Raw genomic sequence first — 72,089 nt, forward strand, 5'->3', positions numbered from 1 at the left:
ACTTCTGTTTCATGTGGTTTACTTTGTTTACTGATATTACAGACAAGTGCTTCAGACTATCTGTTTGCTATTTCTTTTTGTAAGCTGGCTTTTTCCAGCCCTTAGACCTTTGTGCCTGCAGCCTGTATTGGGTCACATGACTGGGTGTAGCTGACAGTTAGACTCCTCCAAAACAGTCACTGAAAAGAGGGAATAGGTGTGCCTCAGTGGGCCATTACTGGCAGGATGGGGGGAGGTCAGTAATACCCCACCTAAATAAGTTGTGTCCTGTCTCCAGACATAAGGCTTAACAACCCTGTATTGTCATTGCAGCCAGCTTGGAGCCAGGGCAGGGAAGTCAGGAAATTCCATGTGCTCCAAAGAACCTTTCCAGAAGTTTCTCTTACCTTCCATGAGAAGGGCACCAGGGTATAAAAATAGGATCTTCAGACCTCCTCTCCAGTTCACTGTTGGACCTGTGAAAGGATGCACAGGGGACTTCATACTGAGTGACCTACTGTGCAATCTGCCAGACTGCTGCTCTACCTAAAAGGACTTCCACGGAGCCGCGGGAAGTCGTTACTTGAGCGAGGCAGTGTCCTGTAATCAAATGTGAATGTAGACACACTTCCCACCCGTTCTGAGGCTCATGGAGCAGTGTCTCCAAACAAACTAAATTAACATATAGGATACCTACTGGGTATTGTATCTTGTGCATGATTCCTTGCTTCTTCACTTATTAATAGTATTTTTATACATATCACCATAGTTTCACTCTACCAACATTGTTTCGATAGTGTAGTGAGAACAGAAGGGATCTGTTTTTGTCCTGATGAAGAAGCCTTTGAGCTTCGAAAAATGTTGACTTACACAGGTGGGTTCGCTCATTGACACAGGATACCTCCGACTCACCTTTTATTAGGACCAGCTCCAAGGAATATTAAAGTTACTAGCCCCAAAAGCCAACACGTGTTTCGGCTTATATGGGCATTATTCTTTCTCATATTTACATTTAATTTGTCTTCTCTATATATATATCCTTAACTAATTTTACCATCTGTTTCACTTTGTGGTGGTCCCATTTCTCTTTTTCTTAAAGATCACTATCTTGGGTGATAGTGGTGGTGATTAGATTACATTTTGCTTCATTGAAGTATAATGAGGCTTTTGTATCTGTTTATTATAGCCCTGAGGAAGTCTTGGGTCAATACCCATATAAGACGAAATACACGTTGGCTTTTGTGGCTATCAGTTGTTGAAACAAAGACTATGAAAATGGAAGTACTCATCTGACTAAGATCTGGCATAATGAATCGAGAAGAACATTGAAGAAGACCACTGTGTGGATTTATTGCTGGCATTAATATGAATATTGCTCAGGACATTGATTTTGTTTTACATGTTATGTGTGTGTAGACTTTGTCTGCACCCAGGTAACAACGTTAGGTGGTCATTGTTCGGTGTCCTTAGGAGCAGTCAAATAAATGAAGGGTTTGATTTATTTGGATAAATACACTTAGGTATATCAAATTGCACAATCTATACCCCACCACCTATTCACCTTTTAACTGGCCAAAAACTTTACCCCTCCAAAATGCCTCCTCCCGCCCTAGAAGACTGAAGTCTGATCTATCCAACGATGATATCCACGATCTACTCCTCTCATACAGCATTACGACAGAAACTAACAAGGCCTTCCAGGGCCAAATCCAAACCATTCAAGCCAATCCCTCCAGAGAACCCACCTTCAATCTTAGAAGGTATAAATAGTGGCAACCACAAGATTATTAACATTCCTCGGACTCATGACAACCATTCTAACAGCTAACTGAAATGCGTTCTTCTCCAGTGTAGATCAGCGAGTAAACATGCCCCTGATATCTACGATCTCTTCCTCACAAATGAGCTTGACATAATCATCCTTACTGAAATCTGGCCAAACCATTCTTCCACTCCTATGCTCGACCTTCAAGTGCCTCCCAGCTACGACATAATTCGTCTAGACAGAGCCATTAAACAGGGGGGGAGAATAGCTTGTATACATAGAAATACGCTCTCGGTGTCCCAATCAGAAACTGTCACCTTGCTCTCCAGTGAATATCTCTGCATCAACATTTCAAGCAATAACAACCACATCTGCAAACAACACACTTTCTACCACCCCCCTGGAGATAACCTGTCCTTCATTGAACAACTCTTGGAAACCATCACATCCAATGATAACCCCCTAGTGACCCAAATTTTCCATGGAGACTTCAACCAGCACTGGTATAACCCAAACGTTCATGCAGTAAATTGCCTAAAAACCTTCTTTTCTGACCACGGACTGACCCAATTATGTGACAGCCCTACCCACAACCAGGGTGAAACCCTGGACCTTATCATAACTAAAAGGAACATCATCACACTGAATTCCATTGTCCCAAATGACTGGTCAGACCATGACACCATCATCTTACTTATCAACCTAGAAGTGACTCCGAAGAGAGACCATACCATGAAAACAAAGCAATGGAAAAGGGACCTCCGAAACTTCAATTCCGTAGTCTTAGCAACCCAATGCATAAATGCCCTGACACACCAAGCTAACATGGAAGATGTACATGATCTCACAGACTTCTATAACTCCTCTATCTTAAGCATCCTTGACTCTATCGCCCAACAAAAAAACAATGTTTCTACCAAAATCTCTAAACCTTGGTTCAATGAAAACCTAAACTCTATACATCGCTGTCTAAGGTCAGCCAAAAGTTTGTGGAGATCCAGACCTTCCACCGAACACCTAACACGCCTTAGATCAGTAAGGAACTCTTACAACAGAAAAATCAAAAAAGCAAAAGCCGAATTGTTTTAGAACTCAACTTAACCACGCCTTCAACTGTCCCAAAAAACTTTTCGAAATCGTGAAGCAACAATCGCGCAACGCATCCAATCGAACAGTTCATGGTGACAGCATTCCTTCATGCGAGGAATTAGCCGCTTTCTTCGAGGAGAAAACAAAAAGCAGCAAAAGAGACCCAGAATCAAAGAGGGCTATTCTTCCAGATATAAGGATAGTTCCTCCATTTGCCTCTCTGGGCTGTGATGGGTTTGATACCCCTGGCGATGGCCTTAAGAACAATGTGTCCTGGTACACCTTCACACAACTCAGTGAAAGTGACATCTACAACACCCTTCTAGTGATCAACCCATCTAATCACTTCAGCAACCCACTTCCACCACCAATCTTCAGCGAAATAAAAGCAACACTCCTCCCCCTATGGGCAAAGATTGTTAATGCTTCACTATCGCAAGGATCTATCTCGGACTGCCTAAAAATTGCACAGGTAACCCCCATTCTAAAAAAACCTGAAGCAGACAGGTCTGATCTGAAAAAATGTCCGCCCTATCTCCAACATTCCCACTCTTGCAAAACTCCTAGAAAAGTGCGTGCAAATTCGACTCTGAACACACATCAAGGAATTCCAACTACTGGATCAACATAAATCTGGTTTTCGCAAAGAATCCGCTTTTATTCACATCTTGGACGACATCTTAAAAATGCTGGACCAAAATGATTCTTGTCTCCTAATTCTACATGATTTGTCCTCTGCCTTCGATACTGTTAAACACAACAGCTTACTCTCCATTCTAGAAAAGAGAATGGGCCTGCAATGATTTACGTCATTCCTCCACAACAGAACCCAAAGAGTCAAGGTGAATCAATCCCTCTCCCAGCCCTCCGCAGTCAATATAGGGGTTCCACAGGGGTCTGTACTGTCACCTATACTCTTCAACTTATTCATGGAACCACTTGCAAATTTACTGAACTCTGCGAACATTCATTATCACGTCTATGCAGATGACACACAACTCTACCTGAAAATCTCCTCACCAGAAGACTTCATTTCACTCAACTCTATTCTGATAAACACTGAAAATTGGCTCACTGATAACCACCTAGTGCTCAACACCTCCAAGACGGAATTCCGCCTTATCACTCCTAACCAATCTCGCAAGATCACCCTCTGGATCAAATAGCTAACAGCCTTCAACTGTTCTCCTCACATTATTGAATCAGCTGAATCACTTGGAATCACTAGACAACCTGAACATCCAGAAGCATATAAGCAATGCCACCAAGGGAGCTAGATACCAGATGAGTACACTAAGGAAACTCAAACCTTTCCTGCCTCAGGACGACTTCAATATGGCGGTCCAAGCTCTTGTATCACCGAGGCTAGATTATGGAAGCTCCACTCTTTGTGGTCTTCCCAAATACACTTTGGCCCTGCTAAGGACCTCCCTTAATGCCGCGGCGAGACTGATAACTGGTACAAAAAGACACGGTCACATATCCCCAGCACTAAAAACCTTAAACTGTTTGCTGTACGAAGCAAGAATACAGCTAAAGAATGCTTGCATGACTCATAAGGCCCTACATTTCAAGACCCCCATATATCTGGCTCAAAAGCTAGAGTTTTCAGGGGGATGCAGATCCTCACAAAGTGCAAGTTCACTGCTACTGAGACCACAGGTTTTCCGCAAAAAGAGAACGTGCTACAGAGCCTTCTCGGGCTTCGCCCCGAAGATATGGAACGCCAAATCTCATCTACCTCTTCTTTTTAAAAAGAAGTGATGAACAAATTTCTGCCCTAAGTGACTTTTGGGTCCTATTGTTTACTCACCTGCCCGCTATCCAGATGCCCTAACCACTACATTGCTGTGCAACTATTTACTCCATCTTTACCTTGCCACTCTCATTTATGTAACAAATGTCTTTTTTTTTTTAAATGTATCCTAGTCACCCTATAATGTGAAGCGCTCTGATACCCCTTCGGGTCTTGTCCATGCTATACAAAACTTTATAAAGAAACAAAATAAATAAACAGAGGAGGGCGCAGAGTCAAAGAAGCCATTAGGAGGCGCACGGACAGTGCGCCATTTAAAAAGTGGTGCATTGTCAGTGCACCTTCTGACAGCAGCCCTCTGCAGGGGGTAAAGGGGGCCCCATGGACCCCCCAGACATCCCCTTGCAGGTGGGTGCAGTCACTAACTGCAAGGGGATCTCTAAACCCCTTTGAAAGTGCAGGCAGGAGCCTCCTGCACTGTGAAAAAACAGAGCAGCTGCTACGTGTTTTTACATGAATGCGCAGCCCTGGGCCAGGCCACGGCTTCCCTGGGGACAGCGCGTACACCATAATGGGGCGCATTGTCACATTTGCACCCCGCCCGGCCCGGCGCAAACAGTGATAATGTGTAATACGGCCCCAGATGTCCTATTTTCTGAGGACTTAAAATTTGGTTGACAAAGTGCTCTGAGAACCAGGGAAGACCAGGACCAACCTGCTTGCCTATACATGCATCGCGGATTGGATTCACTTCGCTGCTTCTCCCACTACGCTCTTCTCTGCAGCTACAAATCCACTTTAGCAGTCCTTTGCTAAAGGGATATCTGACCTTGTGGAATAGTCTTCATCAACAGCCCTGTGCCTCGCCCTGCTGGAGATTTTTTGCTTCCATTTCGGTGGCTAATTCCAAAAGGGAAAATCTTCACTGCGGCTTTGCTCCATAGCCATCTGATGATGACGCTCCCTCCACGGACACTCCAGCAGCCTTGCCTCACCGAATTTCTAACTACTCAGGCATTTTTCTTGAAGAATTTTTCCAAGTCTGTGCTGACCGGGCACTTTCCACTTCTTGAATCCGAACTGCGCTCCATTACGATCTGCCTTAAATATTGACTTTGACCCAGTCCCGTGCAATCATCCGCTGTTGGTGCTTTGATCTTTAAGGTGCTAGATTTCACTAAAAGCTTTAAAAATTCATAACTGGGTCAACTGATTGGATTTTTGTCATTCTGGTGCCAAGAAATGTATTAAAATGTACTCCTGAGTTTTGCTTTCACTTTATTATGTGTAACCCATAAATACTTTACACAGTGTCTCTAAGATAAGGCCAGCAGCATTTTGAGCCAAGTAACCTATGGTTGAGCACAGGTTAATTTAGTGACTTTTTCTGGTCTACCCTGGAAGGGATTGTGGCTGTTGCTTTACCAGGGCTCACATCCCAGTCAATCAACAACCTAATTTCTCACACCTACCATTTAATAACTGTTATTGTGACACATTACTTGCTTTCTTCCTGGCCCTCTCTAATATACAAGTCTTGTAGCCTCTTTGAAGAAATGTACCAATTATAATATTTTCTTCCTTGTTATACTTTATCTAGGAGCTACAATTCCTCTTGACATGAACAAACTCTCCAAAAGGGATATTATTTTTATGTCTGTGTAAATGCACCAAGCGTACATGCTATAGTGTGTTTACACTTGTAGGTTTACTAGTCATATGAGTATAACATATACTTCTACACCAAGTAACACAATTATATTTTGATGTGCCTCTAGACTACAGTCATTGCCATTAAGATATTCATGGTAAGTTTTTAATTCTGGGTGTACCTTTCCAGTTCATACAGATGTTGTCTATGTAGGTCTCCCATCACAAAACATTTCTAGGAGGTATATAGAGCCATTCCGGGTGTGTTCCCTCTCATACTTCCCATTCATGTCAAGACATCTTAATAAACATGAGGAGCTGGCAAATAACCTCTTCTCTGGAACAGATAATGTATTATTACCTAAGGGATTCAAAAAAGAGGTATCAGTGATGTACAGGTAGAAGTACAATGATTGCCATCTTTACCAAAAGCTTGTTACAAATGTGGTAACTGCAATTGCTGCACATTTGTATTAGAAGAAAGGAAAGATTTCTGAGAATTTGGTAAAAAAAATGTTTATGAAATTCGATCTTTCATCAATTGCAATTCGAAATGTTACATTTATCTCATTATTTGTGCATGTGGATTACAAAATGTTGGATCAGTAATAAGGAAACTCAAAGAGATATGGAAGGAAAACCTGAGAGCCATCAAAAGTGGGGATAAAAGATACCCAATTGTAACTCATCTCAAAGAAAAACATATCAAATCAATCGACACATCCCATTTGTGTTTATGGTAATGGAACAAATTAAATTAAGCCGATGAGGAGTCAACCTAGAACACAAGTTTAGATCCAAAGAAATTTTTTAGATTGCTAAGCGTAAAATAGCAACAAAAGGTTTGAATACAGAGAGGGAACTGTGGGGGTCATTATGATGGTGGAAGGACCGCCACCGCCGGGCCGGTGGTGGCGGTCCTTCCTCCATCACATAGTGATTCACCCACAAATTAGGATGGCGGTGGGTACCGCGGCAGATGCAAAGTCTGTCCGCCGCTTCACCGCCAAAGGCAATCGCACCAATTGGACGGTGCTGCAGCCAGCAGCACCGCCCGCAATGTTAAAAGCCCAGGATGCGCCCGCCAATATGGCAGGCGCATCCTAATCGCAGTGGTGGTACAACCGCATGTTAGGTGGACGGTCCCAAACACCGCTACGATGGTGGGCGGACTAAGTTCGTCCGCCATCGTATTCACCCCCGGTATACCGTCATACTAAGTACAAGAGAGTATAATGTTTAAAATCATGATTTTGAGCAGGTGGTTCGTACCTTTAGGTTGAAATTGGAATGCCCAATTCTACAAATTAGAAATTCTCCCTGATACTGTTTGAGAGTTAAGAATAATCATTTAACTGAATATTGAGGTATGCAAGTATTATTAACAATTAAAAAAAATTAAAGTGCAGTACAATTAGAACGCCTAATGGAGACCTTAGCCATACATTATGAAGTGGGCAATAAGTTTAATGTAAAGATGAAATTTTTCATCTGGTATCATGTCTATTCTTTTCATTTTTTAAATTTTGTTCTATTATTCCTAATTTTTGTCTGGTTGAATTAAGGATCATGAATTGATTTACTCGACTACATCCTCCAAATGTGTTCATTATCTATTTTTTTTTTTTCCTGACATAACTCATTAAAATACCAGGTTTAACCCTTCAACATCCCTCTTCAAAAAAGTACACCTTTTCTCATCAAACAGATTCCCTGTTGATGCTGTACCTTTCTCATGATTACCGCCGAGAGTCTATTTGCTCCTGTTTACTTTTTCTTTGTTATTTTGGATGTTTGACATTTATCAATTATTTCTATGACCAATACCAACTGGGATCTATGCCGATCTTTCGTCTCATAACCACCTATATGTACACTGTTGTACAACAACCAGATACCCGAAAGGGTCCTGTTCACTCTATTCACTCCGAGAAACTATGTGTTCTTGTCTTCATATTCTTTGCTATTTTCCATGTTTGCCAGTTATTACTTCAATGACCAATACCATATATAGATCCGGTGTTTATCTCTTGTATCATAACTACATATCTGTGTACTATTGTACTGCGCCTTGATACTCAAAAGGGTCTTGTTCGCGCCATTTAAAACTCTATAAATAAATAAAATTATACTGACAAAGCCTTAATGTTTGCAACCCTGGATATAAGAAGCGTGTAGCATGACAGTTTCATGCTATCGCAATCACTTAGGGTGAGAATACAGAAAGCCATGGGTATTGTTCAGAAGAATAGACTTTTCATCTTTTTATTTATTTTTATGCAAAGGACATCCACTTCCCAGGCGCAGCCCGCAGCAGGATGTTTGGTGGGATTTTTCTTAGACTATAAATAGAGCTAGCACCTAATGTTAATTCAACTTGCTGATATGAAGCAGCCGGTTAAGACTCTTAGGGCTCGATTTTTAGTTTGACAGGGAGGGTACTGCATTGATGCAGTACCCTCTCTCTCCACCACACTGAAGGCCTGCTCGCCTCATTTAGAGTTGGATTGGACCTTCAGTATGTCGATTGCAGAGACTACTCCATCTCCAGTGCTGATATACACCTCCAATGACTTTACAAAGTAAGGGCCATCAGAAGTTTGGCCGTTTGCTCATCCACCCTATTTCAAATGACAGACAAATGGCTAGTTTTTACTGTCCATCACCACTAGGTAATATCCCACTTTGGAATTTCAGTTCTGAAAATAAATAAAAAACAGCTCCATAATGTTGACAGAGTTGTCTGTCAAACATTTGATGCATTGACAGGAACCAATATAACGGCGGTTCCCATAAATGCAAGAGATGTCAGCAGGGTCCGCGGGCATCACAACATTTGGTGGGCGGACATCGCAACATTTGGTGAGCGGCTACTCTCACAGGAGCACTTTACTCCATTGCCATGACAGAGTAGATACATAATCGTCAAACTTTATAACATATATTGACTATACTAATTGAAGGTTTACAAATTTAAATTTGTTGATACCTCTTAGTGTGGGGTTAAGCAGTCAGACACCAAAGTCCGAAATTAAGAATTAGGTATAATTGATTATAAATCAACTGAATTGTCTGGTGAGTACCCTAATGTCTTAAATTCCTTACATTGTCCTAGTGCACCCAGCATTTGATACATTATATAAGAACATCTAATGGCCGGTCATTTTTTCTAAGCAATGGATTGTCCTGTTGGCATAATAAGATTCTTATTGTGTAAACTACTTTGGAATATCTTGGTGAGAGATTATGATTAATATGTTAATGAAAATCTAGAATGTTCTAACTCAGTAAGGGAATTAGTTATGAGAGAAATTGAGTCAGAGAAAAAGTTCAGAGACCAATGTTGATCAGGTTTTATCAATTATGATTATAAATGTTAAACAAGGCTTTACATTAAATGTGTCAATCCAACAATTTTTGACAATGCAAGATTTGTAATTCACCCCGCTTGAGATGCAGATAGGTGTTAAATAATAGTGACAAGCTCAATAAAATGTAAGAGTGTTCATTGAAAGGTGAGGATGTGGCGCAGTGACCAGAAATGGCAACTCGGTAGCTGGGGATCTCGGTTCGAGTCTCGGCATCAGCGCAACATCCTGTGATTCTGGGCAAATCACTTGGAGCCAGATGTAGGTGGCTAAATACCGGTTGTTAACCCCAAAATTTGGTAAATTTCAGGGTTACCGACCGGTATTTAGCCATTCCTAATGTAGGTGATGATTCGGTAAATACCGAATCGGTATTTACCGAATCTGTATTTACCGATTCGGTAAATGAAATGCAGAAAGCACATAAGAGTGCTTATGTGCTTTAAGAATTCGTTAATTATCACCAACTTCAAGTTGGTGGTAATTAACGAATTCCTTTAAAAATGCACTTTTGAATTTTTTTTAAGTGCCATGTGGCACACATCCTTGCCCTTAGGGCACGTATGTGTGCCACATGTACACACAGGCACATTTCAGGGGTGCAACAGGGTGTCCTTTGGACACCCTGGCTCCCTTGAAATACCTCCCGGTATTACCGATTCGGTAATACCAAATCGGTAATACAGAATGGCTTTAGATTCATTCCTATGGGCCTCCAAGCCCACAGGAATGAATGGGTAGGTATTCCTTATTACCGAATCAGTATTACTGATTCATTAATAAGGAATATTAAGGAATCAGTATTTTTTACCGATTCATTACCTACATAGGAAATACCGATTTCTTAATACCGAATCGGTAAAATTTGGTATTAAGAATTCGGTATTTGTGGATTACCTACATCTGGCCCTAAATCTCCCCATGCCCATGAACAGCACCTGGATACCCTCATGGGTGAAAAGCCGCACTATGTAAATCTAAAAATGTAATCTGCATATTTGCATCATTTGAATATAGTTTACAAAATTAGCATGTTCATGTTTCGTTTTTTTAAATGAATAGATCACTAATAAGAGTGTAGAAGAAATATGGAATGTCAACCGAAAAAAGAATTATGTTGCACAAAAAATGAATATGATTAAAAAATTATAATGTGTTTCTTTGAGATCTCCTTACACTTGAATCTCTTCTGTTTCAGCTGAAATAAATTAGATGTACTAAATGTATTATCAATTAGTTTACTCAAAATATTAGACTGTATCATATCACATGGGACAATACACTTTATGTAAATTTAATCTGATTTAATTTTTGCAAATAGATGTTCACTTGATATATATGACATGTTGTGTTATTATTTTTATTTACAGCCCTGAGAAAGAGGATTCTCCTTGAAACACGTGTTGGCTGTCGGTTTTGGGACGTTTTTGAATTAATGGAGTGGACCTAAAATAAATGACTTTCCAATTTGGTGAACACTATAGGAGTCTCCTACTTGTGTATTATGATTCAATGGTTGTTTGTAATACCTCTGACATGATACTACATCTAAATGATATCATTGGTTTAGGAGAAAAGTAATCACTGTTATGCTAATCAAGTAAATGTAGATAACAGTGTTGTTAAATAATCTTGTGTATTTGGGAACTCTCATTACCACATTTGGTCATACATATCATTTTATAGCATCGTTTTTGTCATGAGTTCTAACATTCCTTGTTCTTTGTATCAATTCAGGTCTCTGAATTCTTTTTAATTTGTGTCAGGTCACAAGGCACAGTTAGACGCAAAAGACCAAAGACGCAGCAACCATGGGGGAGATGGTACTGTTACAATCAACAATGTAGTTTTGTAGGTTTTAAAAGATGTAGATTATTAGGTCCAGATCAGGTTACTATAAAATCAGGTAGAGCTCCACCAGGTGCAGCATCCTGCTGCTCAGCCCTCCTCACTTCAACTGTCCATCGTCCAAGCACAAACACTCTTAGCATTCCAACCATCCAATGGCCTCACTCACTGGCTGAGCAGCAGGGACTTGGAACTCTGGTGAGGGTGCATAGTAACCAAGATAAGTCAAAACACATCTCCCTCTCCTAAAGAAACAATAGAAAATTCAAATAAAACAGTGAAAGAGTCCCATAAATATTCCTTTTAGATTGACATAACATCAAAAGGATAAGAGATGGCATAATATGATAAAACAGCCTAATGTGTTAGAATATATAGATAAGCACATCATGCAATCTTCTGAAGAACTTAGAAAACTAATAACATCTCTAAGTCATTCAATTCACAACATCAAGGTACAACACACATGATCATGCACCCCCACTCCTTAACCACTCAGGAGAGACAACAGTAAAAATATCAATTGTTGTCTCTAAACACTTACAGCCGGACCAGGGACTTTACACCCTCCACTGCATCCACTCTCATGGCAGGACCAGGGACTCCAAACCCTCTACTGTACTTGTACAACACATAACAGGGCCAGGGACCACATACCCTCTCATGCCCTTGCACAACTCACGGCACGACCAGGGACTTCATACCCTGTACTGCATCAACTCAACTACTGGCAGGACCACGGCCTCCATACCCCGTACTGCATCTACTTAACTTATGGCTGGACCAGGGACCACATACCCTGTACTGCCCTTACACAACTCACAGCAGGACCAGGGACTACATACCCTCTACTGCACTTAGAGAACTCACAGCAGGACCAGGGACTACATACCCTCTACTGCACTTCCACAAGTTATGGCAAGACCAGGGGCTACATACCCTCTACTATACTCAAACAGCCTCCTGCTGTAACCGACAAAGGACATAAGTACCAGGGACCTCTTATACTGGCAGGACCAGGGATATCTAGTCACCTCTCCTGCATAATTTTACAGGAGAAAATATATACAATCCAAACATACCACACACAGGGAACCAAACCACTCACTCCTATTTGCGGCACATATACAGACATATTCTACCACAAGCCATTAGCCTACTTGACAACTATGCATAACATCCAGTAAAGCATTAACTCCAATGCAATTTGGCAACTTCAACTTCTTGACACCCCGGTGAGCAACAACTCACCCGAAAATCAACCTCAAATCTCTGATATATGAAGTACCAGTACCTCACAATCACAGTATCTCAGAGGCATAACGGAGTGTCCAGTGCTTCCAACATCCAAACTTCACTTCCTGACGAGGAGCAGAAATGCTGTAAATCGCTCACAAATGCCTTCACATCACAGTTCTACTCATGGCCACCTCACCTTGTTGCTCAGCTAAGCACACCACAGTGCCAAGTCACTCAATGCGGCTCCAGCCGCAGCTTTGATGTCTGCCATTGTACTGCTTGACTATGCTTCAAATGCTGAAAATATATGCATGCATGCTGTGTTACTTTCAAGGGTGTGCAATGCTGTGGTAACCCATGACCAGCCACGCCATAATGAAGAGATGGCTCGACATGCTCTTAGAAAGTCTGTGTTCCAGGATGGAAGAGCAAGTAATGCACTTGAAATCCATTACTGCAGTGCACGGCAGCCTTGCGGCCCATTCAAATGCTGCATCAGACCCATGCATTGCAGTGGTAAGGGGAACACGATTCAACAAGGTATAGGAACACGGGCGCATGTTAAAGCTTTACCATGACAGTGCGTTTACACGGGCCCCACAATTAAAATAATGCAGTGCCTCACCAGACATTATGAAATTGAGGGAACAACACGCATCTCGTTTGCCCTCCTTCACCACACTCTATGAGGTACTTAATCCACTGTGAGATCCTAATAGTGGCTCCATTCAGTCATTAAATGTTAATTTCAGTGGCTTTCTCCAGTGTCCCAATTCCAGCGCTAAATGCAGGTACAGGCTCCACGTAGGTCAATTACTCATTTCCTTACCGGTTCACTCTTCACCAGTGTTTCTCGTCAAATTAGGCAGCCCTCTAAGTCTGCAGAACACTTTACGCTGGTCTGTTCACATGCCCTAGGTAGCAGGCTGTCAAGTGTAAATAGACACTGGTGGGGCTGCCAGGCGCAATTGTTCCTTACAAGCTTCAAAGTATTTTTCTTTGCCAGATTCTAGTTTCTTCATAATTTCTTTCATTTGTTCTTAATTTCTTGTTCCTCACTCGTAGTTTATTTTCTGTTTGTCGCCAGTGTTACAATCAACGTTGTAGTGTTGTAGGTTATAAAAGATGTAGGTTTATTAGGTTCAGATCAGGTTATAAGTAAATCAGGTGAAGCCCTTCTTACTCTACCTTTCCACTCATCCAAGCACAAACACTCTTAACATTCCAACTATCCAATGACCTCATTCACTGGCTGAGCAGCAGCGTCTTGGAGGATGCATAGTAACCAAGACAAGTCACAACAGGCACACAGGGTTATTGAAAATACATAGTGCTACATGTAAAACTACATTTCCCAGACCAGATGCACATCCCTAACCACTCGAGGTCCAGCATATTCAGGCACACTTCCAGGTCCATAGTGGCAACTGGCACTGAGCTCCCTTGTCTGGCAAGTGTGGTTGTTGTAATTCCTTGATACTCGCATTGGCTCACACCCAGCTTGATTAGTCTTTCACCTTTGTTGTTTTCTCCCTTGAATGGTCCCCCACGGATGTATGACGTTACAACGCATACTATTACAACGCATGCCTTTACAACGCAATTTTTACAACGCAAATACCTTTACAACGCGTGTTGTTATAACGAATACTGTTACAACGCGATATAGTGTTATTAATTGTAAAGTGCTATTACAACGAATTCAAATATAACGCATCAATATAGTCTTTTTTTATAATTTTTTTTCCTTTTTGTAAAATAAAACCTGGCACGGGATGCAGGGAAATTAGGGGTTTTTGGGTGGGGAAGTGTTTTAAAATGTAGAGAAAAATGTAACGTTAATGTAATGAAATGCAAAGCTTTTTTAAAAAAATTAATACTCGAGTATTAAAATTAATACTCAAGTATTAAAAAAATACTCCCTTATTTACACTTTTAAAAATTTGACATATGCAACCATTTATTAAATATAATATACTTACAAAATATAACGAATTCATTAAATAAGTGTTCGTGAAAAAAAACAAGTATTACATACACATAGTCGCCATTTTAAACATTGTAGTTCCCAAATTGTCCTACAACACTTTCCATGAAATTAATACCACAACACTACTTGCAAAATGAATGCCAAAACGAATCAAAATATTGAAAACACCACATCTTAACATGCTATTTTTAATTATACGTTTCCACAGTAAATAAAAGATTATTAAAAAATATAACCAACGATGTATTTCTTAAAATTAACTATGACACTTGCTAAAACCTATAAATACAACCAACACACCATTTTAAAATCAGTTGATTATCAACTCCCAGAGTGACCAGACGCCAAAAGCTGAACCTCTGACCTCTTCACCGAGATAAGACCCGACTCCATTTACGAAGTAATATTTGCCGAAATACAAGTAAGTTTCTAATAGGAATAACAGAAATGTTTACTTGAAACATTTAAAACGCTGCACCTAATAAGTTTGAGTTTGCATCTTTAAATAAAAAAATAAAACCTACCTATTACCATAGTTTATTTTAACATTACTACGATATAAACTAAATTGTTTATTTTAGAAAATGATTGTGAATTAAATTATAATATATATTATTTTTCAAACATCACAAAAAAACATTTTCTTTCTAAAAGACAACTTCTATAAACTGTGACGAAAACGACTACTTAAAAAAAAAGCGTTTTGCCAAATGAGCCACACTACTCATCAAGAATAAATCGAAGGTATTTCACTAAATTTTTGTAAACAGTATTGTAAATTAGTAACACGAAAATACTTGTTGTAATCCACACATATTTAATCTTTTTTTCACACAGAAATTCAATAAAGAAAAAAAAAGAAATTCTCATCTTTAAAAATGCAAAGGTCGATGTAGAAAAAAGGTAAATATTTTAAACATTAAATAACTTTTTTTTTTGCTGTCTTCATAAATGCAAAAATAAATGTGAAAGTGTAAAAAACTGTAGAGGTTAAAATAATTCACATAACATCATAAAGGTGCAGCAGCACATAAAATGTGGGATGTTGTAGAGCTATCAATAAAGATTTTAACTCCAAAAACGTGCAAAATTAGAGAAACTGTAGGATGGTGTACAGTTAACAATTAATATTCTCACTCCAGTAAGGTGCAGCAGTAGTGAATGTGTAGGACACTGTAGACGTAATAATTAGTATTCTAACTCCAGGAAATTTCAACAGTATGGAAAGTGTGGGATGGTGTAGACGAAAAAATTACTATTCTAACTCCAGGTTGCTGCAGCACTAGAAAAAGTGTAGGCTAGTATACAGGTATCAATTACTATTCTAACTCCATAAATCTGCAACAGCAGGGAAATTGTTGAATAGTGTACAGGGAACCAATCACTATTCTACCTCCAGTAAGGTGCAGCAGTAGAGAAGTGTGGGATGGTGTAGGGGTAACAATTACTATTCTAACTCCAAGTTGGTGCAGCAGTAGCAAAAGTGTAGCATAGTAATAAAATTAAAAAAAGTAAAATGTCACTTATGCACATAAATTGTTTACATTTTCTACTATATCACAAACACTGCAGTAAAATACAACATTTGCATTACTTTCTCATTTTTTCAGATACTCACATAAATCTTCTCAAAACCAAAGCACAATTTGAATCCCACAAGACCAGACAACAAAAAAGACCAGGAAAATTCGAAAAAGCAGACTTAAACCAGACCAAGAAGAAAACACCTAAATCAAAAGGTAGTTGAAATGAACACTCCAACGTAGGAAAGCATTCAATTTGCAAAACGTTTTAAAAGATATGCAAGAAAGCTGCAACAATGCAGAAAGTGTTACATCTTCTGGAGATAACAATAACTTTTGTAACTCCAGGTTGCTGCAGCACTTTAAAATGTGTAGGATGGTATAGAGGTATTAATTACTATTCTAACTCCATATATGTACAGCAGCATGGAAAGTTTTGGATGGTGTACAGGGAACCAATGACTATTCGACCTCCAGTAAGGTACAGCAGTAGAGAATGTGTGGGATAGTGTAGGGTTAACAATTACTATTCTAACTCCATGAAGGTGCACCAGTAGGGAAAGTGTGGGATGGTGTAGTGGTAAAAATGAATATTCTAACTCCAGCAAGGTGCAACAGTAGGGAAAGTGTGGAATGGTGTAGGGGTAACAATTACTATTCTAACTTCAGGAAGGTGCAGCAGTAGGGAAAGTGTGGGATGGTGTAGTGGTAAAAATTACTATTCTAACTCCTGGAAGGTGCAACAGTAGGGAAAGTGTGGGATGGTGTAGGGGTAACAATTACTATTCTAACTCCAAGTTGGTGCAGCAGTAGCAAAAGTGTAGCATAGTAATAAAATTAAATAAACTAAAATGTCACTTATGCACATGAAATGTTTTCATTTTGTACTATATCACAAACACTGCAATAAAGTACAACATTTGCATTACTTTCTCATTTTTTCAGATACTCACATAAATCTTCTCAAAACCAAAGCACAATTTGAATCCCACAAGACTTTAGAAATTTAAATGAGCACTCCAAAGTAGAAAAGCATTCAATTTCAAAAACTTTATAAAACATATGCAATAAAGCTGCAACAATACAGAAAGTGTAGCATCTTCTGGAGATAACAATAACTCTCCTAACTCCAGGTTGCTCCAGCAGTCGAAAATGTGTAGGATGGTATGGAGGTATCAATTACTATTCTAACTCCATATATGTGCAGCAGCAGGGAAAGTTTTGGATGGTGTAGAAGGAACCAATGACTATTCTACCTCCAATTAGGTGCAGCTGTAGAGAATGTGTGGGATAGTGTAGGGGTAACAATTACTATTCTAACTCCATGAAGGTGCACCAGTAGGGAAAGTGTGGGATGGTGTAGTGGTTAAAATTAATATTCTAACTCCAGGAAGGTGCAACAGTAGGGAAAGTGTGGGATGGTGTAGGGGTAACAATTACTATACTAACTTCAGGAAGGTGCAGCAGTAGGGAAAGTGTGGGATAGTGTAGGGGTAACAATTACTATTCTAAGTCCAGGAAGGTGCAGCAGTAGTGAATGTTTGGGATACTGTAGGGGTAACAATTACTATTCTAACTCCAGGAAGGTGCAGCAGTTGGGAAAGTGTAGGATAGTGTAGTGGCAGAATTTACTATTCTAGCTCCAAGGAGATGGAACATTAGGGAAAGTGGAGGATAGTGTAAAAGCAGAATTTACTATTCTAACTCCAAGAAAGTGCCACATTATGGATAATGTAGGATATTGTTGTTTGTTATTTGTCTTTTTATTCCACATTTTAAATCAAACATATTTTATTCACAGATAATGTCTACTCAGGAAACAGCTTACACATAAAATCAAGAAAAGGACACAAATTATTAAAGCATCATGGATACATATATTGTAAAGAAAGGATAAGTTTCCCAAGAAATCATTGGAGGTGTGTGCAATACTACTCATCCCATTGCAGCGGTAGAGCAGTTACCCTTAATGATATCATTATTAAGACAACATATCATAACTACTCTGCCTCTGCAATGGAGATTGATGTAAGGGAAACCTTAAATGAAATGAAACAACTTGCAAGCACCTCCAATGATTCTACTGGATCCATTTTAAGAGAGGTTGCACAGCATCTCCCCAGTCATGTTGCTAGTAATATGCCTATAATTCCTAATTTGAGGCGAATTATACAAAGACAAAAGCAGGCAATTAACACACAAACCACAGCACCTCATACCTTTTCTGACATTATTATTCCACATGAACTTACAATTTCTTTTGCTGATGAACCTTTCCTTCTCCTTGACAACCAAAACCCTCAACAACGCATCTTAATTTTTAGTACACCCCGCAACCTTGTTAAGTTAGAAAATAGTGAAATTTGGATGATGGATGGTACGTTTAAAAGTACACCCCATCTTTTCACCCAAATTTACACTATACACGCTAAAATTAACCATAATGTGATCCCCTTAGTATATAGTTTGCTTCCTGATAAGACTACTGCAACCTACACTGAACTTTTATCAGTTATTAAAAATAAAACATCCAAAAGTCCTAGGAAAATAATTGTCGATTTTGAATTGAGCATGATCAATGTGATCAGTAAAACGTACACGGATACACAAATTCAGGGCTGTTTCTTCCATTTTTCCCAGGCATTCTGGCGTAAGTTACAGAAAACATCCCTGGTTGCAGAGTACTCAACAGATAGCAAACTTCAATTTGAGTTAAAAAAATTAACTGCTCTTTGTTTTGTTCCTCCCGTAAGTGTAGACGAATACTACACTGCCATTACAGAATCAGATTATTACAATGCAAATGAGGAAAAATTGCCACCCATCCTAAATTATTTTGAAGACACATGGATTGGGCACCTAAGCAGATCGGGTCGCAGGAGGAAGCCACGTTTCCATGTGGAGTGGTGGAACTGTTACACAAGCTGTTTAGAGGGAGAAGCAAAAACAAATAATGCCATTGAGGGATGGCATAACTCCTTCAAACCACACAATTGGCAAACCACACCCTAATTTCTACTCTTTTTTGGAAACTTTGAAGAAGGAGCAAAGTTTTCAAGAAATTAGACTTTCACAAACATTAACTGGTAGTCTAAACCCACGAGTTACACAAAAAACAAAGGAAATGTCTGAGAGACTTTTGGGTATTATGCAACAATTTTTGTTGTGTGTGGCTCTAGACTACCTTGAAAATGTTGCTAGCATTCTAAACTTCTAAATAACTTTTGCACCTTACTTTTCTGCTTTGCCCTAAATTATTTGAAACAGTAATTACAATTGGCAATAACATTTTTCCAAAACATTTTTCACAAAAATTCGTCGGGTCAGCCTTCCTTTTGTTACCTTTTTTAAATGACCATTTTTATCTTTCCAAATAAATGCAGAAATTTACTTCTATAACTTAAGAATAGATCCAAATATAGCTCCTACAAAAAAAAAGTTATCCCTATGTCAACCTGTGCTATTTTCCTTTTTCCACCAGAAATAAAATCGTTTTTCATCTGACCATCCAATTCCAAATTGAACAATTACTAACTCCTACCAAACCCTACTGTCACTATATCAGCCAAAGTACAATTAAAAAACGACGGCAATTTTTTTTTTCAATCCTGCTTTTCCTAAACAAATAAGTTGTATGAAACATTTATGTTACATTTAAAAATATTTTTTTTTAAACCAATTGTAAACACAAATAACTTTTTTCGACAACTTTTCAGACCCGACATAGGCATACTCTAATTACACGATCGGCAACATGCTTTTTTATCTTTTTTACATTACTTTATTTATCCGCAAACTCTCCTTACCCTTTCTTTACAATATATGAATCCTTTTTTAACTTAACATATATAAATAAAGTTTAAATTGTTTCCTACCTGGACGTAGATCAGCTTCCTGCTGCTTCCTCCATTGATGCTCTTCAAAATGGCCGCTTACGTTCACGTTTATGTCCTTACGTCATCTGAAACTGCAAAGATCGTTAACGGACTATTTATTTATAATATTTTTATTATTACGGTTGGTATTTAATTAAATAATATATTACTTTCAAAAAAATATGTAAATATGTGAAAATATTACAAAAAAAAGATGTTTTTTTTCCTTATTTTTGAATAAATAAAAAAACTTTACGAAACTATTTGTACTATTTTTTTATTAATGTATTTATTTAACATATTTATCTTAATTGTTTGTTAATACTTGTAAAATAACGTAATTTTATCCTTACCAGTATGCTTACTCAATTTCCTTGCAAAAGATCCCCTTTTTTCTTTTTTAACACCTTCCTTTTCAGTTCAGATACAGCTTGATATAGTGAAATAAATGAAGGACAATTGTTCCCATAGAAAACAATGCAAAAGCGTGGGAACTTTTTTATTAATAATAGTTAAATAAAAATGTTTAACTAATAATGATTTTTAAAATATATATATATTTTACATTTATATTTTAATACATTTTAAAACATTTTCTTCTAAAGTATTATATATTTTTTTATTAATAATAATTTTAATACCTAAGTATTCAATTATTACCTTTTCACTCATTTTTTTCAATTAAATTATAATTAATAATTATTCCCAATAAAAAAAATACCCAAATATTGTAATTTGTAAAAACTAGAGTATGAATAATTATTAATTTTTTTAAATTAAGTATTAAATTATTACCTTTACACTCCATTTTTTATTTTCAATTGTATTATAAAAATACTAGAGTATTAATTTCTACATTTGTTTCATTCTTCAATATATTTTTTAGAAAATATTCTATTTAATAATATTTTATAATATATTAATACTAAAGTATTATTTCTCTATACATGAGTATTTTTACCATTTACTACTTTTTAATGTTAATAAAACAACTTCACTAATATTAAACATTTTTTATTCAATAAATATAATAAATCAGAAATACAATTTAATAATATATAATCATTTAAAAAAAATAAACATTACATAGAGTTACATTTAAAAATAAATACTTGCGTTGTTAAGGTACTTGCGTTGTAATGGTACTTGCGTTGTAAAAGCTGGCGTTGTAAATGCATGCGTTGTAAATCCACTTGCGTTGTAAAAATCCAGTTGTAATGGCAGTGCGTTGTAAAAGTTGCGTTGTAAAGGTTGTAACCCCGTCCCCCACAGTCAACCTGATTTCTTGCCTGTTATTATATATACCTCCCTAATTGCCACATTTACAAACATTTGGCGCATTGCTGCTCTGCCTCTGCGCTGGCGCACTCGCGACTGCCATGCACCAATGCAGGCACCCTTGCGAAAAAACAATCTTCAGAGTCATTTTTCTGTGTGCTGTAGAATGCAGCCCATGTAGAAAGAGGGAATATCGAGGAGAAATAAACATCTTTCTCCTGGTATGCCCCCTTTGGGATGGTGTCGAATTTTTATGCATTCCTCGGTTTGCTATTCTTAAAATCTGGGAATGTGTCTAAACCCATGGGAGGATGCATGGAAACACCCACGCTCCCCTCAGAGAAGCCTTCCCAAGGAGGCTTAGTATATCTGACTTAAGGGCTTGCGTTGCCTTCATCGCCTTGCAAGCCCTTGATAAATCCATGCCCCAATCCTGATAGTTTAGAAGCTTGACATGATGCCTATGGAATCCAGTCTGCATCTTACTAATACCAACCTACAGGAGTGTCTCTCTCTCTTTCTTCACTCACACCTTTTATCCAGAGTTTGGGTCTGCATGCCACCCTGGACCTAATCCAAAGGGGTGAGTTGACCTCTAGGGGGAGATGGAGGTATTCAGCTCTGCATCCTCACACTGGCAGTGCTGAGTCTGTGACATATTGATAGCAGCTCTCAATGATGTCTTTGTGATACCCCATATGTAAGATTGTTGTTGCTTCATTATAGTAGCCTGACTACAGAATACAGAATTCTCTAGCTCTTAAAATTCCACATAAGAAATATTAATATTATGCTGTTTATAATTGGCTAATATTGCATTTAGAATGTTATTTACTGCTATGCTATTTCTGAAGAGTATGATATTTACCTTTCGTTCAAAGATAAGGAGCTAAATAGAGCTAAGGAATTCCAAGGAAAACTCAACATTCAAATAGTTGAGATTTTCTTTGGTACCTTTCCAAAAAACTAAATCCATTCCTATCAAAGGAAGCATAAGAGGGAGTGAACTGTGGACCATTAGCTATTACCCTTATGTGTTTCAACAGTTATTTTTTTTATAATAAAACAAGTTATTATTCATGACAAATTGAGGCATATCCATACACAGATTTGTTCTGGATCGGAGATTGGCTGAACTTGGAGTGAGGTATTTTCTCATTGAGGTTGATACATGTATAGAAAGATCTAACGTTCATTATCACTTACAACATTTTAAGAAGTCTGAAGTAACGATGAAAAATACAAGGTAAGTGTGATGAGCTTTATTCAACAACATACATAACCCACAAAGCTGACAGTTGACAGTGGAATTGTCAAACCAACTGGATGAACGCTCAGCAGAACGTTTGAGGGAACAATGTATTTGTGGGGAGGAAAGGTGTGAGCGGAAGAAACCATAAAAGAGGGAAGGCTAAGGTGGATAAGAAAAGAGGAATAGTAATTTATACAAGGTGGGTAATAAAGGGAATGATAATAATAATTACAACAAAGTAATTAGCAGATTTGACATATTCAGACCAATGGGGCAATGAATACCTCAACAACATATGAGGTCCATTCTGTAAGGGAACCAGTACCTAAAACTATGGCTCTACCAGGAGGGTTTTTGTGCTCTCGATTATGTAAGGTAAAACATATATCAAAGGGACTTACAGATGTGATGTTAAGGGAACAAAACTCATCTTCTTTAAATACTGAGGTCTCTCCATCTTGTCAATAATAGATTCAAATGAAGCTCAGACTCCTTCAGATCTTCTTTAGTTACTCTTGTATAACAATGGTCCTTGCAAATGTTTATAGGTTTCTCAATGCTAATTTTCATTATTTATAAATACTATTCCTTCCTCCTTATGGCTGCTCTGATTATTATATTACTGTGCTCATATAGTGATTTGATTGCTACTAAGTCACCCATATTAGTATTTTTATTGTGTTGCTAGAACTTTAGTAGATCAATGTCTCTCAAGTGGCTGAAACTGGCCTCCTATTTCCACAACAATTTCATCCATCATCCAGGCCTCACAGTCCCAGAGAAATCGGAGGCCTCTCTGGTACTTATCTATAAATCCAAGCTCCCTAGTTTCTAGTGTAAACCAATGTGTTCAGTGAATGTCCATGCACCTTGCCTGTTCCTGACACATGATAACCTTAACTGGAACTAGTCATTAAAGAAATATGGCACCAAAACATGGTAAACCTATAGAGTCTATAGTAGTTCTTAGCCCATTTCCAACACCACTAGACCGAATATTTGACCATTAACTTTAGACACCAGTTGAATCAGTAGCTCTGTTCCACTTGACTAGCGCCCAGTGCCCTCCACCTTTCACCAGCCACTGGAGTGCATTTAACATGACTCTGGAACTTTGATTTTGGACTTATCAATTTGGTACCCTACATTCATTACTATGGTATGTCTAGATATCCATTTTACATCTACATGTGGGGTGTTGAGTTGTTAAATACATATTTGTATTTTGAATCCTTACTGGATGATTTGTAGAGATGTGGATCCAAGCCATTGGGATTTCCCCTCTTGTACTCAAGGCCACTGAGAAACTAGGATAAAACCAGATACAATATAGTTTACTTATTAGATTTGTAGCACTCTGCCTGTGACCTCTTTTCCACTGGCAATAGAAGGGACACAAAGCCATAGCAAATGAACTAAGATAGGTTTCTGCCTGTTTCTGAGAACAAAATCTTGCTAAACCTCAATTACTAAATACACCACACTTGCGGTACAAAACAAATGCATTACAACTTGAGGTTCTAAAATGCCAGTGGAATACGATGGTTATCCCTCGAGATACTGCCCAGTGATTTTTAACTGCTCGCGGACCATGAGAAAAGGCCTGACAGGAATATTACTTAATCTGAAGAAGAAGTTCTTTAGTGGTACTCCTGTGGAATAGGCATCAATGTGTGGAGCTTGACTGTAAAAGGCCAGCTGTAGGGTTTTACTTGGACAGGATAAGATATGCTTTAACCATATATTGTTTGATCATCTTTTGTGAGGTTCAGATAAATATACTTTTTTCTTTTAGTGACTATTCCAATCTTTAGCGACAGTTATTCACTATAGTTTATTCACAATTTCTCTACAGGTAATTGGAAGACGGTTTGATGGAGAAGTGGAATGGAAGCTCAGTCACAGAGTTTGTGCTGCTGGGACTAACTTCAGACCCCAATTTGCAGACTGCCTTCTTTGTCTTATTCTTAGTAATGTACACCATAGCTCTCATTGGAAATACTATGCTGATCACAGCCTGTATCACTGATCCTAAGCTCAATACTCCAATGTACTTTTTCCTGGTACATCTCTCTTTCTTGGATGTCGGCTACTCATCGGTGATTGTCCCCGACATGCTGGTCCAATTTTTTCGTGTGAGGAAAACAATGAGCTTTTCCAGATGTGCAGCTCAAATGTACTTCTCCTTTCTCCTGGGGATCACTCAATGTGTGCTTCTAGCAGTCATGGCTTACGATCGTTATGTAGCCATCTCTTTACCATTGCGTTATAACGTTATTATGAGCAAGTCTGTTTGCATCAAGTTGTTGGTGTTCTGCTGGCTCAGCGGCTTTGTTGGGGGGGTCCTTGACACTGTTTTCCCGCTAACATTGTCTTTTTGTGGCCATAATGTTATTGACCATTTCTTTTGTGAAGGCACAGCTATCATAAAGCTCTCATGTGTAGATACCTTTATCACAGAGATGGTCATGCTATCTGTCGGGACCTATGATCTGCTAATCCCAAGCCTCTTCATTCTCATCTCCTATATTTGCATCATCATCGCTATTCTGAAGATCCGCTCCTCAGGAGGCAGATACAAAGCCTTCTCCACTTGTGCCTCCCATCTGATTGTTGTCACCATGTTCTACAGCACCGCCATCTACATATATATGAAACCAACATCAAAAAAGTCAGCTAATCTAGATAAAATAGTCTCCGTGTTTTACACTGTGACTCCTTCAATGTTGAACCCCATGATCTACAGTCTGAGAAACAATGATGTGAAGATGGCTCTGCTTCAAGTTACTCAGAGACGCATTTTTTAATATGTATGTTTTTTATTTGATTTTTATTCAGCACATTCTCAACATTAAGTAAAGGTGTCAGAGCACTTTACATGTGAATAGAAACAATCTCACAAGATCATTAGGTTTGCATATTGCATAAGAGATGTTACATAAAAGACTAAGGGGTCTATTTACTAAGATTTAAAGCCATTTTTTTGTCAGAAAAGTGATGCAAAACTATGCGAAATCTTGTTTTACTCATTTACTTTCCAGCGCTAAACTAAACCAAGGGGGCATGCCATGGGTGGTGCAAGGGCATTCCCATGCAACCACCCAAGGTTTCTGATGCTGAACCCTATTTACTTAAACAGGGTGTAGCATGAGAAAATAACACCCATTACAAATAGCCACGATGAAGGAGAAATGCTTTCATTTCTCCTTTATTTTTCGACTTTGCATGTGTGCTGCACTGTACTGTTACAAAGCAAGGCAAATCAACATTTTTGTTTGTGAGAAATTGGATTGTTGGTTGATTAGGGTGTGACCCCAGGTCAAACAACAGCTACAATCCCTTGCAGGGTGAACCATCTGAAGTATTGGGTTTTTCAGAACCCAGCGGTGCCAGGGAACACACCCTAAGACTTCGAGTCCTTCCTGTCTCAGACTACAGAAACACAGAGTCTTCTTGGTGAAGTCTAAGATCGTATTTATTGGCTGCAGCCAGTAACAGGTATCCTAGAAGTACAATACGGTGTATATTCTCAAGAGACTGCTCAAACTTACAAAGCCAGCCTTCTCTTTTTATACTAAATATTATGCTTTAGGCAAACATTCCTTATTTTACAGTTGACCATTCACAAATTTTCACTACAAAGAAAAAGCAGTCATGATGACAAGCCCATATTTCAGTTTGTCCAGTCCTCAATCAATTACCTGGCAAGGCTCAGTACTTTCATCGGATATCGACAGACCCCCAATAAAAACGGGAACCTCCTCCTCCTAAAGCAAGTCATAAAGAAAGAAACAGGGACAAGTGTGTGTAAGATTAGGCATGGTTTGTGTGTGATGAAAGGTTTTAATGATATGTTGTGCCTTGATACTAATCTCATTTGGCCACTGGGAAAGGAACTGGCCGAACAGGTTTGGCTTCAGGCAGTGGAGTCAGCTTGCCCAGGTCACAGAGGAGTCAGCAAAGGTGTACGTGTCCTTCAGACTCGTTTTTGGCCTTAGTCATTGGCCTATGTGAGGGCAATCATAAAATGGCTGCCGTTTAAATGGAACCCGAAGGTTCAGGACGGAAACTCTGATTTCAGGGTGTTTTTGTCACCTGAATATGACAAAAATGCTTGTGCATAGTATAATAATCATTCTCGGTCTGCTGATACCAAAATCGTCATGATACGACGATGTTTATAACACGGGTCCAGAATTTTCAGTACCACAGACCCTCCTTTTGCCCTTTCATAGGCAATAACCTATACTCACGCTAATCTGAGTCCAGGTCTGAGTCCAGGTCTATATTCATAAAGTCGTTGAGATGTTGCTGTAGAATCATCCTATTACTTAGCTCGTCCTTTGATACAGGTTTCCTTACACACGATGTAGCACAGAGGCCACATATTGCAGGAGCACACTGTACACACAGACAGGACAGGAAAAGAATAGCTAAGATCATCCCAATGACTATCAGAATCTTCCATCCCCAGGCTGATATCATTTCCCAGAACCACCCCATCAATGACCAATCTCCTTTATCCACGTGAATAGATTCGGAAATCTTATGCAGTTTGGAAATGGCCTGGTAAACTGTCGGAGCGTTATCTGGAATGAAAATACAGCAACTTGATTGGATCACTTTACATACCCCACCTCAGTCTGCAAGTATAGCGTCTAATGCGACCCTGTTCTGAAGAGTCATAAGGCGATCCGACTGGAGCTCAGCAGTCAAATTACTAAGGGCACCGGCAGTTTCAACTACCGTGGATTCAACCACCCTTGTCAATTGCCTTATGTTCCTGCTGTTAACCATAGGCCCCCAAAACGGCAGAAAACCCTTTACGAAATCTCCAAATTCTTGTCCTGTAGTGTCTTCTTTACTGATGACACCTCTAACTATCCTTGTCTTATGGTAATCTGCCGCGGCCGTGTAGGTGGGAGGCAACAGGAACGAAACAAAACATGTGCCTGAGAAGTCAGGGGGCAACCATGTATAGGCTCTATTATGGCAGATGAAATAGGTACCCTTAGCTGCTAGGAACGAAGGGGAAGTCTGAGACGCAAAAACATATGTTTCAGTGCAGATACTTTTCCCTAACTGAGCTCTGCGAGGAAACAGTAGAAGGAGGTATGGGCTGTGTAGTGGGTGCAAATGTCACTTGAAAAGAGAATAAAACATATCCTATTAAAAACGTCATTACACTAAGCAACATGAAAATACATAATATCAAAAATCGTTTCTTTGTCATCATTATACACATTCTGGCTTTAAAGTTCATCTGTTTGGCAGGTCTCTCATTCTCGAAAAACTCCACCCTCTAATTGCTGCTCGTGGAGGTAGGGTGTTCTATGCTAAGGAATACTTCTGTCAGTCCAGGGCAACTCCCTTAGACCGACCAGAACTGTCGACCTAACGTCTTCAGCTGCACTCCAAAGACTTGGGCAACCATGACCCTACAGCTGAACCCGGATGGCGGTTCGAAAAACAAAAATAAGAAAGTTTCTCAGATGAGAGAGCTGCACTTTCAAAAATAGCAAAGAAAAATATTTTTTTATTTGTCCATAGTTCTCGGCCTCAAATTATAACGGCTTTTTCCAGGTACTGTCTGGTTCTGGAAAAGAGTTCAGGCTCTGTAGTGTTCAATCGAATTGACGGTGGCACAGCATCTTGCAAAATATTGTCACTTTCTTGTTCAGAAATTGTTCCTTTTACACGTGCATCGCTAAAAGGCAGAAAACGAGGCACAGTCTCAGTCTCAGAGTCGGCGATCCCCTCCTGGACACACCGGTCGTACGGTAGAGACAAAGGGACCCTCTTGCAGTGTACGCCGTGGATCCAGTTCTTTTTCCCTTCCACTCGAAGAGCTGATCTTGTTGAGAGAAGGACGAGGTGGGGGCCGGTCCAACGGGGCTGGTCATTCTTTGTCCGCTGGAAGTTCTTGACCAGCACCCATGATCCAGGATCGATAAGATGTCCTGGAGCTTCAGAGACCTGAGGCAAAGTATTGTGAACCAGTTGGTGTAAAACACGCAATTTAGCCGTCAATTCATACAAATAATCAAGCAGTACAGGGTGTTCGATCTCACTGAATTTTGTCGGCCTTGGCACTCCCCATATGTTGGCCGGGCGGCCGAACACAATTTCATAGGGACTAAGTCCCACTCACGAATGCACAGTCATTCTTGTTGATAGGAGTGCCAAAGGCAGAGCGTCAGGCCATTTAAGACCAGAGCTCGCTTGTATCTTTGCCAATTTTAGTTTTAGCGTGCCATTATAGCACTCTACTAGTCCAGCAGATTGGGGGTGATTTGCAGCGTGGAATTTTTGCTGGATACCTAGCCCCTCACATACTTTTTTCATCACTCGACCCACAAATTCACTTCCATTATCACTCCAAACCATTCTCGGCATTCCAAACCTAGGGAAGAATTCTTTGGCAAGGGCTTTAGCTGTGGATAAGGCAGTGTTGTCTTTTAAGGGATATGCTTCTACCCATCTTGAAAAGGCACAAACAACAACGAGTACGTATTTCAAATTGTTGCACCTTTCCATGTGGAGGAAATCTAGCTGCAAAACCTCGAACGGATACGTTGGAGGCGCAAAATGACCAGCTGGAGTTGGGGTTCCCCTACCAGGATTGTATTTCAGACACACCATGCAATTCTTGACCACATTCTCTGCACATTTAGGAATTCCAGCATTTTGCCATACTGGATCCAACAACTTACAAATCCTTTTCACACTGATATGGGCCATTCCATGAGCCATTGTCACCACTGCAAGTACATACGCATCGGGTAACAACCATCGTTGATGTTCTGACAAGTCAACTCAACAACCATTTTCATCCAATTTACCCGTACTTTCTCTCCACACACTCAACTCTTTCTCTGAAGCTTCAGCTTGAAGAGACTTCACACTCTCTATCGTATCTTCACACATTCCAACGTCACCAACCCATCTTGCAGGGCCTGCAACATACATTCGATTCATCACATCTTTTGCTGTTTCTTTTGCGATTTCGTCAGCAAATGCATTGCCACGACCAACATCATCAGTAACCTTCTTGTGTGCACTGCATTTCACAATCGCAACTTGTAACGGCAAGGTCAGTGACTCAAGAAGCTCATTCACCAACTGTCCATGCTGAATCTTAGCTCCATGCGAAGTCAGGAACCCACGTTCTTTCCACAATCGGTATATATGGTCACTTTCATTCCTTTCGATAACACACACGCTCTCGTAAGTGCAATTAACTCTGCTGCTTGAGCTGAATTATGTGGTATACGTGCAGCTTCAACAATCGTATGTAAAGTCGTGACAGCATATGCTGCAGTTGTATCACCATTCGGAAGCTTGAAGCATGAACCATCCACCCATAAGGTACCATCACACTTTACAAGAGGAGTATCTTTAAGATCTACTCTCCCTTTCGTTTCTTCTTCTGTCCTGAGAAAACAATCATGCTGTTCAACATCATCTGTCTGTACTGAAATCGGCAATAACGTGGCTGGATTCAACGTATTGCACCTCTTTATGTGCACATGACTCGCTAACAGTGTCAACTCGTATTCTGACAATCGAGCACTAGTTAAGTGCTGTGTCTTGGTCCTGTTTAACAACGTGTCCACTGCATGTGGAACCATCACAATCAACATATTATTCATCACTAATCCAGCAGACTGTCGAATAGAAACAGCTGCTGCCGCTGTGGCTCTCAAGCAACTCGGCAATGCTTTAGCTACCAGGTCCAAAGTCGACGAAAAATAGGCGCATGGACGCTGCTTGTCTCCAAAAGACTGTGTCAGCACTGACAATGCACAACCCTCTTTCTCATGGACATACAGTGTAAAGGGCTTACTGTAGTCGGGGGTACCCAACACAGGAGCCGAACACAATGCATTACGCAATTCGGAAAAACTTTTCTGACAATCTTCAGACCATGGAACGGGATTCGGTGTATCTTTACAGGTCAATGCTACCAAAGGTTTGGCCAGCAAAGAAAAATTCGGTATCCATTGTCTGCAGTATGATGTAATGCCCAAGAAAGCACGTACTTCTCTCTGTGTTTTTGGCACACTCAATTTTGCAATTGCATGAATTCTTTCTGGGGTCAGTTTCCTTCCCTCCTTCGATAAGAGATGACCTAAGTAGGTCACTTCCTGTCGACAATATTGCAGTTTTGAAAGAGACACTTTGTGATGTAAATCAGACAAATGACGCAACAATGACAAGGTGGCTTCTTTACAAATCTCCTCAGTATCTGCAGCGATTAGCAAATCATCGACGTACTGAATAAGGGTAGCACATCAGGTAAAACAATTGCATCAAGCTGTGTTTTTAAAGCCTGACTATATATTGATGGACTTTCACAGTAGCCTTGAGGAGCGCGTTTGAAGCGGAAGCTTCGGCCTCCTAAACTGAAGCCAAAAATATCCCTGCTTTCCTCGGCAATCGGGATGCTGAAGAAAGCATTCTTCAAGTCAATCACCGAGAACCAGGTGGCGGAAGCTGGAATCATAGTCAATAGGGCAGTGATATCAGGAACAACTGGAAACTGTGGCACAACTATTTTATTGACCTCTCTAAGATCAATCACGAACCTGTAAACAGGTGGCTGAGAAGGGTCAGTACGTTTCAAAACAGGCAGAACAGGACTATTACAAACGTTGCCTCTTGTCTCTTCAATTACATTGTTTTCAATCAAATCATAAATGATCGCTAGCAACGCCTTTTCACCTTCACTAGAGATCTTGTATTAGGGAATGCGTGGCAATTTAACATTGGCTTTCAATGTCACAACATATGGCGGTATTTCCAAAAGACCCACATCATTAGGACCAGTAGCCCAAAGAATATAAAGAAGAAACGACAATTCGGTCGGAAGTTTATCCTTCGACAAATACATTGGAGAGATCACTTTCCTACCCAGTGTAAGTTGTACTCCCAAAGGAGAACAATATAATGTTGCATACAATCTTTTCAACAAATCCAATCCTAACAAGTTTTCACCACAACCTGTCGTCAGAATAAGGGGTGCTTCCAATTCACAAGGTCCAACAGAAAGGGACATAGGACTAGAAATCGGGTTCCTAACCGGGGCGCCAGAAAAACCTACTGAAACATTCATCTTGCCAGACAAAGGTGCGCCAGGGAGTTTTGAGTGCATAATAGAACTCTTTGTAGCACCAGTATCCAACAGAAAAGGCTCTGACACACCTGATGTAATCACCTTAACATAAGGTCCACTCTGATCTACTGGAACTGAAACAACTCCCTCTCTTTGTCTATGGCTGTCCTAGCAATCATTACCTTCGATATTCTCATCTTCCACATAATAATCATCATTATAGTACTGAGCCGTCCTACCAGACGCATTAGTTTGTTGGTCAAAACTATTCAGTGTATTTTGAGGTGGAAGGGGACGCGCGTTCTGGGTGAGACTTCCGCGTCCTCTACCTCTGGGAGCTTGTTGAACACCTCGACCTCTTGCGCTAAATGCACCATTAGCACGCTGCAACAAAATAGGACAACTATACTTGAAATGACCCTCTTCTTTACAATATGAACACTGATTGGGACCTACAGGGGCACGCGGTCTAGTAAACTCATACCTTTGCATGTTTTTCTGAAACTGTTGAGGTTGCTGATAGTTACTCTGACCACCACGTGGCGGATACGCCTGTTGTAAAAGAACCTTCGTCTTTAATTCTTTAGTTTTCTTGTCTGCTCTATCTTTCTCATCTTTATCCCTATTTTCGTAGTACTGTGCAGTAGCCAATATTTGTGCTGAAGAGGAAACGGCCCAAGAACTCTTTGAATCTTTCAATTTCTTACACAGCTCGGGAAGCAAATTGTGCACAAACTTGTCAACGAAGAACCGTTGACCACCTTCTGTACTCATATCTTGACCACTGTAGTCGATAAACGTTTCCTCAAACCTGGTGAAGAAATCAGACACTGTTTCATCTTTCTTCTGCTTACACGCAGACAATTTATCCCAATTCACACGCATCGCAGGCATCAAAGTCTTCATGTAAGTAATGATCCTAGCAGGAAGTTCTGCTACCAAAGGCTCAGGCTTGGCACCACCAACTTGTCTATCATTTGCAGCACTAATATTAGCCCATGAGTCACCTAACTCTTGCGCATGATCTGCATGGCGAATCAATCCCCACAAAGGCTGTGGAACAACATTCCCAAATAACATGTCTATGTCGGCTAAATTCATAATGCATGAGTCCGCAGTCTGTGATAATTCCTTATAATACCCTGCAGGGTTTTTATGGGGGTCAGGCAAAGTCTTCTTAAGGGCTAAAACTTCAGCTCGCTTCCAAGGAACATGTACCCAAACACGCTGGAAATGAGCGGGAACAGCATCAATTTGATTAGCGGCATCAGCCGCAATGGCGTCCTTCCATACCGGAGGGACTTCTCTCATTGGGAACTGTCGCACCTTTTTCCTAACAGAGGAGTCATGTTCAAACAGGGACTGAGACGGATCCTTATTCCTAAAGGACAACAATGTCGCAACTGCTTTCTCAACATCGGAACCCACAATCGTGCCCTTTGAAAACTCAAACCGTACACGGCACAAATCAGGCGGATTTGTTTCCAAATCATTATCCTCCAATTCCTCACAAAGGAAAGCACACATTTTTTCAAAAACGTATCTTTGTTTCGGTGCTTCCCATTGACGGAAGACATCCATAACAGACTCCACATCATATCTTAAAGGGTAAATAACCCATTTATGCGCCATACGGTCAAACATTTCTCTCTCTCGAGAATTAGGCAGTTGACTACGCGACTGCTTACGCTCCGAATCAGGGGTCAGACCAGATGACCCGAAGAGAGGAAATATAAGGCTAGCAACAGTATCAGTCATTTTCTGTCAGATAGAAGGAGAAGTTGACGAAAGAACAGGAGGAAAAACAGAGGGAGGCAAGGCAGACACAGATGCAGATGCAGAGGCAGTATCAGGAAGAACACCAGAAGAGGCAGTCGATGCAGTAGACAAAGTCGTAGGAAGTACGGATGGAGCAGGTAGCAAAGTCGGCGGCCCTTGAGGGGGCTGCGCCATAGGAGTAGGAGCCAACTGAAGAGGAGCTGGCGGCTGTGGAAGAACCTGAGGCACAATAACTGGAGGTTGCACAACTAAAGGTTGCGGAGGTGCTGTAGCACTCTGCGCATAAGGGGGTGGCGAACTCAACAAGTGTGGCATTAAAGGATCTTTCTCAAGTTCTTTTGCTGCATCTTGCTGAAGAAGCGGCAAAACTGGATAACATTTTTCGATCACCATTTTACGTTGCCTGTGCAACTGCTCACTCATCTGTTCTTCTTCATTATCTTTAAACTGCATAGCAGCTTGCATTATCGAGATACCCTTTTCTCTCTTATTTCTCTTTGCTAATTTAATTTCCTTCTGTTTGGCTTCCTTACGCCATAGGCGGAAAGAGTCAAACATCGCCGGCCGGGCTTTCTTCTTAAAAAGTTTAACCTCCAGATTATCCAGAATCTCTGTGTCAAAACTACCATATTGGGGCCATTTTAAAACACCATCTTTCCTGGTGTATCGGATCCATACTTCATTATATGTGAGGGGGCCTATGCCATATTTCACATATAGTTAATAGGTTGGAGTTCCAATCGGAGGAACCGGACACGAGTCCTCCAATCGGGAATCCCTATTACAACCAAGACAAAACAAATTTCCAAGTCTGCTAAGACCAGGCATCTTCGCTCTCTAGTCTAGCTTCAAACTTCAAAGGATTATCGAATACGATAGTCTCGTGAATACACGAGTCCCTCGGCTTTGGTACTTGAAAGTTCCAAATCAAAGATCCCAAGGGGATACCAAACTAAGAACCAAACTAAGGACTGGGAGACGCTCCACTTATACTTAACTGAGGTATCGATGACGTCACCAGAAGACTCGTCTATCATTTCGCTCTACCAATCATCAAGGGTCCAAAACAGGGCGATAGTCAGGGCAGCAGTCCTTCGTAGCCGTCGGGAAGCGGGGAACCTCGCAGCAAAGACTTTCGGACCACGTCGACATACAGGGGTCGATGAAGTGGCGGCCTTCCTCCAGAATTTTCACACGAAGCTCCTCACGAACCTCTGGCTTGGACCGGTACCGCTGAAATCGCCCCACGTTGGGCGCCAACTGAAGTACTGGGTTTTTCAGAACCCAGCGGTGCCAGGGAACACACCCTAAGACTTCGAGTCCTTCCTGTTTCAGACTACAGAAACACAGAGTCTTCTTGGTGAAGTCAAAGATCGTATTTATTGGCTGCAGCCAGTAACAGGTATCCTAGAAGTACAACACGGTGTATATTCTCAGGAGACTGCTCAAACTTACAAAGCCAGCCTTCTCTTTTTATACAAAATATTATGCTTTAGGCAAACATTCCTTATTTTACAGTTGACCATTCACATATTTTCACTACAAAGAAAAAGCAGAGTCATGATGATAAGCCCATATTTCAGTTTGTCCAGCCCTCAATCAATTACCTGGCAAGGCTCAGTACTTTCATCGGATATCGACAGACCCCCAATAAAAACAGGAACCTCCTCCTCGTAAAGCAAGTCATAAAGAAAGAAACAGGGACAAGTGTGTGTAAGATTAGGCATGGTTTGTGTGTGATAAAAGGTTTTATGATATGTTGTGCCTTGATACTAATCTCATTCGACCACTGGGAAAGGAACTGGCCGAACAGGTTTGGCTTCAGGCAGTGGAGTCAGCTTGCCCAGGTCACAGAGGAGTCAGCAAAGGTGTACGTGTCCTTCAGACTCGTTTTTGGCCTTAGTCATTGGCCTATGTGAGGGCATTCATAAAATGGCTGCCGTTTAAATGGAACCCGAGGTTTCAAGACGGAAACTCTGATTTCAGGGTGTTTTCGTCACCTGAATATGACGAAAATGCTTGTGCATAGTATTCTAATCATTCTCGGTCTGCTGATACCAAAATCGTCATGATACGACGATGTTTATAACACGGGTCCAGAATTTTCAGTACCACACATCAAGTCGTGCAAGAACGGTTCACAGTCGAAAGTTAAGACCGGCCATTAAGGAGTGTGGTTCGGATGCAAAAAGTGGATTGGGTCTGGTCAGCGCTTGCCTTCGTACTTAGAAAGATTTGTGAAGAAAAATGTCTGAGAAGGTAAAGTTCAGTGGGGCAAGGCTGCAGGAGGTGTACAAAGAAGGAGTGTCATCAGCGGATGGCCTTGGATCGAAGCCGATTTTGAAATTGGCCATCTGTGCACCTTTAGGACCACAACCAAGGTTCCAGGACTGGTGGGACACCTCTTGGGAGTTCTGGAGTCACTCAGGCCAGGTCCAGATGCGGGTTCAAAATGGTCCGAGCCTTTTATGTCCCTGTGGATCTGAACAGTAGGCCAGGGTGCAGGTGAAAATACATGGCTCAACAGCAGGGCTGGCCTCTGAGGGTTAAAGGGAGGATCCAGGCAGAAAAGCAGTCCTTCCACATACAACAGCAGTCTGGCAGAGTGCACAGCAGGTCCAGATGGCAGTTCTCCGAGAATCCTTCCGCAGGTCCAGTAGTGAACTGAAGAGTGTATCGGAAGGTCTTATTTTTTACCTTGGTGCCCTTCTTCTAAAAGGTAGGAGAAGCTGCTGGAACGTTTCTTTGAAGTGCCCAGAATTTCCTACATCCCCTGCCCTGGCACCAAGCTGGATGCAGGGACAATACAGGGTAATTAGACCTTTTCTGTGAAGGCTGAGCACAGACTATTCAGGTGTAAATGGGGTTGTGCTCAGCTCCATCCCCCATCATGCCTGTAGATGGCCCATTAAGGCATACCTAATCTCTCTATTGTGTGACTCTCTGGGAGGAATTCACAAAGTTCAACTGTCAGCTACACCCAGTCATGTGACCCAAGACAGGCTGCAGACACAAAGGGCTGATGGCAGGAAAATACCAACTTTCTAAAAGTGTCATTTTCAAAATTTTCATAAAAAATCCGACTTTACTATTAAAGAGGGCTTATCATCAGAATTTCATAGGTACCACACATGGCATAGCTACCTGCCCCAAATATGAATTACGCGAGGGGACTGTTTAAAAAAATGGATCAATCACATAGCACAGGAAAGGAACAAGGGAGACCAATGGAGAGTGAAAAGGTTGTTATTTGCATATAGAAGCACAGAATTACAACAAAATTGTAGTAACCATAACAACCATTTACATGGACTTACCGGTGGTGGCAGGTCCAGCGTCATGGGGGGCGAGCGAGCACAATGGAGGGCAGCACTCTGAAAAGGAAGGGAATCAGGTAAACAGAAGGCGGCGTAATGGAGATGATTGGGAGATCAATGGTAGGTGGAGGAAAAGCGCTGTGGTCTTACCGGAGAATTTGGATTGGGCGACGGCGGGTTAAGTCCAGTAAGTGTACGCGCTCCGTGAAAGGATATGGGAGCCGGGGTCAAACGGTACGCAGTCGGGGACAAGTGAAGCGTCTCAAGGGTGTAAACAAGGACGTGTCAGGAAATAGGCAGCGGCAAAATCACGTTTCAATGCTTGCCGTGTGCGAACCAGAAAAACGACTAGAGCGTCGGAGCAGTTGTATGGTGCCCCAGGGGGATGGGGAAGTGAGGTGAAGGTATGAGCGAGTGGGAACAGTGGAGGGGAACCAGAGCATAGGGACTAGAGTAAAGTGCCCAAGGGGGGTGGGGAGGAAAGACACGGCAAAGAACAAACCGCCGTCTTAAAAGGCACAGAGTCTGGATAACGTGAACAGTATATTTTACAAAGCATTCAAGATTGTTCAGTTACATTAAAAAGGGTGAATTGTACTACTCGAGAATTACAGATCATGGGCAATGAAAATACTGACAGTATACAGTGGACTGTAGAAAGGAACTACATGACTCAAAATTGCAAGTAATGATAATTGCAAAGGATAATAAAAAGAATACAAATGTACCAGACGAATTACAAATTACAAAAACAATAAAATTGTATAGTACAAGGATAATTATTGAAATTACATGGGATAAAGACAACAAATGGCACCTGAGTAGGACGCATTAACTTAAGCGAAATGCGTAAATCGGAACATGTCTTGTGACCCAGATGAAGTAATAATAGTTACTTTTCATAAGTTAAAAACATACATTGGGGAAGAAGTATATGCAATAAAATTCAGCTCAGAAAAGATGCCCAAACGGAATAGAAATAAGGGACATTGCCTAGGAAAGTAAGGTAGGCGATTCTATGTTATAGTGGTGATTGTATTCCACTCATCAAGTGAATTGAGGCCTAGGGCTACAGAGTTACAGCGTGTGATCCACCTGCACTCACATTTATTCATCAAGAGTTGGAGGTTACCACCACGGATGGGTAGTAGTGGACGGTCTATGACCTGTCAAGTCATGTTTGTTTCTGAGTGATTGTTATCCTTGTAATGTGTTACCAGTGGTGCAGTAGCGACATTGCATCTAATACGACTCTTGTGTTGAGAGATGCGTTCTTTCACCATCTGTGTCGTCTGGCCTATGTAAAGTAAATTGCACGGGTAACGAATCGCGTAGACAACATTTTTGGTGCGGCAGTTGGAAAATTGCTTGAGTTGGTAGGTACGTTTTGTGGTGACAAATACCTTTGTGTTACTGGTAAGGTCACAAACATTGCAATTCTGGCATTTAAAATGGCCTATGACGGGTGGGAGGCCCATAATGATGTTACTGACTGATTATTCTTCTCTTTAGATGGCCATGTAGTGGCATGGCCCAATTTGTCTGAGAGGTTGTTTCCTCTTTTGTAGGATAGTAAAGGGGGTTCAGAAATGTGTGCAAAGGTACGGAGCAATGCCCAATTTTTCTTGATTATTCTGCCAACCTTGTTGCTGCAGGGGCTGTAGGTTGAGACTAAAGGAATACGTGTGTTTTGACATTTGGTAGATGGTTCCAAGATTATTTCCCTATGGCTGTACCAAGCACGTTTGAGAGCCCTTTTAACTAGGTATTTAGGGTAGCCTATGCTAGTCAATTTTTCAGATAGGATGGCTGCTTCAGGGAAATAATCCTTGCGCCATTTGCAATTAGGCCGTTTGCGCAGGAATTGCCCGTATGGTAATCCGTCACGTAGGCCGCACGGATGATAGCTAGAATAGAAGAGCAAGGTATTCCGTTCTGTGGGTTTTCGGTACAGGGTCGTACCAAGGGTACCATCTTCTGCGTGTAATGTGAGATCGGGGAATGGAAGGTCATTTTTAGGTCTCGCTGAGCCCAGCGCATGGGCGCTGGCTCGGAGAGACATTTTGTATGTGGGCTTTTCAAAGTGCTGCTGGCTGGCCTAACGCTTGCTTTCAGAGCGATCGCGATCACGATGACGCACGCGCACACACAACTCCCGCTTCTCCCCCTCCCCCACCACATATTGCGTCTCCGGCCGCTCGCTCGCGTTAGGACTTACTACAAAACAGAATCCGAGGCCCCCTTCAGGCCAGATTGCAAAATAAAAACACCCGGCAGGCCGGACACCTCTTTGCGACTGCACAGGCGGTCCACCCAGAGTGTGCCTACCTAATATTAATATTTAAATGCAGGAGAAACACCTTCCTATAAGCTTAATACATTCTGGTATTTAACAGAGAATTGAAGACAACATTGTACCAATAAAACATGAATTGACATATGTACGTTCTTGAACATTTAATGAGATTTGAATAAATTGGTAACTACCCCCAACAGGGGGCAGCTTCATGCACACGGAAATTGTTTATAATTTTGCAAGTCCGATGTTTATAAATTTAGAGATCGTTGCATGAACGGTTTTGCGGGAGAACTGAGAGGTACTGCACTGTAATCTACCGACTCCAGAGTACATGTGAATGGCATCCAGTTAATAGCAGGGAGGATGTCTGATAAAGACCATAGTGCTCCCCACTCTCCTCTACTTTTTAGGTCTTGCTGAGCCCAGCGCATGGGCGCTGGCTCGGAGAGACATTTTTTATGTGGGCTTTTCAAAGTGCTGCTGGCTGGCCTAACGCTTGCGTTCACGCGATCGTGCACGCGCGAAGCCGGCTGCCAGCAGCACTTTGAAAACTCGTGCGTCATCACGATCACTTTCGCTTTCAGAGCGATCGCGATCACGATGACGCACGAGCACACACAACTCCCGCTTCTCCCCCTCCCCCACCACATATTGCGTCTCCGGCCGCTCGCGCGCGGCCAACGCTTGTTAGGACTTGTGCCCTGGTCACACAACTTCTCTTTGAATTGTGCCGTTTTTGTTCCATCAATTATCATTTCAGTGGCTAATTATTATTAGGGTAAGAACTGCATTTCTGACCCTGTAGACTTCAGTGACTGTGGACTGGAACTCTTGCTCGGACTGTTTTCTGTTCTTAGAATTAGCTACATTTACTTTCAAGTGCTTTCGGGTCCTAAAAGCAGCAGTGTTCGCGCTGTCTACAAATCTGGCGCAGGGATGTTTTCATCCCTCATTTTCATTGTATTTCTCATGTAAGTCGACCACACTTTTACTGTGTTTGTGCACATTTATACAGCGCAAGCTCGACCTGAAGGTTTTATAGCGCTTTACACGAGCACATTCATATTTGTTAGGTGCGGGCAGATGAAGTTATTCGCCCAGAACCACAGGATGCTGAGCGCCCCTATCGGGCTTGTTTAAATTCAGCACTGTCACTGTGTTTGCCAAATAGCTCAATGTTCTCGCGTCACAACTCCAACATCTCTCACTCAGTGTACTCTGAGATCCCTCATTTTCACTGTATTTTTTACATCACAATAAGCACTCGTGCCCACTCACCCGAACTCGAACTTTCAATGTCAAGATAGAAGATCACTCGAATTTACTGCCCTCATAACAGAACCCTTGCAGTAGCTCTCGTTGTCCTCTTACCAGATCCCTCGCATTTTCCCAGGCAATCGCCAGATTCCTCACTCACCATGACTCACTCTCTCCACCCGTTCATAAAAAACCACTCAAACTTGCTTTCCTCTCACTGGGAACCTCACATTTACTCTCACAGTCCGGTTACCAGATTCCTACTGCCGTTGTACCAGATCACTCACTGTACCATCATTCAGTGTCCCATCATTAGAGACTTACTTCACCCTCATGTTCATACCAGATCCTTCACATTCATTCCCACTGTACCAGATCACTCACTCACTCACTGCCCAAGCAGACACTGGTAAATCCTCCTGTGACTTATGTCAACAGTTCCCTTTCACACAAAGCCTTCGCAGAGCCCACGCATTCACTTTCCCCCTCACACCTTTTCTCACACCTCCTGCTTCTCATACAAGTCCTAGCAGCGCACTTCTTGCACTAACAGCCTTCTCATTTTCACTCACACTTCACTCCCGCTTCATTTCCCTTTTGTTTTTCTGCCCCAATAATCATCCTTTGACTTGTAAAAATTACTCTCCCGCATTCCCTGGCCCATACACAATTTCTGCCTAACACTCCTCTTCCCCATCCCTCCCTTTCACACTTCTGGCCCCTCTCCCTCCTCCTACACATCCCTCCCCTGCAAATCAAAGTACTTGGCTGAACTGACATGCACCCCCTCTGGCTCACATTCAGCTTCTGTGTCGCCGGAGCAGCCGTGCAGCAGGGCCAGCAGCCCCCAAATGCAGCAGTGCAGGGTTCCGTGCAGTGCCATGCTCCTTAGTGCAGTGCCATGTTCCTGGTTCTTTTTTCTCACTCACTTACCCTCACTTCCCTTTGCAGCCTCAGCCTCCCTTTTCATTCACGTGCTCCCCATTCCCTATCTACCTTAGTCCTCCTGCACTTCCCACCTTTTCCCTGATTCAGTTCCCCTGACACCCTTGCACGCCTTCTCTCCAAACCCCAAAACATTTCTCCCCTTCCCCTCACACTACTTTTCATCTATACTGTTTCCCTCTTACATTTCCATCGTTCCCTTCCTAGGGCGTTTCACATCCTTTCTCAGGCAGATAAAAGTTGCCAGCATTGAAAGGACAAAAAAACTCAAGACATTTATTGTTAATACTTTTTTAATATATTTGTTCAGTTGTACATAATGCTTCCTTGGTTATATATAAGATAACAAAAATGCTTCTGACACTTCTTTATTATAACTTGTCAGCATGCTGCAGACTTCTGTACAGCACAGCGTAAAGACATAGGCAGAGTCAATATCTCTGGATAAACACTTATAAGGTCCCAAAGGCGAAACCTATTGGCTATGCCAAGCTTGTTTCTGTAAGATGTGGTTGGTTATTATTGAGCCAGATGACAAAAGACGAAAGGTCTTCTAGTTGCCCTTGCCATAGGAGGAGGATGTCGTCTATATATCAGTGCCATAGTATAATCTTATTCAAGAATGGGTTTTGGGTTGACAAGATAAGTGTGGACTCTAAATGGGGGACATACAGGACCGCAAAGTTCGGGGCAAAACAAGCTCCCATGGAGACTCCTTAAGTCTGGAGGTAGTACGTTTCTTTGTATAGGAAGTAGTTGTTGGTAATGCAATGTTAAGAAGTTGAATTATAAACTCGGTGGGGATATGCATAGGTCGCAATCATGTGTTATACAACAATTCGATATCGAGGCCGGCCATGAGGTCGGTATCGATGTTAAATGGGAGGTCCTCAATGATGTTGATCAGATGGGTGCTGTCTTTGACAAAAGTATCGGTGAGTGGAACAAATTCTTTCAGGATGGCGTCAATGTATTTATCCAAAGGTTCCAAGATGGAACCACAGCAGAGACTATAGGCCGACCCGGTGGTATGGATGGGTTTTTATGTATTTTGGGTAAGGTATAGATAACCGGTGTTCTGGGGTGAGGGTTGTTGAGGATAGCATGTACTTTTATACTGATGATGCCGTCGTGAAGGGCCTGGGAGGTGACTGATATTTTTTGTTGTATAGAGGTAAGTGGGTCTGAAGTCAATTTGCGGTAGTGAGTAGTATTATTGAGTTGGCAAAGAATCTCACTGTCATATTAGTCATGATCCATTACAACTATACCACCGCCCTTATCGGTGGGTTTGATGACTATATCCTTGTTGTTACTCAAATTGTTTATGGCAATTTTTTCAGTAAGTGGCAGATTGTAGGGTAGAAATTCGGATTGGTGTTGGAGTTCTTTTACTTCATGTAGGACAAGGTTCTCAAAGGGTAAAATTTCTGGCGGCATCATTGAGGTAGGTGGCAGAAAGGTGGAGGCCGGTCTAAATTGTCTTTCAAAAGGCAGATTAGTATTGGGTTTATCGGAAAAGAATTGTTTCAGACGGATACATCTGAAAAACAGGAGTAAGTCCTCCTGAAGCTTGACAAAATTACTGGGTGCAGTGGGGTCAAAGGATAGGCCCTTATTGAGTATGGAGATTTCGTCAGAGGATAGGAGATGAATGGAGAGAATGAAAATGGGTATAGTCTGGTCAGTGGGAGTAGTAGTCTGGGGTACAATCGGCAAGACCAGTTGTGAAGTCACTTGGTTACTGGGAGGATTGGGTAGCACTATGTGGGTGGCAATGGATGGCGTGAGGCAGGTGGGTAGAATCATGTTCTCATCGTAAGGGTTGGAAGAGATGGACATATCAGTGGGTAAGAGTGTCTTGGTGTCAGGCAATGTTAAATTACTCATTGTTGGGGCCCCCATTGGTAAAATTTGTGGCAGGTCTGTCTCTCGCCTGCGCAGAATTCAGAAGGTTGGATCCTACACGTCTGGAACTCAAGAGGCGAAGTTGCTTAAGGAAGCAATCAAATGCGGGAGGTCTAGGTAAGGGAAAAAGCAGGTGAGGGAAAAAGCAATTAGGTAAAGGCCATCAAGGGTAAATGGTTGGGTGCAGGGGTCAGAGGGGCGGTTACATGGACTTACAGGTGGTGGCCTCTTGAGTTCCAGACGTGTAGGATCCACCTTCTGGATTTTTCCTCCCCTCCCCCACATTGAATGCCACCAGGTATTACTCTGTTCTCCCCTTCATTCCCCTGACTCCTTTACTTCCTTCTGGGTTTCAATCCTATTGATTTTCCCTCCTTCTCCTTCTAATTCTATAGAGCACCCCAAATTGAAACGTGTAACCATCGTCCTGATGATGACCTCAAGTTAGAGAGGTCAAAACGCCGTCGACTCTACAACGCCAATTGCGGCATCCTTATGGGTCACCACAATCAATGAAATTATGTTTTGTGATTGTAAATACTTTGTTTGACCTTCACTGATTACCCTATTTCTTTGCGCCGCCTCACGTTGTGTCACTGCGCCGTTCATTCACTACAACACTTCCAGTGCACATCTGGTTGTTATGGTTACTGCAATTTAGTTGTAATTCTGTGCTTCTATATGCAAACAACCTTTTCACTCTCCATTGGTCTCCCTTGTTCCTTTCCTGTGCTATGTGATTGATACATTTTTTGAACCAGTCCCCCCGCTTGATTTACCTGTTGAGACGTTGTTTTATTGTTACAATAATTACCCAGTCTCAACTGGGTTAACGGGTTTACTCCTGTTCTCTTTTTATCCCAAATATGAATTACAGCTTATCAAAAGTAATAAGGAATCCCCAACGTTATCCAATTATAGAGGTAGACCTCACAGTAGTGAAAAACCCATTTGGGAGTTTGTCACTACCAAGAGAAGGAAAACTTAAAAGTACATGTCCAACCATTTAATGACACAGCATCGTGGTCTATGGGCTACCTAGGGAGTACCTTACGGATGACTTATATGTAATGAAAGGGGTGTTTAAGGCTTGGCAGGGAGGTTTAAATGCAAAGTCGCTATGACAGTGTGACACTGCATTCAGGTTGCAATGGCAGACCTGGGACATGTTTTGGAGGACTACTTAAGTGGGTGGCACAATAAGTGCTACAGGCCCTGGGTATAAGGTATACCACTCTACAAGGGACTTATAAGTAAATTAATTATGTCAAGCAAGTGTCATCCAATCTTAACATGTTTTAGGGAGAGAACAAAAGCACTTTAGCACTGGTTAGCAGTAGTAAAGTGCAGGAGTCCTATGGCAAGCAAAACAAGTTCAGCAAAAATAGGAGATCATTTAAGGGTGACCATGCAGAGAGCGTCCGGTCCAACACATACGTAAAACCAACCCCGCTTTCATGATGCCAGTCTTATCACAATTAGTGTCTGCAATGACTCTGAAGGCATTAGCTTAGGCTGTGCCAGATTGAGGCAGTTAACTATTACCACACATGCTGGTGTGAATATCACAGCCTATGAAGCTAATGTGCTAGGAGGTTCATCAAGGCAATCTAGGCACCTTTGTCAGGCAAGTCCAAGAAACAAAGACTGATGGGATCTAGACAGGTCACACATTAAAATACATTGAAATAAGTGTTCTAGAATAAAGCTATTTTGCTTAAAGGCATGCTTGTTTAGGGTCAGTGCTTCCATGCAATGACTGAAGCCCGAAGTCTTAAATGTCATTCAGTGGAGTCACTGTAACGGCTGCTACCACTATGGCGTTCATTGCGAATGGCCCTGAACGGTAACCTCAGGAAGATGAGCCACTCAGAGCCTTTCTGAGTTACGGAATATTTCCAGGGCCAGAACAACTAGATGTGGAAATATTGGACCTGGTATTTCTGGGTCCGCATTTGGACCTGGATGCAGAACTTCTGAGGCTCTGGGTATCTGCAGAGCCTGGTCCATGCCCGCCCTTCTCTTGCACAACGGGGGAAGGGGCAGATGCTCCCGCCACCACATGGCAGTCGCCCCAGGCTTCAAACAACACCATCTTGACCCCACCTGGTATCTTTTGTCTGCTGCAGTTTACTACCTGCTCCAAGCAGATGGTGAACTGCAGTGGAAATGGGCCCACAAATATCTACAGAAAAGGACCCGATAAAACTAGGTCTGAAGGTTAATCCCATTCCTGGGCTCATTCTCTCGCAATAGCAGAATTTCGGTGACCGGATACCGTAAACGCCCAAATGGCTAACGTAACACATTTCAACACCAACAGCTATACCCACCCAAGGCCTAGGAAAATTACCAGCAACACCCAGACCCATGCAAGAGAAGGCAGTTGTGTATTCAGTGAACGTGTAACAACTCTTTCCTGGTGCATTTCAATAACTCTAGCTAAATGTGCGTCCTTCACTCTGAGGATAACATTTTCAAAAAACCATTAAAAATGCTGATACAACAGTATTCATCACCAAGCTCTGCAAAATAACATTTTAAATCATGTTATGAAACTCTGAGTGTGTGTGTCAATGTTAGCCTAAGTGTGCACATTTAGTTGACATTCGCATGATTGTTTTGATCATTGAGTCGGTTAAGCTTCTTGTTTACATATTAGTAATTTTAATGAAATGTTTTGCTAACATCACAGATCTCAGTACCAATCGGAATCGAAGTTCCAATCCCCCAGTATCACTGCATAAAAAACTGCTTTTCAAATAAGGAGTCCCTAAGAAGTTCGTAGAATGTTGTTCCAGTGCATCTAATTTATTTGCCAGATGTCTTAAAAAATGTAGTGATTGTGAACAGGAATATTGAACTCGGAGTGAATGGAAAGAGAGTCTGAAAGTAAAAGCACAGTTACACATGTCCAGCTTATGTAGGCAGGTTTAGCCGAACACATCAATATTTGAGCTCCCCCTCCCTCAAAGGTACTCCAAGGCAGCAAATGTCCCCCAAACTTGTGAAGATGCTCCATGGAGTGTTGCAATTATCCTTTTTTAGACCAAGGTGACCTCTCTCCATGTCCTCAGGGGCTACAAACGTGAGGACTGTGAATGGGCAGCTGGATGGTAAGTTCTTGCAGGTAGGACACCTGATGGGCATAGTATGCAAGCAAGCAAGCAAGGAAAGCTTTATTCGACTGCTATGTTAACAATCATAGAAGCACATAAAAAGACAGTCATAGCACATAATTACAATCATCAGCATAAAAATATTAAAAATCCAGTTAAATGTTTACATCCCATTAATAAAACACCCATCTAGAAAGCGGTGAATGCCTTAACATTTAGAATTCGTACATTATAATAGACTTCCTTTGACAAAGTGCTTTCTTTAAGAACATGGCCACACATCAGGCATAATGTTCGTCCTCTATAAACTGTAATTTGAGCAGTGCCGGGTGGCATTGCCTCAACCCATAACGATTTAAAAGTGGTAAAATCCACGCTTTCCTTATGACCGTATAAAATTTGCAAAAAAAGACTAAATGGATAGTAGATTGGGCAGATTGATTGTCACACGGACATGATTGTAGTTTACGTGAGCAATCGTTCAGACTTGGAAAAGTCACAAGTCTGCGGACAATATCAAATCTGAACCTGGTTAGTAATTGCCCATCATAGCCACCTGACACAAATGCTAGATAAGGTTCCATATAAGAAGTAGTGACAGTAAGCTAACATCAGCTTACACTTGGCTTTAAGATCTCTCCTGCCATTCTTATTGTGGCCAACAGGTGAAGACCTTCCTTCCTTAGGTTCTTCCTGGTTATTGACTGCACGGACCCGGGGTCTTTAAAATATTCTAGATATCCTAGGTCGCTCATAAAATTATGCACAACAGTCACCCATGGGATCTTTAAGGCCCCCTCCAGTTTAAGGCAGTCTTGTAAAATCTCCCTATTTAGCGTAGTTTGCTCTTTTAACCAGATCCTATGCCACAGGAGAATAGGTTCCAATTTTGTAAGATCTGAGATATAGCGGAGGCCCAACTCGTCGTGGCAGGCGTATGAAGATGTACTGGCTGGGACCAATAAAATGTATCTTAAGAAAGAGTTTTCTACAGTTTGCAATGCGTGGGTGTTGGCAAAGCCCCAAACACCAGCCCCATACTTTGCGGTGGTTATGCATTTAGCTTTATATATTTGAAGGAGCTCACCTGGTGGTTTCCTGCCTAACTTCTTCGAAAAAGAAGCCAGCCACGCTTTTGTCTTTATAAGCGCCAGTTTTTTCGCGGTTACCGCTGGGGCCCATGCATCGCCTTGGTCGAATAGGATCCCAAGGTAAGTAAAACTCTTAGTCTGCACCAACTTCTGCCTCTCCACAAACATGCCTTTTAACCTCTTGCTCCTACGACCACAGGACATAGCAAATGTCTTGGAGATATTAATAGCAAGGCCAAGGTCCTTCATAAAATTACTAAAACTATCTAAAACCCTCTGGAGACCATTTTGAGTTTGTGACATTAAAACTGCATCATCCGCATAAAGGAGAGCAGGTATGTGTTGTCCATTCACTGAAGGAAAGTTTTGATTAGTTTTAAGCAATGCCGTGCTCAAACCGTTAATATACAAATTAAAAAGAAAGGGGGACATCACGCAACCCTGCCTGACCCCCCTCCAGATGGAAAAATCCGCTGTGCACTCACCACCCAATCCAAAGCGCACGCTGGCCGTTGCATCACTATACAGGTGCCTTAAAAAGAGAATAATGTAAGGGTCCACCCCCGCAGCCTCGAGAACCTCCCACAGCCTATCATGCATTACAGAATCAAAGGCCGCGGTGAGGTCCACGAACACAAAGAACAAACTTCCCTTCTTTGCTCTTGTGTATTTCCCCACAAGAATGGCCAGGTTCAAACTCTGCTCGGTTGTCCCAGCCCCTCTCTAAAACCGTACTGGATATCAGATAAAACCACACTTTCTTCAGCCCAAGCTGGCATGTGTTCTAATAAAACACGTCCAACTACCTTGACCATGGAGTCTAATAATGAGATGGGTCTATGACACGCAGGCTCATTTCGGTCAGCTTTTTTAAAGATTGGGACAATGATGGATTCCCTCCAGGTCCTGGGCATTGGAGCCACACAGCTCGCATTTATAACCTGTGTTACAATGGGCCCCCATAGGGCAATATTAGACTTAAACAGATCCACTGGGACTCCATCCGGGCCAGGGGCTTTGCTGCCCTGACTTGAAGACAGAGCACGTTCTACTTCCTCCAAAGTGAACTTTAAATCTTCGAAAGCAATGTCAACCGCTGGTGTATCACTGTCTGTTAATATGGAATCGTCCTGCCCATTGCAAACTCCAGAGAAGTGATCAATCCACGATTCCTCCGGAATAGCTATTTCTATAAAAGGTTCGCCCTGAGGTTGCAAAAATGGGGCTTTCACTGCCCTCCAAAAAGCGACACTGTCTTTCCTCTGAGCCGCACTATGTAGGGACTCCCAAGCTTCAGTTCTCAAGGCCGATTTTCTTTCCTTAAGGGCCAGACTTCTAGGCTCCCTATGTAACTCGTTCTTTAGGTTGGTATATGCTTTTGTGCATACTGTATCAAAGCACCCCTGTTTTTTAACTTTATTACGGAGTTGTACATGGTAATTACTCCCTCACCCCAGCAGCTATATTCTGGAAGGACAATAGCATCTGGTCATGGGAGGCTGACTCACTCAAGCACGTGTCAACAGCAGAATTGCACTTTACTCCTAATTGTTATAGAATTGCGATCGGATCTACCTTGGGTCATCGTAAAGTATAGCCATTAGGTTTGTCTAGTTTTCCCTTGCTTAACGCCTCAACCCCATTATCCACCCTTCCAGATCTATGTGCTGGTAAATTAATCTCTAAACACAGGGGGAAGTGATCACTCATGACATTATCATCAACCATAAAGGAGTACAGCCTGGGAGCATTATTTATTGATATGAGCATGTAATCAATAGTTGAGGATAAACCTCTACCGTTAAATGTAGGTGGCATGGAAATAGGACTGGCCAATAAATCATTCGTGAAACCCATCTCAAAACTTAACATCAATCCATTAAATAGCTCTCCCACTGGAGTATGGCCAAAGCGGGTATTACAGGTACCCTCCTCATCATCATGAAGTCTACAGATTCTTCTGTCCTCATGCGGGCATAAAACACAGTTGAAATCCCCCATAAAAATCACCATAACATCTTTTTTGCTGGAATTACTGATGGAATTTAGATCACCACCAAGGTTCTTTAAAACCTTGTCAAGAGCATCTGGAAGGATGTTATTATACAAGTTAACCAGGATAACACAATGGGACTGACTTAAATGCAATGTGACCAACGGATACTGACTGTCCCCCAGCTTCGATTCTATTCTGTCAATTATCAACACGTTTGAAATATATGTACAGAGCCCTCCCTTTGCTCTTACCCCTAACTCCTTCACTGCAGGTGTGTAAAATGTTCTAAATCCATTTATATGGAGCGGCTCTCTAGACTAAGTTTCCTGTCAAAATAGTAAATCATAATATGATATAAACTTGATTACGCAATTTATTACGCAACCCTGCGATGTTCCAAGAAATAATCTTGCATAGAGAGTGCTCATCATTAGACAAGGGTGTTGCTGGGGCTGAGATAGAGGGAGTTGGACTATCATTGCTGGGTATTACTCGGGCTTCAGTTGGTAATTCACCCAGTACAAGATGACAGCCTGAACTGATATCAATAGTCTCACTCCCTTGTTTATTTATAGTAGGGGGTGACCCAGTCGCTATTACCTCTTGACCTGGATTACAAACGTTTATTAATGCTGCCACTTCGCAACCCCTAAGTAGGCCGTCAACATGATTTAAATATCTACATGGGGATGACCCAGTCTATATTTTCTCTAGGTCTAGATTACAGATGTTTAATGAGGAAACCATCGCACAACCCCTAGGTGAACCGTCAACCTGGTTTAAGGGCCTGCTTGGGGGAGCCAGTCAGTCAATATCCTCCATTGGGTAAAAAATTTAGAAGTGGTTCCTGACTGGAACCGCATACCTATACTGTCTTAACCCACAAAATCTCTCATCCACTGGTGTACGCTGTGGGGGGCTGACTAGTTGGGAAAAGAAACCCAGAGGTAGAACATGTATCCCCTTAGTTCTAACTGGGATATTGGCCACCTTATCTAGGATAGTATAGACGAGGTCTGGTGACCCAAAAGTTAAACCTACACAGTCACCCAAATAGGACTTGTTGGAGCCACCTACCCATGCAATCCGCTGTGCCATCTTAAGCTCCGCAAATAGCAGGTTTGTTACGCCTTACCTTTCACTAAGTAAGTGCAGTGACTTGTTCCTCAGTGTTGACCAATGCTCCACCACTCCAGGTAGCAGAGGGGGAACATTGGCCAACACAATAGTATATGGTGTCACTGTTAGAGGCAGATGTAAAATATTTGGGCATACAGGGGACTGCTGGCTATTCCGGTGAAACAAATTACCCTTGGACGAGTATTGGCGCTGTGATTCACTTAGAGGCTGGGCTCTCTCAATGCGTGTCCCGTTATTACTAACAGGGAGGGCACCAATTCAAGCATTAGTCATCTGGTCATTCTTACTGGTCATATCCTTTACAGGCTCTACTTGTCTTTGGGTAGATGATGTTTCTCCTAGGTTTGTTCTCGACACCCGGGCCATGGTATTGGACTTAGATATAGAGTCCAAGGAGGCTAATTGGGATGTATTCCTATTCCCATTGCCTGTGTTGTCTTTACTCTGACTAGCTGTTAAGATGACATTACTGCTTAATGCGGCAGCCTTTGTTCCACATTGGCCGATGTCAGTCAGAGCTGAAAGAGCATTACTAATAAACGCTTCTAATTTCCCCACAGTCGCCTCCAAATGCAACATTCTAAGCATTAAAGGATTCAAATGGTTAGCTACAACCAGATCTAATTTTCTCCAAAACTCTTCACTATCATTACCCTGAGTTGAGTTTGGAGCTCCTGATACCGGGACATTATGTAACGTGTCACCACCAGGACTAGATTCCCTCTCCACAATCTTAGATTTACGGCCTCTCTTTGGTAGGGGGTGATTTTGCCTTTTTGAGCTTTGCCCCTTTCTTTTTTTGGATGAAGGTGCTGGGCTACTCCCTTGGCTAATCTTTGCTTTCTGAGCCCTGGTTACTACTATTGGTCTTAAAGAACTATCTGTTAACTCCCGGACCCCATTAGTTCCTGTTTCAGACACTGTAGTGTGCAGCTCCTTGCTTAGGGGGGAGTTAAAAAAAGAATTAGGATGTACCAAAGGAGAGGTTGTTGTCAGATGGCTTAATGGGCGCTGAGGCTCCAAGGATAATCTACGCTCAGTAAGAGCAATTTCGTGAATTAACGCTGACTCAGCCCTCAGTAAAAACGCATCCAGGGTCCCTATAACTCCCTGGCCTGACAGCAATGTTTGTTCACTCATCATTCAATACACCACTAGGCCAGTATACACAAAGATTATAAACAAATTTTTCGCCCCCTATACCTTATATCACAGTCCGGGACTAGAACATGTACGTCCACAAGTTCAAAGGTAAATAACGTGGCACTGCCCGGCCTCCCTCGGCCTCTGACGGTCTCAGATGGGCCCGAGCCCGTCCCGCGTGCGTCCCTCGCTGCGGGACTGCTCACCAGGTTAAATAGCGCTCCTGCGCTCGATCGGGGATGGCGTTGTGAGCCCCTCGCCTCGCCAGCCACAAACCAAGGGAGCTGCTCTAAAGTGCTCCGTGCTCAATTCCAGTGTCCTGGGGCAGGGGTAGAGGGTAAAGTGCTGCGTGCTCCTCCGTGCTCCTCACCAGATCCAAATGTGTGTCTGCAATCACAAATTCAGAAAGAGAATCACAATAAATACAAGGTTGTGTTTATTATGAGAGATAACGACTCACTTACTAAAGAACAGATGATAATGCATTCTTCAATTTATTCAATGCTATGGAACCTGTACAAAGGTGTTCTGGTCTTGTGGGAGCAAGAGAGATAACACGATCAAATGGTATTTAGGTCTGTATATAATATACCCATACATAAGCTGATCTCATGGAACCTTGCAGGGCTAACCTAACAAATGAAAGAACAGTCTTGCTCACACTTCATTTTGAAGTATAACACTGAGCCTGATTTAGAGTTTGGCAGACAGGGTACTCCGTCACAAACATGCTGCACAGAGACAGGTAGGCTTCAACAGATAGAAAGAGAGGCTTGCTCAGACTGACAGACAGAAAGAGAGACAGCATACAGACAGATACATGAACAGTTAGACAGACAGGCTTGCAAAGATGAAAAGAGAGGCTTGCACACAGCAACAGACAGGAAGAAGGACTAAGCAGACAGGCAGAGGCTTGCACAGAGAGGCAGGCAGGCTTGCACATATTGAAACAGAGGCTTGCATAGACTAACAGACAGAAAGAGAGACCGCATACAGACAGAGACTTGCAAAGAGAGACAGACAGAGAGGCTCGTACAGACAGACAGGCATGCACAAACAGAACGAGAGGCTTGCACAGACCAACAGACAGAAAGAGAGACAGCATACAGACACAGGCTTGCACAGAGAAACAGACAGGCTTGCAGAGACCGTTAGACAGAAAGAGAGATTGAGCAGACAATCAGAGGCTTGCACAGAGAGACAGAGAGGCTTGCACAGAAATGCAGAGAGGCTTGCACAGACAGAGAGACAAGAAGCTTGCACAGACAGATAGAGAGGTGAGTACAAAACAGACACAAAACCAAAGCTAGAGTTGCAAAGATAGATAGACAGCCAGAATTGCATAGATAGATAGATGAATAAATAGATAGATAGATAGATAGATAGATAGATAGATAGATAGATAGATAGATAGATAGATAGATAGATAGATAGATAGATAGATAGATAGATAGATAGATAGATAGATAAAACTGGAGGTTCACCGATAGAATATCGACCCCGAAAAATATACCCATACATAAATATTGAGTTATCAATATCGATGTCACAAATATCAAAATCCTATATTTATAATGGAAAGTACAAAAATATCAAAAAATAATATCAATGTAAAAATATAGTTGTACAAAATATTAATTTTAATATATTAAAAATATATTAAATATATTAAATAATAAAATTAACTTAAAAAAATATAATATACATTTTAACAAATAATATTCATTTTAATATATTTTATAATTTTATAAATATATATACATTTTGAAATATATATATATATAAATATACATACACCAATAAAATAAAATCGAATAAAAAAACATTATGTTATAAATTAAAACATTAAACTATTTACAAGTCTTTAAACTTAAATGTTGTACTCTAGTGAGTGTAACAGTAGGGAAAATGTTGGATGGCAGAGGAATAAAAATGACTATTCCCGCTCCAGTGAGTGCATTAGTAGGGACAATGTTAGATAGCAGATGGGTAAAAATTACTATTCCCACTCCAGTGAGTGCAACAATAGGGAAAAGTTGGGTAGCCGAGGGATAAAAAATACTACTCCCACTCCAGTTATTGCAACAATAGGGAAAGTGTTGGATAGCGGAGGGGTTAAAATTAATATTCCCACTGAAGTCAGTTCAAAATTAAAAACAAACAAAATATCAACAACGCCACACAATATTTTAAAAAACAAAAAAATAAAAGATATAAAAATAAGAAAAATTACAAAAGATAGAAACATATCATAATGTTAAATAGATATAACAAATATCTAGTCATATTATATTAAATACATTCAAAAATTAATTTCCAACAAATAACTATTTTTAATTAGAAATTATTTATAATCAAAAACATGAATTATTACATGCATTTAAGCTTTTTTACTTCTTACCCTATAACACCACACAATTCACAACGCACATCTATTTGTTTTTAAATGTACCTCCAAAATAAATGTAATTATCAATTAAAGAAAAATTATTAATTAAAAAACAAATTAAAACAAATAAAAATGTGTTTACTCCCCAAAAGTTAACCCTATAAAACCAAAACCTACACACCCAAAATAAATTAACCTAATTAATTATCAATTGATTATTTAATATTAATAATGCTCAATTAAACATCAATTACTTTCCACCCTCTACCCCTATAAACCCCACAACCCATCTAAAATCAATTACACAATTACGATATTTAAAATTTAATTAATTAATTAACATTAATTACCAAATAATTATTGATTAATTAGAAATAAATTACTTCCTACACTTTACCCGTATAAACTCCACCACCCGCTCCTAAACAAATGACAGAATTAACATAATTAATTACTTATTAATTAGTAATAATTAACAACCAATTAATAATTAATAATAAATTACTTCCCACAATTAACACTATAAAAACAAAATAAAATAAATAAAAAATAATTATTTTCTTATAATTAAATTACTTCCCAACCTATTCACCTATAAACCCACCACCCGCTCCTAAATAAATGACACAATTAACATAATTAATTACCAATTAATTGATCAATAATAATTAACAATCAATTATTAATTAATTAATAATACATTACTTCCATCAATCATTACTATAAAATCAAAATGAAATAAATATTAATAAATAAAAAATAATTAATGTATTATAATTAAAATACTTCCCACCCTATTACGCTATTAACCTACAACCCGCCACAGAACAAAAAAATGCAAAATTCTATAAAAATAAAATAATAACTTCTACAAATGTAACACATATATTAAAAAACAAAAACAATATTTATTCAAAAAAGATCACATACAATTAAAATACTTATTAAAATACATAACACTAATTAAAAAAACTATAGTTTGAACAATTATATTTTTGCAAACGTTATTAATGACTTCGATATTTTACAAAACAATATTTCTTACCTTAAAATTGTATTCTTGACCACGATATTCTTGCTGTAGATATTTCTGTGTCACAATATTTCCAACTCGATATTTGTGTATCTCCATATTTCCAACTCGATATTCTGTCTGCATACCAAAACTGGAATAAGTCGCAGAGTTAAATTTAGTAATACAATAGGAACATGTCTATATAAGTAGAACATACAAAATCACCGAAAGAACACTAGAAAACAATACAAACAGGACATACAGACTAATCTGGTTTACAAATAACCCTAAATACACGAGCACTGAAAGCAAACTAGAAAGCCTTATAACCAGGACACAGGACATATGGACTAATTTGGTTTACAAATATAACTATAGCCCTCAATTAAAGTACATATCAGAATGATTTACAGGAGTGCAGTTAGAAATGCTGTTCATGAAGGGTTGAGGCAATAAGGTTCTGCACTTGTCAAAATGTATTGGGCTGAGTTTAGGAGTTCACTTGTGGTGCACTGAACGTGAAGTACAGCCCCTCTCTACTTCAAATTGAAAACAACTTCCAAAATTTGCATCAGTTGATGGTGGTTCAGCACTCACAGTGTTGGTTAAATTAAATCTGTCTCATATGAGTTCAGCACAAATCTAATTTTACTTGCAACAGTATTTTTCATGGAAACATAGCACATCATGTGAGATTAACACATAAAGAGAATATGTCTGTATTCATTTAGTCTTTATTCATTTTCTTCTTAAAAGCACGCCATTGAACAGTCGTCAAAGTAGCCAACGTGTTTCGTCCTACACGGACTTCTTCAGGGCTACAAACATATATTCAAAACACAAACAGATATTTACAATATATACAAACAGCTAAGACAAATTACATTCCAGATAAAAAAGTATTCTAATACATAAGGAAATTACCAAAACGAGTCAATTCATATATTTATGAAGTAGTAGTATTAAATAGAATCTCCCCAGTACTTCTATGAACACATTTAATCACAGTTTCATTTCCCAATTTTGATCCCATTTTTTGTTTTCAGTTATTTGCATATATGAAGATAGGCCGAACTTTCCAGTACATGACATTATTAAAAACATTATTTTTTATGAATATCTAAATAGCTTTGGACAGTGACTCAGTAATCCTAATAACAACAAAACAATAAAAATTCATGGCAGCATATGATACTATTTAAATTTACACTCAATCCTGAAAATGTGTTGACTGCCTCTGAGTATAAGATAAGAATTATTTATTAAGTCGTACCTCAAATGTTAATGCAATCATCTCTAGGTCATAAAAGACTATATTAAGCAGGTTGTCCAAATTGTTATCCTTCCTTTCTGTAAAAAAAGATCTGTAAAATATCATAAAAAACAGAGAGGTGCTGTGGAGTCCTCTATAAAATACTAAGGGGCCGATTCCGATGTCGGACGAACTCAGGTCCGTCCGACATCGGTCAGGAGCCGTAACCAACCAACCTGATGTCGTCGGATACGGCCCTGCTAGTACGATGCGACCGAACAGGGTTCGATCGCACTCGTATACAAGACAATGCAGGCATGCATTCCGAGCGGAATCCATGCCTGCATCTTTGAAAGCAGGGGTGCAGTTCATCCCTGTGGGCGGCACCCCAAGGTGCCTGCCACCGGGTGCAGGGATCCACAGAGGGGTACCATTGGTGCCCCCAGGCTGCCATTGGGCAGCCTCGCACCCATGGGGGCCCTACTGGGGGCCCCCAAAGACAGTTTCCGACTGCCTTAATCTCCCCTTAACCTTTTTCAGACATTTTCACACAAAGCTGAAGAGAAGTTTCAAGAACTCAAAGAGGCGCCTCACGCCAAATAGCAGGAAAACAGTTCACTCCAACTGATGACATGCACTATGTATGGGTAACCCTTATAATTGGCTCATACACATGTGACTCAACTGTGTTATATTAAATATCCCCCTCTTACTGCCAAACTAACTCCCCCTTCCCCCCGTACAGAGTCCTACACTGAATTTCCCAGCCCTGAGGAAGACCTTCTGAAAATCCTCTCAGTCCCCACACGAACATCAAAATGGTCGGCACCCTCCTCGCTGAGGCAAAGGGATTCCCTGTTCATAATTTCTCAAAGACTGAAATGACTCTGAGATAAGCTGGATCGTGACAACTTATATGGTTTAGATTTTAACAGGTTCTCCCTGACCTCTTCACTTTGGACCTAGAATGTATTTTGCATAGAGGTCGCAGAAACTAACGAGACCCAATACCCTATAAAAATAGTAGGATTGACTAAGTGATTTGGAGTAAGACGATTGAATTTAATGTCATATATGGTTTGTCTTTTTTATCACTGTATATAGATTTGTCTGCACATTGTCTTGTTTAAAAATCTATTGTCAAGATTGTAGAACTGTGTTGTCAATGTGATAACGGAATCGAAAGTAAAAAAAACGGTATTATTATAATTTCATTGTGATTTTTGGTGTCCGCAAACAGATATATACTGATGGCTCTAACTTGTGGTACTGAGAATTAAAATGTATTAAATGTACTTAACTAAACAATTCTTCCCGCAGATAAATGATAATCTGGCGTTGTAAATATATTTCAGCATTCATGGTCCAAGAGGTATTTGTTCTCTGTCCTAATATTTATACATGTCATTCCTTAAACTCAAAATCCTGATCTACAGGTAAGATAACAAGTGATTTCCATGAAATCAGTGCAAACTCCACTTTCAGAATGTATCCGAATTTTTATATTGCATACAGTTTGTATTCGAATCACAAGCTTCTGTATCAAAGTGATCGATTTGCATGACTAAATTATACAATTGTACTAAATGGTTGACAAAAGAGTGGGGAATGGCAAAAGTCAGATTGGTACCCACTGGATATAGTGTATTATGAGTAATACCAATGCTATGTTTATTGTACACATCGCGACACCACAAGGGCGCCATGTGGTGAAAAAATGTCACCACACAGGTGCCATCTTTGAATGGGTCAGTTGGAAACTCATTAGAACGGTATGTTTCAAACAAAATGAGTGTCTGGTGGCTCAGTGGACTAATCCTTCCACTGCAGTGGCTTGTGTTTGACCTCATGGTCACAGGTTCAAATCCTGGCGGGTCTACTCAGCCTTTCATCCATCTGAGGTCGATAAAATGAGTACCATTTAGTTGGGTAACAATAAACATCTGCTATTCGGTGCCAAGATACCTACGGGTGAACATGCGCTTTACAAATACACGTTATGTTATAACGAGAAATGTTCTAAATAGAGATAACTGCTTTGCAGTAACAACTCCCTATATGTAATACCTCAACAAACTTTGTTAGCATATACTTAAAAGGATGCCTAAATTAGCTCTTCACATAAGCTGAGCCGTACACAGTCTATAATCAGTGAGCAAACATTGCAGACACCATCTTTTAGTGAGTTATTTTAAATGAAAAAGTCACTTATGCTTTTCAAGTTAACCATGTTACGCCAGTTCAGTTGTTGAGTATATTGTCAGCCCACAAGGTCATACCATAATCAAGTTGGCTCAGTATCAAAGTACATGGATGATAGTGTCCAACTACAAGACCTACTCACCAAGTTCATGTGCTTAGTATGCGAATTAGCGTGCTCGGCGTCTGCTTGTAATAGAGGACCAGAACGCCATCCAAAGGGGTTTTAAATAATACCCACCAATGTGAAACACCTGTAGCTCAACCTGAACGAGCATATACTGGTGCGGGGTACAGGTAGGGTGTTTTACTGGCGCCATCCTAAAACTGTGAGTTTCGAGTGAAGAATTAAAGGATTGCATGGCCCTGTTATTTTACTTGTCAAATTGGCCTGTTGAGCAGCATTATTCTTGTTTTATCCATATTCATTACAATAGTCTGAAACACAGATACCTATATATAAATACTGTGAGATACGCTATAATATAAAAGATAGGCACAATACGAACACCATCTTGGGCAGGCTAACCTATAGAGCTTATTTGTAACCGCCATTTTGAAGCTATAAATTCAACTTCGAAATTGAAAAATTATATGCCCTGATGTTCTTTTAAGTGTCAAATGACTCATTGAGCAATATTATTCTCATTTTATCAATACTTGTTTCATTAGTGTACAAAACAAGCATATTATATGGCACATCATAAAGTGGGAATGGGCACAATATAAGCACCATCGTGGAGGGGCTAACCTATACCGCGTAATTGTAAATGCCATTTTATAATGGCTCGATTGCAGAGTGAAAACTTCATAATATCAAATTGGCACATATTCATATCAAAAAAGTTTCTTTTTTTCATGACATAATTATGAACGCCATCTCTAAATGGCTCAGTTACAGAGTGAGTGCTACATAGTGCCATTCAGGCACAGATTATATAAAAAATGGCACATTCCACACCTGGCCAGTAATGTCAACAACATTATTATAAAGTCAATCAATCAATCAATCAAAGTTTTAAAAAGCGTGCCACTCACCTGTGAGGGTCTCAAGGCTCTGTAGGGGGGTTGCAGCTCTGGATCAGTTGAAGAGCCAGATTTTGAGGCTATTCCTGGAGGTGTGCAAAGTAGGGGAGCGTCTGATGTTGACTGTGTGCTTGGTTCCAGGTCTTTGCTGCGACGTAGGAGAAGGCTCTTCCGCCTGCTCTTGTTCTGCGGATGCGTGGGGTCTCTGCCAGGGTGAGGTCGGCAGGGCGGAGGTTCCTTTTGGATATGTGGAAGGATACTCTCACGTTGAGGTATTTGGGTCTTATGTTGTGGAGGGATTTTTAGGAGTGGGTGAGAAGCTTGAAGGTTGCTCTCTCCTCGATGGGGAGCCAGTGGAGGTCTCGTAGGTGCTGGGTCATGTGCTCCTGTCCTGGGGTTCCAAGGCCGAGTCTGGCTGCGGTGTTCTGGATGGTTTGGAGCTTGTGTAGCAGGGTTCTGTTGATTCTAGCGTAGAGGGTGTTGCCATAGTCCAGTCTGCTGGTTATGAGTGCATGGGTGACAGTCTTTCTGCATTCTGGGGGGATCCACTGAAGATCTTGTGGAGGGAGTTGAAGCAGGTGGAGGCGACAGTGTTGATCTGGTGGATCATGGTGAGGGAAGAGTCTAGGATGATGCAGAGGGTTCGGGCGTGGTCTGTAGGAGTGGGTGGGTTTCTGAGGGTGGAAGGCTACCAGGTGTTGTCCCAGGCTGTGGAGGAGGGTCTGAGCACGGGGACCTCTGTCATCTCTGAGTTGAGCTTCAGGCAGCTGTTGTTCATCCAGGCTGTGACGTCCTTCATTCCTTCCTGGAAACAGAGTCTGGTGTCTTTGGGGTTTTTCGTGAGGGAGAGGATGAGCTGGGTGTCGTCGGCGTAGGATACTATGCTGAGCCCATGCTGTCTGACGATGGTGGCGAGGGGGGCCATGTAGATGTTGAAGAGCGCGGGGCTGAGCGAAGATCCTTGGGGTACTTCACAGTAGATCTCTGTGGGTTCGGAGTGGTAGGGTGGGAGTCTGATCCTCTGGGTTCTGCCGGAGAAAAAGGACCGGATCCAGTCGAGGGCGGTTCCTCAAAGTCAATGTCAAAGAATGTTTCATTAAGCAAAGTGACCTGATGCAAAACAAAGTGGCATTTCCTAGAATAATGATCAACTTGATCACAGACAAGGAAGTTGAAATCACTATAAACAAGCATTTGCAATGCAAATAGGTCTCGCATTTGTGAGTTAGATCTATTGACGTTGTAAATGGCAATTTATTTTTTACCTACACGTTTTATTTTTGGAGTGAATGTATGTAGTGTGCAAAATCCCTTGGAAAGGTCCTGCACTTCGTAATAAATATATTGAAAAAGACGCAATGTGGATTGTGTCAACAATTGCTTGGCACGTACCTCATGGGTGAAGTGTAGCCACACATGCACACCGTGGTGCTTTAATAATGCGAAACTCATTAATAAAAGTAGTGCTTACAGACTAAACAACGCGATCGGGATCGGAGCATGTGAATCTGAATCCCGGCTTCTCTTTCATTTTCTGGACTATTTGACTCACTATCCTGCGTCTTGGTTATCGCCAAAACACTGGGAGGCAATGAAGTTTACCAACGGGTGAGGGCAGGGGGGCTTCGGGGGTACATGAAAATGTATTCATTGCCTAGTTGTCAAAGGTCACCCGGTGCTATTAGTTAAAAGAGTGCAGATTTCATTAAGATATTAAGAGTACTTTACTCGCATCTATGAGGAAATCGACATTAACTAAACAAAATGCCAGAATACGTGTCAGTTTTCACAGTGTTTTAGACAGTACTGGTTGCTTAGTTTCATTGCATTAATTTTTGGATTTACTCTTTTACACAGCATCGAAAGTAGGTTACCTAACCCCAAAGCCCAGAGTTGTTAAATGACCCATAGAAGGGAGTCTTTTACAGTTGAGCAAATGTGTCCAAATGTAGTTTTGGTAGTGCCATGGAATGATCAGCCAATGAGGTACTCGATGAGCAGTTATTTAACTACACGTTCAAAACGTACGGTATTGTGGCTGTTGTTTGCTTGAACCCAACCACCTCTTTGAATGTGTTTGTTAACACAGAGGTTCATCTACCAGACAATGCTCACGGAGGGGCGACTAAAGCACAGAACAAAATGTATTCATTTATCCTGAGTGTGAAGGCACCCGGAAGGCTTAGGTGCCCACCCGGAGAGGCTAGGGATCCTAGCGCTTCTACAGACTCTGCCGTGCTCCTCTGCACCAGCAGGGCACAGCTCAGAATCTGCCGCTTCTGCTAAGAATAGGTGAGGGGGATGAGGTTGGGGCATGCAGGAGTTGCCGGCAGATTTGCAGGTTATTGAAAGTTCGATTCTGACGTGAGGCAATGGAGACTGACTTTGTCTGTTTGTCTGCACCAGTCTATTTTTCTACCATCTACCGGGCTCACTGTCATGTATCCATTCATCTCTCTTTGTTAGAGGTGCGCAAGCCAATATATTAATTAGCAGGTAGAGCCAGCCGGAGAAGAGCCAAGCGTACACGAGCCAGTGGGTGAGACTTGAAAATGATTGGCATGTTAATTATACAGTAAACATGATGTAAATGTGCAATAATGGTGCCAATTACGATCCTGTAAAAAATTCCCCCGTACGACTCGTATCCGGTCTTTTTACCGTACGAATCGTACAAGTGCCATACAAACTGGCAATCACGATTCGCATGGTAAAAAGTCCATACGAACCGCACTGGGAATCATTCCCCACACGTCCTCGGGTCGGAAAATGTGTCCGACACGTCCTCGGACGATTTACCGTACAAATGTGAAAAGTGAAGTCCGACCGAGGAATCACGATCCAACCCATGCGTCCGATGTCACAACCGTATGGTAAAAACACCGTCCGCACCGAACTCCCATTGCAACCATGGAGACATGTGCCCGCATACGCGCCCAACACCCCCCCAACCCCTGTACGTTCGAGTCGTACCCCCACCCATGTATGTACACCCATGTACGTGTCGTACTCCCCCGTGTATGTACACCCCTGTACGTGTCGTACTCCCCCGTGTATGTACACCCCAGTACATTCGAGTCGTACCCCCACCCGTGTATGTACACCCCTGTACGTGTCGTACTCCCCCGTTTATGTACACCCCTGTACGTGTCGTACTCCCCCGTGTATGTACACCCCTGTACGTGTCGTACTCCCCCGTGTATGTACACCCCTGTACGTGTCGTACTCCCCCGTGTATGTACACCCCTGTACGTTCGAGTCGTACCCCCACCCGTGTATGTACACCCCTGTACGTGTCATACTCCCCCGTGTATGTACACCCCTGTACGTGTCGTACTCCCCCGTGTATGTACACCCCTGTACGTTCGAGTCGTACCCCCACCCGTGTATGTACGGTGCGTACCCCCAGCGCTATGCGCTGGGGGTACGCACCGTACATACACGGGTGGGGGTACGACTCGAACGTACAGGGGTGTACATACACGGGGGAGTACGACACGAACGTACAGGGGTGTACATACACGGGGGAGTACGACACGTACAGGGGTGTACATACACGGGTGGGGGTATGACTCGAACGTACGGGGGCTGGGGGGGGTCGGCGCGTACATACGGGGGCTGGGGGGGGTCGGCGCGTACATACGGGGGCTGGGGGGGGTCGGCGCGTACATACGGGGGCGGGGGGGTCGGCACGTACATACGGGGGCTGGGGGGGGGTACGGCGCGTACCGGGCCACCTACTCTGGTCGTTTCGCGCCGTACTTCGCTTTTCCGGCACTTTTTGGGTGCCGTGAAAATATTGCCGTCCGGACTGCTGTCGGTTCGAATCGTACTTCCTGGGTCGTGAAACGCTGCCTGAATACGTCCCGATGTCACGTCGCAGCATTCCCGGTTCACATTCGTATGGATATTTTCGTCGGTCGGTGTTTTGTACGACTCGTACGGAAATGGTGTTTCCGTGCGAATCGTAATTCCATGTTTGTAAAGTTTTACGACCGGGTACGAGTCGGACGGAGAAAACGCTCCGACCGACGGTTCGTACCCGGTTTTTACCGGATCGTAATCAGCACCAATGTCTCTTCAGAATTCAAAAAAGTGCATTTCTTTAGCGCGTCACCTCAGTACACACGATTATAGCACTGAATTGAGAGAAAGTTATTAAAAGTGCTTGTTTAAGCCTGAGTTAAAACACTGCTGCTCCTCCTGCCCGACAACAATGCCATTTGTGAACTAAGAGGCGTTAGTTGCCATGCATACCCCAAATGTTGCCTAGAGTCTTATTATATTTAGAGGCTGAACCTGTGACCTATTTAGAGTAACATTAAAATCTAGTTCATTAAACAAGAGAAGTTTTTGTACAGCACGCATCTTGAACGCGCATATTCAAGGTGGCAATAATAAAGATGAAAACGGAAGTGCCGGCAGGCAAGAAAACACGAACGAGAGTGGGGGGGAGGGGCAGGGGAGGTTGAAAAGTCACAGACTGAGGGAGGTTGGCAATGGGGTGGGGAGACAGGGAACATAATAGTGTTAGGAGTAAAGGGGCCAATAGCCATGGAAGGATACAAATGAAGAATGAGGAGGGACTAACAAGCCTCAAACCAATCGGAAGGCAGCATTTAAGACAAAAACCAATGGGAAGAGAGTGGGAGGAGCTTCAACGAAGCTTCCACACCACAGTATATACTGCATGCTTTGCCAAGCGATGGCAGCGTGTGCGCACTGCAACACTAGACGAGGCCTAAAGGAAAATAGTGCTAGGAGTAAAGGGGCCAATAGCCGTGGAAGGATACAAATGATGAATGAGGAGGGACTAACAAGCCTCAAACCAATTGGAAGGTAGTATTTAAGACAAAAGACACTGGGCAGAGTGGGTGGAGCTTCCACGAAGCTTCCACACTACAGTATATACTGCATGCCTCGCAAAGCGATGGCAGCGTATTCGCGCTGCAACGCGAGGCGAGACCTAAAAAAGATAGAATTAATTATTGTTATTCATGCCAAGTAACACTGTTTGAAGACGGAAGATCCTCTTTGCCTCTGCCTGTTTTAAGGCTACTTCTCTTTCTCCTCCTCTCTCATGGATGGACACATGCTCTATCGCATGGAACCAGACCCTCATATCATCAGGGTGGTCCCTATGGATGTGTGTGGCGATCGGATATTTCACATCCTTATTTTTGACAGCCCTCACATGTTCCTGGATCCAAAGTTTTAAACTTTGGATGCTACTTCCAACGTATACTTTGCCACAGGCACAGCCGATTACATAAACTGTAAATGTGGTGTTACAATAGATGAAGGAATTGATGGTGTACTCCCTGGACTTATTGTATTTGAAAGCTGTCAGCTTATTAAGTCCCAAACTACATATACAACATGTGCCACATGTATAGAAACCCTGTGGTCTTTCTGGTAGGAAATTCCTGTTCGTGTCACATATGTTTTTGACATAGCATGGGCACGCTATGTTTTTCAGAGTTTTGCCCCTTCAGTACACCATTTTTTTTGGGGGGATATAGTTCCATCTGGCATGTAGGTGGAATCTAACAGATGCCAGTTTTTTTATTACGGACATTAAATACATGATTACTATATGTGTTATACTCAGTGATGAATAAAACCTCTGCATGTTCCATTTTTCTGCATTTCATTTTGGATTTGGATGTGAGAGTCGATTTCCTATCCAGCTTTTTTATTCTACTCACAGCTTTTTCTAAACATGTGTCATTATAACCCCTATCATAGAAGTTCTTTTTATTTCCCTGAAATTGTTCTTGAGGTCTGAGTATTGGATTCAATTGCGCCTGGCCCTCACTATCTCTCCGTAGGGTATAGCTCTTATTGTCAATTTGGGGTGAGCACTTGTTGCGTGCAATACACTGTTGCAGGCGGTCTGCTTTCTATAAATATCACTTTGTATAGCATTCTTGTAAACATATAACCTCAAATCAAGGAAGGAACTCTATTTTGTTTTTAGAATGTTTCATAGTAAGTTTCATGTTAAACCTCATTGAGGTATTTATGGTATGCAAATAGATCGTCAATGCTACCATTCCAAATCATTATGTCATCTATGTATCATCCATTGAAAATGATGCTGTTGCACTCCAGAGCCCCAGGCATGCTGCCCCTCATACAGGCCCATAAATAAGTTTTTATATGATGGAGCAAACCTGGAGCCCATCTTAGTCCCCTGCTTTTGTAAATACCAGGAGCCATCATGTAGAAACACATTCTGTGTCAAGATTATTTCAGACATTTCCAATAGCATCAATGTATCTTCCAAATGCTTTGCATTGCACTTAAAAAACAATGTTTCAATGCTTTTAAGCCATAGTCAGATTGAATGTATGTGTAAAGGCTCTCTACAACTATCGGTATGAATATGAGATCCTCACTATCCCATTTGCAATCTTATAGTTTACATAGCAAATCCCTGCTGTCTTTTAGATTTGAAGGGAGATTTTGAACACAAGGTTGTAAAAACCTATCTATGTATTCTGAAACACGTTCTGCTGGTCCGCCATTCCCAGAAATTATAGGTCTACCAGGTGGAAATGAGCCCCTTTTATGAATTTTTGGTACAATATAGATACAGGGATATCTTGAGTGATGCGCCTGTAAATATTTGTGTTCCAAATCAGTTAATAGACACGACTCAAGCCAGTCCAACAATTTAGCATTGATGTATTTCTAAATTTTAGCAATGAGATGCATTTTTAATTTCTCATAACATGTACTGTCACGCAGTTGCCTTTCAATTTCACCTAGATAGTCCTGAATGACAAGATTGGTTTCCTCTCTTAACGATTTCAGGAATTCTCTATCTCTTCTGGTCAAATTATATTGATGTTTGCATTGATTGGAATCAGTGTGTCTATCCTCCAATAGGTAAAGGTCATGTGTAACTCTTCCATAAAACTCATTGATGACTGTATTCTGAGTGGTGAGTGGCATGAACCTCAATTTGTGGCGTAAGCCACTATTGATGGTTGTGTCTTCCTGTATAGCTAAATCATTAGCAAGTTGTACAAGTTGTACAATGTCACACACCCCATCTTCCTCGTTCAGTGATACAATTGTGTGTATGTTATTCAAGTCTAATAGTGAGAACATAGATATCTCTGTGTTTTGTGATGCAACGCAAGACAACGCAAGACACAATAGGATGCTCATCAAAGTGTATTTTTTATTTCAGTTTCCTACAAACTTGTACAAATCAGTATGCAGATTTTCAAAGTTACACTTTTCAGTTGGACAAAAATGTAAGCCTTTGCGTAGAACAGACATTTTATATTCAGTCAATGGTTTAGATGATAGATTAATGACACTCAATTCATTAGAGGCTACATGTTCAACAGTGCTATCAAATTCACAATATCACTTATTTACACGTTCTTGCTCTGCAATCTTGGACGCACCCCCGCTCTTGTGTTTCTTGCCACCCCTCCTGATTCTTTGTTTGTATTCCTTTTTGGGTTTCTGTTACGGGTTCCATTCAGTAAGGTACTATTCAAGAGAGGATACTCAAAAGAGGCTCTATAGACTGTATTCTTTTTTCTTCCGTTTATTTGGGATACATAGAATCGGTAACACTTGCGTTAGCTTGAAGTTGAGTCCTGGTTTAGAAGGTATTCCTGTCTTCAACGAGGGTCGGCAGATGCACACCGGGGGCCACGGTCTCAGTCGTTGCCCCAGAAAGTAAAGAACAAAACAGAAAAAAAATTCGGGTCAGTAGGAGGGACCAAAAAAACTTCTTAGATTCAGGGTAGGGATCGTGAGGGAGTATCACCACTTGCCACCACCTTGTGCAGCCCAACTTGGGTTTTTAGGTAGAGAGACGGTGTCCTCCCTTTACGATGTTCCCTTCCCCGCCCAGTGCCCTGAGAACCCCCGTAGCCGGAACCGTACCTTGTCTAGCCACGCTCCTCCTGGAGAGTGGCGGGGCGATGCGTGGTCTCGTTGGCCTCCTGGTGTCTCTTTGTCCTCCTGGACGTTGGCTTGGGCTCCCTCTTCCTCAGATATCCGGGATCTCGTCCACAGTATAACCGTGGCCTCCGTTTCTTCGCATCCTCCTATGTTTGTGTTCACTTCCTCTCACCGAAGAGCGTTCCCCTCCCCCTTGCTTATGCTCCATCTTCTTGCTAGGGCTGTAGGAGAAGACGTAATCCGATAAATCCTATGGGGCTCTTCCCCGAGGACGCACAGTGAACAATTAAAGGGACACTCCGTAGCCTGTGTATAGAGCAACAGTACTTCAGTCTCATTGTGTATCGGGGAGTAAGGCACCATCTCTCCCAGTCCATCCTCAGCCCCCAACAGTTTCCTAAGTGGTATCTCTGTACTTCTCTTCTGAGTTACTATGTTATAGACCCAGAGACAGTCCTTGGAATACTCCTTTGCAAAAGCCTTTTAAGAATCCCTTTCAAATAGGTGCAAAGAGTAAAAATCCAACTATGTATTCAACATCAGAATCCTCCTCACCACCAGTGCAGGTTACAGTAGCGGTTCCTAGTCCTGTGCCCTTAGCAGCCCCTGAAAGGTTTTTGGGAGATAGTTCTAAATTCAGTGTATTTGTTAGTCAGTGACAATTACACTTTCTTTGCAAGCCCCAGACATTTCCAACCGACGCAAGTAAGGTGGCATTTGTTCTTTCTTATTTAGGAGGGGTAGCTGCTAATTGGTCAATTCCACCAATTGATAATAATGACCCCTTCCTATATAACTGGCCAGCACTTAAATTAACCATGACAAAATTATTTGCTAACCATACCTTTGTGCAAGCAAGCAGTAACAAACTTTTGAATCTCATACAAGGTAACAAAGACTTACTGAGTTATTTTACTAATTTTAATTGCTTATTGACGGAAACTAACCTTGTTATTTTATAGAGGTCTACGTGATGAGTTAATATTGTTGAACTACCAGATGACTATTCTGAGTTTATAGATCTTGTTGTGAAACTGGATCACCATTTAGGGGAAACGCAAGGGTGAAAGATTGTGTTTTGATGGTAAAAATATTTCTATAAAGGCTGAAAGAAAAGAGCCAGAAGTCAAAATGCCAGAACCTGAACCTATGCAAATAGGGTGCATAAAGGGTCCCTTATCCACTGAGGGAAAAGAACGTAGGCAAATATTAAATGTGTACTCATATTGCGGAAAGTCTGGACATTTTGCCCGAGACTGTACCATTAAGCCAAAAGGTTTTCAAATAGGTCAACCTTTTCACTACCATGACTCAGGAAAACAAAAAATCTCATCAGGAAAGGCGTACGCCCTGTCGAGAGGAATAACTCCACAGATCTCCCAACATTTAGCAAATACTGTACCGTGTATTCCACAACATTTTACTATTTAGGTCACCCTCATTTTAACTGTACAATTAAGACACACAATTTCAGTACTCTTAGACTCAGGAGCTACAGGCAATTTTTTTACAATTAGCTAAAAAACTGGTTATTCCTACAGTTTTAAACACACAACCTGAACCGGTCCATGCTGTAGATGGCTCTGAGTTATCATGCAGTTTAATTACCACTCACACGATTCCTATCACACTAGTTTGTCAGAATGGTCACACCGAACAAATCAGTTTCGATTTGATTGACACCCCCACTTTTGGAGTCATTCTTGGGGTTCCATGGTTAATTTCACACAACCATAAAATTGATTGAGAGGCAAAAACAGTTACCCTAGACTCTTTATATTGCCGTACACATTGCTATCAAGAAGCACAAATAGACAGCTTTGCTTCATTGTGCTAATACCACAACTTCTTTGGATACAATACCTGTTGAATACCAAGATTTTAGTGATATTTTTGATCCAGTGAAGGCCAATACCCTACCTCCACATACATCGTATGACTGTCGCATCGACTTATATCCAGGTGCCAATTTACCTAATAGTCGAGTGTACGCACTCACAGAAGCTGAGACACAATACTTAAGACAGTATTTGGATGAGTTATTAGAACTAAGTTTCATTCATCATTTCATCTCACCTGTCTCCTCGCCTCTTTTCTTCATCCCAAAATGGGATGGAGGCTTGAGGGCTTGTAATGATTATCGTGGACTAAATAAGGCTACAATTAAAAACAAATATCCATTACCACTGATTCCTGTACTCTTGGATCAATTACACCATTCAGCTATCTACACAAAATTGGATCTACGTGGGGTGTATCATCTTATACGGGTCAAAGAGGGTGACGAGTGGAAAACAGCATTTAGAACTAAATTTGGATTATTTGGCCTGTGTAATGCTCCTGCAGCATTCCAATACTTCATAAATGAAGTATTGAGTGAATTTCTCGACATTTGGGTAGTAGTCTACATCGATGACATTCCTATTTATTCTACAAATAGGGATGAACATATTCAAAAGGTCAGGGCTGTGTTAAAAAAGATTACTAGAAAACCTTTATTTGTCAAATTGGAAAAATGCATCTTCAATACTAATACTGTCGAGTTTTTAGATACCTCCTGTCTCCAACAGGAATTATGATGGACCCAAAAAAAATAACTGTAATACTTGATTGACCAGAACCTAGTTCCGTTAAAGAAGTTCAAAAGGTATTAGGTTTCGCCAATTTCTATAGACGTTTCATTCATCAGTTTTCAGAAAACGTCTCTCCAACCACTAAACTTCTGCGAAAAGGACAACCCTTCATATGATCTGAAGAAGCGGCTCAGGCCTTTCTAAAATTAAAACAGAAATTAACGTCTGCACCTATTTTGAGACATCCCGACCCAGATCTTCCATTTTTAGGTCTCGGCCTAGGCAGCGCATGCGCTGTCTCATCAAGAGATGCTGTATACAGTATAGTGGGAGAAGCTCCGCCCACTTTCGGCTATCTTTTTAATTGGCCGAAATCGTAAATGCTGCATTCTGATTGGTGTTCGCCAAGTTAGTACCACCTCCTGACGGCCATGACGTCATTTTTGTCCCTCCATGGCTATCGGCCCCTTTACTTTCAAAACAGTTCTGTTCCCCTGACTCCCCCGTTCCCTCCTGCAGTCCGTCACTTCTCTGCCCACCACAACCCCCCCACCCACTCCTGTTCCTGGCTTCTTGCACGACCGCAGTTTTGTTTACAATGCAATAGGGCTCACGTAAATACGAGTCCTATTGCATTTGTAAATGCTTGTCTTCTCCTCTGATTGGCTGAGTGGATTTGCCCACTTTTTGCCTTACCTGTCCAGTCTCTCTTGTAAGTCGTGATTCACAAGGATCCAATACCCGGAAGTGGAAGCATGGTGGCTGTAATGCAAATGTGCATCCTTCTTACCGAGGGCAGGCAGGAGCTCGCATCGCTCTCCATTACCAGGACCTCAATGGCGGCTGCACTTGGGGCACGCTCTCAGCCACCTGGACTGCACGGGGTCTGGGGCCCACAACCGTACCGGGAGTGTGTGGTCAAGTTTCCGCAGACGCATGCACCAGAGCTAGAGCTTCTATTTTGAATACTCACCAGCTCTTCGGATTACAATCTCCGAAAAAAAAGATGCTTTTCTGAGGTCAGAACTCTGTTTAGATTAATGGGATACAGTACTTTTCTGTTATTTCATGGCATAGAGTGGCTCATTTCAGTGGGAATTGCATGGTAAGTCATTTTGTAATGTTTTCGCCATTTCGCCACTTTCTGATGTCTTTCAAGGATTTTGTAATGTGTGACCTTCTTCTCAGAAGCCTGGGCGTGTCTTAATATCATGAGCACGTGAGCTGTGGTCCTGCTCTGCCAAGCGATTATGGCATTGGGTGTGCACTCTGTCTGCAACCACCGAGTCTGCCATGGCATCATGAGGCATGTGGCCCCCTCCCGCACATAGCCATGGGCCTCAGAGACTGTTCTGTTCTTATGAGAAAAATGTACACAATGGGACACAAAAACATGCATGGCCTTATCAGATCAGGGCTCTCTCGGGCCACAGAGCCACGCTTACTTCCCACCTCTTCCATTCTCTTCCAGAGCCCCCTTTGTGCCCCTCTCTTTAGAACACGCTCTTCCCTTTCACCACCCAGTCTCTTCTGCCTTTCTACGGTATACCCTGCCTTCCCCCATTCCCCTTCACTTCCTCTCCATTCTTTGTTGTCCCGTCTCTGTCCTTCACTTTTCCCGTTTCGCTTTTCATTTCTTTCTTCACGTGTCTCCTCCTTTCTGTTCCCAATGCTAGCTCTGCTGTTTGTTGGTTGTTCTATACCGCTCTGCTCTCGGCTGGTCTTGACTGTGCTTCCCTGTTCTGCTCTTCCCTGTTCCATTCTGCCCTGTTCTGTTCTGCCCTGTTCCCTTCTGCCCTGTTCCCTTCTGCTCTGTTCCCTTCTGCTCTGTTCCCTTCTGCTCTGTTCTGCTGTGCACTGTTCTGTTCTGCCCTGTTCTATTTTGCATTGTTCTGTTCATTTATGTGCTGCCCTGTTCTATTGTGCACTGTTCTGTGCTACCCTGCTCTATTTTGCATTGTTCTGTGCTGCCCTGTTCTGCC

General features: G+C 41.5%; 1 protein-coding gene and 1 long non-coding RNA gene across 2 annotated transcripts; one reads left to right on the plus strand and one right to left on the minus strand.

The window, feature by feature from the left end:
* Positions 1-6,500: 6,500 nt before the first annotated feature.
* Positions 6,501-52,086, minus strand: LOC146822316 (uncharacterized). Its single transcript, XR_014963255.1, has 3 exons — positions 51,782-52,086; positions 36,824-36,880; positions 6,501-6,600 (listed from the first exon to the last, which is right to left on the minus strand). It is a non-coding gene; the product is annotated as an uncharacterized LOC146822316 (long non-coding RNA).
* LOC146822317 (olfactory receptor 5AR1-like) lies at positions 24,487-25,419 on the plus strand. Its single transcript, XM_085609093.1, has one exon. It carries the CDS (start codon positions 24,487-24,489, stop codon positions 25,417-25,419), a length of 933 nt encoding a protein of 310 aa, XP_085465219.1.
* Positions 52,087-72,089: the final 20,003 nt, after the last annotated feature.

This window comes from Triturus cristatus, chromosome 6, assembly GCF_964204655.1.
Source record: "Triturus cristatus chromosome 6, aTriCri1.1, whole genome shotgun sequence".
Lineage (NCBI taxonomy): Eukaryota > Metazoa > Chordata > Amphibia > Caudata > Salamandridae > Triturus > Triturus cristatus.

Coding starts and splice junctions, on each gene's coding strand:
- LOC146822317 (XM_085609093.1), top strand. CDS start 24,487: ATGGAGAAGTGGAATGGAAGCTCAGTCACAGAGTTTGTGCTGCTGGGA.